General features: G+C 37.5%; 1 protein-coding gene across 1 annotated transcript; it reads left to right on the forward strand.

Moving 5' to 3' along the window:
* Nucleotides 1-42,728: 42,728 nt before the first annotated feature.
* LOC122450935 (glutaredoxin-2, mitochondrial-like) lies at nucleotides 42,729-47,680 on the forward strand. Its single transcript, XM_043483319.1, has 2 exons — nucleotides 42,729-42,741; nucleotides 47,289-47,680. The coding sequence occupies exons 1-2, from the start codon at nucleotides 42,729-42,731 to the stop codon at nucleotides 47,678-47,680; spliced, it is 405 nt and encodes a 134-aa protein (XP_043339254.1).
* Nucleotides 47,681-72,089: the final 24,409 nt, after the last annotated feature.

Raw genomic sequence — 72,089 nt, forward strand, 5'->3', positions numbered from 1 at the left:
GCAACCAGCCAACTGTGACCAGATCCCACTTCAGCAAAGCCTTAAACTTTCAATAACAATGAAGTTTTATTCCCCTTTGTTCAACTGATCTATTAAGTCTCCAAATTTTAGAACTACAATTTGAGCCTTCTAAGTAGGGGGAATAGACTGTGAAACACAGTGTGTATGACTCTTGCAGGCTCTGCATTGCTATTTTTGTAAACTGCTTGGACAGCTTTCCAACACCAGTAACTTGAATCTGTTATAGCTAAAGAGACGAACGTTGTGCCAGCCCCAGAAAACCAACCGCCCAGCCACACTAATGAGGGATCTTTTCATGTGGAGTCCTTTGCCATAGCTGATGCTATTTCTCAAGATAAACCTTTGTTTCACTGAAGAAGTAAGGCTTCTTGGAACCAAGGATGACTGCCCGTGGATCTTTAGTCCTGTTAGATTCCAATAGGTTCATTAGGTGTTAGAAAGCATGCCCATTCTGGCAGCTTTTCAGGTAGATAAGACGTTAAAAATGTATTAAGGCTATGATACTGTCCCAATGGTTAGAGCTTGATTTCTACTTGGGGTGCTGTGTTGCAATTTTCTCTCTACATTTTCTCACTTAGTTCCTTCAAACTCTTGGCAGGTCATTTTTTAGGGTGGATAATTGGGTTGGGGAAACAGTTTCTGCCTACAAATGGAATCTGTATTGTATTTGGCTTGTTCTTTGTGTATAGATCTCATTTTAATTCGTATCTGTGACCTCTAGAGGACTTATAACTTCTGAAATGTCATTTCTAGTATGCAGGGTAGTTAGAACGGTAACCATAGCCTTTCACCTGGAATGATGTCCAAGGCTGAGAGAATGCAACCATTTAACTAACAAGAAATTGAGATTCACTTCAAGTTATGAAGTGGTTGGTCTAAGATTATGTGATGAATAAATGCGAACATGTGGGAAACTTGGGAGAAATACCTTCCATATGAAAGAAAGAAAGTGTTGGTCACTCAGTCGTGTCCTATTCTTTGTGACCCCATGAACTGTAGCCTGCCAGGCTCCTCTATCCATGAAATTCTCTGGGCAAGAATCCTGGAGTGCATTTCCATTCCCTTCTCCAGGGGATCTTCCCAACCCAGGGATCGAACCCAGGTCTTCTGCATTGCAGGCAGATTCTTCACCGTCTGAGCCACCAGGGAAGCCCATTGATTTTTTGCCAAATTTATTTGCCAAAGCAATTCCTATGTTCTACTAGAACAATGAGGAGTATCTCTGATTTGGTGTTTTATGGTTAGTTGGTCTTGCTGTCAGTCTGGCTTAATTCAATTTAACAAACATCTACTGTTCGGCCTTTGGCTAAGCACTGAAAGTTCAAATATGAAAATGACATGGCCTGTGCACTGAAGTGGTCTAGATTTCTGGGAGATAAAGAACACAAAAGTAACTACATCCAGTCTCACATGAGAAATGCCAAGATAGAAATGTATGCTGGGTTATTAGAAATACAGAGAGGTACTTAAGCACGAAAGGAGAAAGGAAGCCCATGTTTGAAATTTTGAAAAGAAAGTACATTACTGTACATGAATGCTTATATGGAGAATCTAGAAAAATAGTACAGATAAACCTCTTTGCAAGGCAGAAGTAGATGTGGATGTAGAGAACAGACATGCAGACATGGAGTAGGTTGATGGGATGAACTGGGAGGTTGAAATTGATGTATGTACACTGGCGTGTGTAGAACAGTTAGCTAGTAGGATCCTGCTGTATAGCAAAATTACTCAACTCAATGCTCTCTGGGTGACCTAGATGGATGGGAAGGAATGAGGGGTGGGAGGGAGGACCAAGAGGGAAAGGAAAAGTGTATGCATGTAGCTGAGTCACTTTGTTTTATACTGTAAAACAGTATTGTAAAGCAACTATACCGGAAATTTTTTTTAAATGTACAAAACAAAATGATATGTGAAAACATATATATATATATATATATATATATGTTTTCCATCAGGCTCTCTAGTGGGAAGTAAGCGAGTGGCAGGAGATGACACATAAGGGGCTAAATGCCATGCCTTTTAGGGAGCATTAGATGAGATGATGGAAGGCCTTCGACAAGTTCTCCACATGAGAGTGACATAGTCAGGTCTGTGTATTAGATTGACCATTATATGATAATTCAGGGAATAGATTAATAGGACAAAACTTGAGACAGAGAAACAATGTGAAGCTGGTCTAAGAGCGCAAACACTTGCAAAAGATTTCTGTGTCAGGAATGAGGAAAGAAAATTATATTTCTTAGGCTTCTGATGTAGAAGCTGGCTTTGTGGTGTTACTAACTGATCCTTTTCCTTACTTACTTTGACTTCTGCTGTTCTTTGAAAATGCGAGAACTTCAGTTTTAACTCAGTACTTTGAAGGCAGTATAGACTAAACAATCAAATAAATGACATTGCAGTGAAATGAATCTGAATTGAGATTCTGGCTCTACTATTGTACCTGCTAGCTGTGAGATTACTTTACTTGTTGGCTGTTACTTTGAGCAAGATATAAACCACTCCCAGACTTCTTCTGAATTTGTAAAATGGTGTTTTTCTGGAAAAATAATAATACATTCAATGAGCTGATTTTAGGAAGTGCTTAGCACAGTGTCTGGAACATGATAAGTGATCAAGAAATGGTGTCTGCTATCACGGTTGCTTAACAAGAAATGGGGTTAAAGAAAATTTCAGATAAAACTGGAAGTTGCAATACAAGCATCTGCACTCTTGGGATCATGAATGATACTTCTCTTGTTTCCCTCAGCCAAGGGTGTCGTGTTAGGGTACAATAGGTGCTTAAGAAAATTTGTCCAACATTGCAAAAATGAATGAATGTCCCTGTCTATCCTTCTGCAGATAAAGAGAATGTCAACTTGCTGTTACAGGCATGTATTTAAACTAAAAGAAAATTCCACCTGCAGCACTGCACGCTCCACTAAATGTTAGATGACAAGACAGAGTTTCCAGTAATGAGATTGGGGAATGCCATCAGTCCACAGGCACCGAGTCCAGGTTCATTGCAATTCAGCACTATAGCAAGGGGACTCGGGATGCTTAATTTAGTACTATCATTATTGTTTTTATATGAAAAGAGACTTAGAATTAGAAATAGCCACTCAACAGCTTTCCTGGAGTGCTCTTATTCCAGGAATGGGTAAGTGGTTTCTTTGGGCCCTCGCTGACATGTAGAGCTTCACATACCAACTTTCCATGGCATGGGTACCTGGCAACTGATTATAGCTGTCAGACAGGAAAGGTGAGGATTATCCCCCAATTCTAAGGATAAAGATGAAGCTGAGTCACTAAAAGTTTGCTTTCCATTTAGAAAAGAAATTTTGGAACCAAAAATAAAGAGTTTCCTGGGAACCAGTTTCTGCCTTAGTTCTCATCTTCACACTATTTCCAAGAAATTATTTCAAATGGATGGGAAAGTATGCAATATTTTTTAAATGAATCATGATGTTTTAATTAGGCAGCCTCTCTCTCTGAAAAACCTAATAATACAATAGGAAGCAGATATCATACCACCTGTGATATAATATTGAAACAACACCAGCAGAGCAAAGCTTCAACTGAAAAAGGGAAATAATGCAGAAACTTTGTAGAATATTTCAGGGACAATTTAAGTATATGTGACTTATGGTTGTGAGATATCTGGTTCTTTAAAAAATAGACTAAACATCAAGGTCTTCACTTCATGTCTTGAATGACCATATGAAAATATGAGAATGCTACATGGCAGCAGATTACACTGCTCTGGCTAGAGAAAATCTATGGCACTGACTCTGGCAGCTTCAAACTATGGAACCTTTCCAAACGTGTCAGTGCTTACAGAATCCTGATTCAACGAGAAATAAAGTGACCTGAATCAACACTCAACTCAAGACCAAGTGTCAAGAAGTGAAGAATAATGCTGCTTAATATTTCCCTTCACATTGTTCACACACAAACACGAATATACACTTTTTGGTTTCCTTATTCTCTGATTCCGTATTATTTTGTTGTGTGCTTGTGTGTGCTCTGTCACCCAGACATGTCCAACTCTTTGTGACCCCATGGACTGTAGCCTGCCAGGCTCCTCTGCCCATGGGGTTCTCAGGTAAGAATACTGGAGTGTGTAGCCATTTCCTACTCCAGGGGATCTTCCCAACCCAGGGATTCAACCTGCATCTCTTGTGTTTCCTACATTGGAAGGCAGATTCTTTACCACTAGGGCCACCTGGGAAACCTATATTATTTTGTTAATCCTCTCTTACTGAAATATTTAATAATACACATGCATGTCCACATCTCCATCTATCTCTATCTGAAAGTGAAAGTGAAAGTCACTATGTAGTGTCTGACTCTTTGAGACCCCATGGACTATACAGTCCATGGAATTCTTCAGGCCAGGATACTGGAGTGGGTATCCTTTCCCTTCTCCAGAGGATCTTCCTTATCTATGCTATTTTGCCATTTTCTTGATCATTAGAACATTGGAAGAGTGCCTGGGACATGACAGAAACACTATAAATAATATTGTACATTGGATGGAGGGGCTTTATCTCTACAATTGAACATTTTGAGATGTGGTTGGTCCAGGTAAAAAAAAAATGTCGATATCTGGCAGGAAAAGTAACATATTTTATGAGCAATGAAAATACTCAAAAACTTCCATTTTCAGATTGTGAACTGAATCCATGTTCCACTTGTGCTCCAGATCTTTAGAAATGATTGGTACAGTACTAACTTTATGAACCTTGACAGTGTGGTTGTGCTTAGTCATTCAGTCGTGTCCAAATCTTTGCGACCATTTGGACTGTAGCCCACCAGGCGCCTCTGTTCATGGGATTCTCCAGGCAAGGACACTGGAGTGGGTTACCATGACTTCTCCAAGAGATCGTCCCAATCCAGGGATTGAACCCACATCTCCTGCATCTCTTGCATTGAAGGCAGGTTTTTACTGCCAAGCCACCAGGGAAGCATCATATTCCATTTATAGTTATTACAAAATATTAACCATATTACCTATGTTGTACAATATATCCTAGTAGCTTATTTTACACATAATAGTTTCTACCTCTTAATCCCTTACCCCTCTATTGCCCCATCTATCACGGTTTTTAATACTAGGTATCAATAGCATTTCAACAACCTTGACTACTTGACATGTATCCTCTTAATAAAGAAAAGAAATAAAACTGGCAAGTAGTTGAAAAGTTTGACCAGGAAAAAATATATATACATATCTCAAATAATTTTAAAATGAAATACAGATTTATGGAGAGCAATTTAAAAATTAATGGAGACCACTACACAGAATTTAATTGTTTAGAATTGTTAGAATTGTTTATAATAGTTTACCAATTTTTGGCAATTATTGTTACTGGAAATTTTTGATGCCAAATATAAATTTCAAAACCCACTTAAAAGAAAAGTGTAAAATCTGAGTACACTAAAATCAAAGGGGAAAAGGAAATACTCTCAAAAATCAGAGATCTACATGACCTTTTCCTTATTTTTCTATATTCTTAAACTGTTTACATGTCATTGAATCATTTATAAAAATTTAAGAATTGAAGGGACTTTCTTTGCTGTGTGGCCATATCCATTCCTCAGTCCTGAGAGGGACAGCACAGTCCTTGGGGGGCCGTGAGCGGCTCAGCCTGCCCAGGAGCTCCTGCAGAAACCTGCCACGGGGCCGCAGGTGGTCCCTCCTTCCTGCTTCTTTGAGCATGTCTGCTTTAAAAGGCTTTTGAAGCTGAATCCTTAAAGAAATAGTGGGTGGACTCCTTGAAGATGCTGGCTGAAGGAGGTCTGGCGGGCGTGGAGGCGTCGATTAGCAAGGTGAAAGTAACAGAACCATGGCTCAGTTTCCCACACCTTTTGGTGGCAGCCTGGATATTTGGGCCATAACTATAGAGGAAAGAGTAAAACATGACCAGCAGTTCCACAGCTTAAAGCCGGCGTCTGGATTTATTACTGGTGATCAAGCTAGAAACTTTTTTTTTCAATCTGGGTTACCTCAGCCTGTTTTAGCACAGATATGAGAAATACTTCTGAAAATTATCTTTCTGATATGGAACTTAAAAAAGTGGTGACATTTGCAAGATAACACTGCTTGTAAATTTGGCTTCCAGTTGAGAAATCTGCGTTTTGATATTTTCTCACCAGTTGTTTTGGCTTCATTCTCATCATCCATACTCAACTGAGTGTCCCACATTTCTTGGTTTATAATGTGATGGTATTGTATCTTTCATTGAATAAAATGCAAAGAAAATATTTGAGGCTGAATAGGGAAATAACCAATGAAAGAGTGAAAAAACCAGCATTTATTACAGTGTTGTACAAGGTGAGCACATAATAAATATTGGTGAATCCCTTGATTAACTGGCACAAATAAGTACTCAGTCTTTGGAAACCATTGGAGAGAGAGTGAATGAAAAAGAGTGGCCAATATAGTTTTGGGTACTAGGTCTATGACTTTGGAAAGCTATGGTGAATTCTTTGGCCCAGAGGCCATGCTTTCCTGCAATGGATGGTTCTTATAGTTGACTCTTCATTTCCCTGCATTTCTTAGTGTTGGAGACAGCTTGCTATAGTGAAAAGAACACGTGTAATTCGTGTCATCTGTACAACTGTCTATCTTTATGGTTTGGAACATGTATTTATTCTCTCCCTGTCAGCTTCAGTTTTCAAATCTAGAAAATGGGAAGATGCATATTTATTTATAGGAGTATTGAGTGGTTTAGCAGAGAAACTGTATACAAAGACCTTAGTGTGGGCCCTGGCACATTACAGGTCCTCAAAACAAAACTTCAGGAAGGTGTCTGCTGTCATCATCAGGGATTGGGTGTTCCACGTTGACTGAATTATCCAACTTGTCCCCTTAGTTCATTAACTTTAAAATATTTTTAATTTTATGGAAATTAATAAAGTTGACGTAGTTCCTTATTGCCTTTAAGTGGAGTCTACAGTACATAAGCCTGATTATAAGTGTCATCAGTATGAAAACGATTTACTGTGCTCTGACATAACAAACTTTACATGGAAATTGATGTATTATTTGTGAGTGGGTATATTTGAGTTGAAATTAAATGATACCCAGATTCCTGCAAAAAGAAAAAAAAAAAATTTAAGAATTAAACAAAACTTTATAATCATTATGGAATGGACGTCTTTTTGTTTCATACATAGTCTGTTCAGATTTTTTAATGTATTCTTGAAGTAATAGTTTACTTTTTAATTTTTAAATATTTCATTGAATGAAAAATTCTCTTGAATCTGTGGTGCTTTACAACTTTTAAGCTTCACAAGATGGTTTAATAAGTCCTAATAATCTTTTGTTTGTATTTTTATTCTCCAGACAATGTTGCATTTAATCAAAATGTCTATATCAAATTGAATATATAGTATATTAAATGAAAAATATAATCTACAGTCCTAAATATGTCCATCTCTTTAACATAGACATGTGCTAGGCATGTCTAGAAGAAACCTCAAAGCGAAACATATTTTGAAGCTTAATTTTTCCTAGGAGTCTTTTTATATGTTTATATTTGCATGTTAAACCTGAGTACGTCCTTTCATTGTAAATGATCTGCATCAGTTTGTAGGTGTAAATTTTTCAAATTTTAGATGATTTATTTCAGTCTTACAATCTCTGTCTTTTAATGAATTTCCCAACTGCAGTCTTAGGTCTACTATTTACTTTTCCAGATGAATTTTATAGTCATCTTGCTAATTCATAACATCATAGTGTGATTTTAATTATAATTTTATTTGATATTTTTAGAGTAATTTAGAGAGAAGTGAAATTGTTCCAAATTTTATCTTCTCATCCAAAAAGTTAGAACTTTTTATTAAAGGCTTTTAAAATATATCACTAAAATTTTGTGTTTTTTATATTGGGTATGATTCTTTGGTTTATTTTGCTTGCTATTTCTATTTTAAACATGATGTTTTAACTGCACTTTTCAAAATTACTTACAAATTATGTGTACAAGTTGCTATATACATTTATGCAAGGGTATATATTTTTTCTAGTCTTATCTCAGTAGTGTAGGACCTCTAGTGAGTGTGTGTGTGCTAAGTCGCTTCAGCTTGTGTCCCACTCTGTGCGACCCCATGGACTGTAGCCTACCACGCTCTTCTGTCCATGGAATTCTCCAGGCAAGAATTCTGAGGTGGGTTGCCATGCCCTCCTCCAGGCGATCTTCCCAACCCAGGGTTTGAACCCATCTCTCTTATGACTCCTGTATTGGCAGGCAGGTTCTTTACCTCTAGCACCACCTGGGAAGCCCAGGACCTCTAGAGTAACACTTAATAATAGTAATGTAATGTATCACCTTTTTCTTTTTTTACTTTAATAAGAATGCTTTCTATGTTCATCCTTTTTTAAAATTAATTTATTTATTTTAATTAGAGGCTAATTACTTTACAATATTGTAGTAGTTTTGCCATACATTGACATCCATGGGTGTACATGTGTTCCCCATCCTAAACCCCCCTCCCACCTGCCTCCCCATCCATCTCCCAGGGTCATCCCAGTGCACCAGCCCCGAGCACCCTGTCTCATGCATCAAACCTGGACTGGCGATCTATTTCACATATGGTAATATATATGTTTCAACGCTACCTTTTCAAATCATCCCACCCTCGCTTTCTCCTGTTCTTTACATGGGTGTCTCTCTTGCTGTCTTGCATATAGGGTCATCGTTACCATCTTTCTAAATTCCATATATATGCGTTAATATACTGTATTGGTATTTTTCTTTCTGACTTACTTCACTCTGTATAGTAGGCTCCAGTTTCATCCACCTCATTAGAACTGATTCAAATGCATTCTTTTTAACAGCTGAGTAATATTCCATTGTGCAGATGTACCACAGCTTTCTTATCCATTCATCTGCTGATGGACATCTAGGTTGCTTTCATGTCCTGGAACGCTTTTACACTGCTGGTGGGAATGCAAACTAGAACAGCCACTATGGAGAACAGTGTAGAGATTCCTTAAAAAACTGGAAATAGGATTGCCATACAACCCAGCAATACCACTGAGGGTCATACACACCGAGGAAACCAGAATTAAAAGAGACACATATACCCCAGTGTTCACTGCAATCCTGTTTATAATATGTTCATCCTTTTATTACTATTCAACAAAAATCTTTTTAAGATTTTTGTTTAATGTAGACAATTTTTTAAAATCTCTGTTGAATTTGTTATAATACTGCTTCTGTCTTATGTTTTGGTGCTTGGGCCCTGAGGCATGTGGGGTCTTTGCTCCCCAATAGGATGGAACCTGCCACCCTGCAATGGAAGGTGAAGTCTTAACCACTGGACTGACAGGGAAGTCCCTCAACAAAAACTTTTGAATATTTACTGTATACTAGAAAATGTCCTAGAGTCTTGGGGTGTATCAGTGAACAATACTGACAAGCAATTTCAAGCTTTTGAGACAGCACTCTAGCAAGGGAGACAGTCAACAACAAGTGTAACAAATAGGCAAGCAGTGTAGTGTCTTGGATGTTGATAAATGCAAGGGAACAAAATTAAAAGTAGGGCAGTGTCTAGGGTTTGAGAATGACAAACCAAGAAGAGGAACTAAAATTTTAAATACAGTGGTCAGAGTGGATCCAGTGGAGGAGATATTCTAGTAGAGGCATAAAGTACCATTTCTAACATTTTCTATAGCACTGGTCGATTGTGTTTTCTCAATTTAACCTAATTTGATTTCAGAATTTGTGTGTGTCTAAAATTTTTTCTATAATATTGCATTTAAAATTTATTAACATCATTGGCTATAATTAGTAGCCATGTGATTTCTCAGTTTCTTTCATATCTCAAATCTAATATCCTTTTTAAAAAATTGGTTTACATAGAATGTATCTTTGTTTTTTTTAAAGTACTGGATTTAGTTTTATTTATTTTGTTTATATTTTGTTAATTGTTATTGTTATTATTAATTCTTTTGAACATTTTTCAGATTTCTCATGTTCTTTTTCCACTTACTTGAATATTTGCGTAGCTAATTTTTCTTCTAAAACATTCATTTGAATATAGAGTAGAAGCTCATACTAACCAACACAAGAACAAAATTAATATAACAGCCCTGGATTTTACCTTTAGAATAGAATACATATTCATGAGTCCATACTGATATAAATTATCAAATAAAACTTTCACTTATATTTTCCAAGAAATGTCACTTGGCCACATCTCTTAGATCTCTTACACTTCTTTAGTTTGTTGGTTTTCTTTTTTCTTTTTGAAACTGAAACTCTGAAAATATTTCTAGATTTATTGACTAAAATGTTATCCCATGCTATTTTCTTTTTTGGTTTAACTGAAGGTTTGTCTCTCAGAGTTCTTTTATCTTATAACCAGACTTTATTTCAGTCTGTATAAGTCTTTGGGAAAATTCCAGATCTTTTCTGACTCACTTTATGCAAGGCATATTCCCCAATTCATAATCACTTTTTTATGGCCCCAATCCTCTATTGTTACATAAGTTTAAACTGATATTTCTCTCACATTGTAGAAGGACAAAATTGGCCCTAAATACTTCTGTATCCTATACAAAAGAAAAAGAGAAAAGCAACTAGAATTCCAGGAGTCAGGGAAAAAAAATTAAAGATCTACACAGATCCACATAGTAAATTATTTAAATCACAACAATTTACTTTGTTTCTTTCCATTTTTTGTTCACAAGAACTCCAGGAGATAGCTAGGGACAGGGAGGCCTGGCATGATCCCGTCCATGGGAACATCGCAGAGTCAGCAGGGCTTAGCAACTGAGCAATAACAGCAATTCCCTAGTGAAGAAAGAAGAGGCCAGCCATTTCTGCCACACCACATTTAATCACAGCTTAACTGAAGACAAGGTTAATTCTGTAGCAAGGTGGTGATCTCACCATTAACAGAAGGTACACAAATACTTTAACCATCATAGCAAAAATATCAATAAATGCTAGTGTCTAAGGCATGTTGGACTGAACATATAGGTCAAACAAACAGAAAAATACGGTACATCATTTCTGTCAATTTTTATAGGCAAATTTCATCAACCATGAGGCCAAAGTAGCCAGAAAATTCACTAAACTAAACTAAACATCAACTGGGATTCGAATATATTGTTAGGAAATGTGTAATCAAATGAGAAATTGGTTAAATGACTCTGTGCAACATTGTGCAAATGTGTGAGACAGTTTGTAAATTTAGTCTTAATATTCATAGGGATCTTCAATAAACATTTTCTATTGTTATTAAATTAAGGCAAATAACAGAGTCTTTGAGAAAGTAGAGCAGGATTTATGCTAAGTGAAATAAATCAGAGAAAGACTAACAGTGTTTGATCTCAAATGTCGAATCTGGAAAAACAAAAACTCCTAAAAAGGCATCAAATTAGTGCTTTCCAGAGGTAGGAGCTGGGGCATAGGTTAACTACGAATGAAGGAGGAAACAGACGGAATAGGCTACATCTTGAAAGCAGGACTCCATTTTGGGCAGGAATATGGACTTTGAGCTTTATGCTCCGTATCTATGGAAATGACATATCAACTGGAAAACCAGACCCCCTGGATGGAAGAGCCCAAGGGCTTGTACCTAGACTCTCGTCACCTGAAAGAATACCCTCATTATCTGTGTGACTGAATAGAATCATAAATTCTATTATGCTTATTGGGGTATGACCACAGGCCTACTGGCAAGTGTCCACTATCAACTACCTAGGCTTAAGACATATGAACCACTGGTAACTTTGATTGTATCTTTCTTTTCCTTTGTTCAGAATAGTTTCAGGGAATTTGGGGAGGTGGGTTTGGGCACGTACACTTAGCGTATATAAGGTTTTCACAAAAACTGGTCGGGGTCCTTGCCTAAGAGGAGACTCTGCCTTGGGCCTGCCGGTATAATAAACTGCACCCCACTATCTGCATTGTCCTTCTGAGTGAGTTTGATTCCCGGAACGCGTGGCTACACCACAAGAAGGTGTAAATTTCTAGTCCTAGGGATGTAATGTACAACATAATGATTAGAGTTAATAATACTGTTTTGTATATTTGGAAACTACTAAGAGAGTAAATATTTTTTAATATGTATTTATTTGGCTGTGTCAGTTCTTAATTGTGGCATGTGGGATCTTTGATCTTCACTGCAGCATGTAGGAGTTTTAGTTGCAGTGGGAACTTTAGTTTTAGCATGGGAACTCTTAGTTGCAGCATGTGGGATCTAATTCCCTGAGAAGGGGTCAAACTCAGGCCCATGCATTGGGAGCACTGAGTCTTAGCCACTGGACCACCAGGGAAGTCCCTAAGAGAGTAAATCTTAAAAGTTCTCATCACAAAGAAAAACAATTTTGTAATTATGTGAGGTGACAGATGTTAACTATACTTACTGTGGTAATCATTTCACATTATAAACATATATCAAACCATTATGGAACTTATACAATGTCATATGTCAATCACATCTCAATAAAATTGGGGGGGAAAATAGAGAATATATAAAAGCCATTACACCATGTTCCCCCCAAAATCAGTGATACAGTTAAGGAACAGTTCAAATATTCAATCCCTCTATTCTCTTTTGTTGTCTTTTTTTTTCTTTAAATTATAAACAGAAAATATAAGCAAACATGATGTCCCCTTAGAATTGTATATGAAACTGGAAGAAAAAAAAAAACCTGACCCTTCTGCCATGAATGGATGTTAAATGTGCCTGAGACAAATGCAGATTCTTAGGCCCCAAAAAATCTTGTGGTCAATCTACCTTTAGGAATAGTGATATTTAATTTGTTAGAGTTTTACATTATTAGGTTTAGCAATGATTCTGCATTTGTACAAGCAGGAGATTGATTCATGTATTTTAATTGTCAGGACAAACAAAATTCATGGTTATTAAACTGTCCAGAATACTTTTTAGCTTTTAATTTTGTATTGGGGGTATAGTCAAGTAACAGTGATGTGACAGTTTCAGGTGAATAGCAAAGGAACTCAGCCATACATATACATGTATCCATTCTTCCCCAAACCCCCCTCCCATCTGCTTCCAGGTAACATTGGGCAGATTTCCCTGTGCTCTGCACTGGGTCCTTGTTGGTTATCCATTTTAAATACAGCCGTGTGTACATGGCCATCCCAAACTCTCTAACTATCCCGACTCCCCATCCTTCAACCATAAAACTTCTTTCTCTAGACTGTGAGTCTGTTTCTGTTTTGCAAGTAAGTTCATGTGTATCATTTCTTTTTAGATTCCACATATAAGGGACATCATAGGATACAAATTAGCTACTGAAACAAAATAAGCAAATGATTTACTTAAATCAACTAGAGAAATACAGTTAAATGTAAACACTAATAGAATGAATATGAAAATAGGGCTAAAGAAGTCTCCTTGCAACTACTGTAGATAGATTTGACTGTAGTCCCTGCAACAGTGAGCAACCCATTTGTCTTTGAGGTCTTTCTAGAGTGTAGGCTTTCAGTAATGTGGATTTGGTCTCATTTGGACTGGCCCACACACTTGAGATCTTTCTGCATATATGGGATAGATTCAAAAGAAGTTGGACCAAGAGGAAAACACACTAGAAAACTTCTACTTTCAATTTTTAAGGGACTATATAAAGTGATAGAAGTACCAAAGAGCAACAGTTAATAGATTAACACGTAATTCAATGGGAATGAAGAACGTGAAGTGAAAAAAAGTAAACATACAATATATGGAAATGGAGCACTTGAAATGTTTCTAGGAGAGTGTAGAATACAATGGCACATTTTGAGATGAAAAACAATCTCCGCATATAGCGCCATCTTTGGTCAATCTCACTTCTTGGCCATCTGTTTCTGGATCCTCTGTTGGATGCCTTCTCCCCACCATCATGTCTCTTTTTAGGGGCTCATCCACTTTTCCGTGATTCTCCCAGGGGCAGCCTGGCATCCTGGAGCTGACAGGTGAAAGTGGACTGAAGCCAGAGCAGTTCCATTCTTTGAAGCCAATTGAAGAAGCTGACGGTAGTCACCCGCTAACTCAGGGAAACAGAAAGCCAACAGCTAAATAGTCTCTGGGTTTGCCTAAACCTGTGACCACCTGCAGCAAGGACACAGACTAATGAAGCAAGAAAAAAAATCCAGGTTCATCACCAACCGTCTTAAAAAGGTACATATTTATTCATAATAAAATCAAGCTAAAACTCAATGTTACTTGCTAAAGCTCCACACAATAAAAATAAACCACTTTTGGAAAATTTTACAAATGCATTTATTTATTTTATGGGTCATCGTTATTAACCTACTTAAAAGTGTAGCTGAAGTTCAGCCCCAGACAGTAAACCACAAGGTACTAGAGAAGCAGGAAGGTAGCAACCTTGTACCCTCGCTTCTGTGAGATCTGTTACCTGTTTATCATGTGATAGGGCTTTCCTGGTAGCTCAGCTGGTAAACAATCCACCTACAATGCGGGAGACCTGGGTTCGATCCCTGGGTTGAGAAGATACCCTGGAGAAGGGAACAGCTACCCACTCCAGTATTCTGGCCTGGAGAATTCCAAGGACAGAGGAGCCTGGCAGGCTACAGTCCAGTCCTATGCCACATTCAAGCAATCCAGGGTCAGATAAAGCACAGCCCCTTTTCCTTGAAGAGTTTACAGTCCCCCAGGGAAAAGAAGAGACCTTGACAGAACTTTAGAATACTATGTAATATGACACTGGCCTGGACCAAAAGGAGGCTTAGACGCTACCAGAGGTCATGTGTTACTCATGGTGGAGTCTCCAAGGACAAGGTTTCCATGAGGAAGTGATGCTTGACCTGAATCTTAAAAGATGACTTAGAATTAATAGGTGAATGAGAAGGATTGACAGGATACGGAGATGGTGAACCTATAAAAAAATGCACTGCTGAAAGACACCCAATTCCTGACCACAAGAGCACAAAAGCAATGGATGAAGCTTTAGGATGAAGCTAGAGAGATGGAACAGGTGAGATCACAGAGCCTGATGTCACAGTCAGCAAGGATTTCAGGTTTGAATCAATGCAAACAGATTATTTATCATTTTAGAAAGATGGCTTATAATTTATTTATAGTTTCATAGTGCTCATACCTTATTTTTTTTTAATTGTTGTAGAAGTGTAGTTGATTTACAAAATGTTGTATTAGTTTTGGGTATGCAGCAAGATGATTCCATGAGATAGATATATATATATATAGAGAGAGAGAGCTTCCTTCCTTGGTGGCATGAGGTAAAGAATGCAATTCAGGAGCCCCAGCAGATGTGGGTTCAATCCCCGGATCTGGAAGATCCCCTGGAGGAGGGCATGGCAACCCACTCCCCACTCCAGTATTCTTGCCTGGAGAATCCCACGAACAGAGGAGCCTGATGGGCTACAGTCCATGGGTAACAGAAAGTCGAACATGACTGAAGTGACATACACACACAGACACACGCACAGACTGAGACACACACACACAGAAACACACACAGACTCAGACACACACAGACACACACAGACACACAGACAACACACAGATACAGACACAGACACACACAGACACAGACACACACAGATACAGACACAGACACACAAATACACGCGCACACACACGAATGCATGCACACACACACACATGCACACATACAGACACACACACAGACACACACAGACACTCAGACACACAGACACACACAGACACACACACAGACACACACACAGACACACACATGCACACACACACAAACACACACACACACGCAAACACACACACATGCACAGACACACACAGACACACACAGACACACACAGACACACGCACACGCACACACATGCACACACATGCACAGAAAAACAGATATGCACACACAGAGACACACACACACAGACACACAAACACACACACATGCACAGACACACACACAGACACACACACACACACACACTCAGACACACACACACACACTCAGACACAAACACACTCGGACACACACACTCAGACACACACACTCAAACACACACATAGACACACATACAGACAGAGACACACACAGATACACAGACACACATAGACACACACAGACACATGCACAGACACACATGCACACACACAGACACATACATGCACACAAACGCACACACACATACACACATATATATAGTGAAGCATAGTCACTTAGTCATGTCCAACTCTTTGTGACCGCATGGACTGTAGCTCGCCAGCCTCCTCTGTCCATGGGATTCTCCAGGCAAGAATACTGGAGTGGGTTGCCATTCCTTTCTCCAGGGGATCTTTTCAACCCAGGGATCAAACCCAGGTCTCCTGCATAGATTATTTACTGCCTGAGCCACCAGGGAAGCCTATATATATAATTTTTGTATATTTTATATAATGTGATATCTGTTAAACCAAACTTCTAATTGATCCCCTCCTTTCCACTTTGATAACCGTAAATTTGTTTTCTAAGTCTGTAAATCTGTTTCTGTTTTGTAAATACAGATACAAATGATTCATTTGTATCATTTTTTTAGGTTCCACTATAAACAATATCATATAATATTAGCCTTTGTTTGATTAGTATAATAATCTCTAGATCCATCTGTATCACTGCAAATGGTATTATCTCATTTTTTATGACTAATATTCCATTGTATATGTGTACCACATCTCCTTATAATTTAAAAGGAGGATGGATTTTAGTGAGATAAGACTCATTAGCACTAAAGAGATTACAGAAAACAAAAGAAGATACATCCTTGGGTCTCAAGCAGTTGATATTTGATTTAAAAAGTGGTCTGATATATTTGTGCATGCAAACATACAAGCTAGTTACAAGAGCAAAAGTAGTAATATACCTATTAAATGCTGATAAAATTGTCTGAAATGATGTAAAAAAATCTTTAGAGAGGAGTTCAGCTATAAAAGATTGCTAGGATTGTCACTGAAGAAAAGAGGAGAAAGAATATTTCAGAGGGCAGAATGGAATATAAAAAGCATGGAATGGAAAACAGAAAACAGATTGCTGTGTTTGGAATAATGAGAAAATCAGCCTAACTGGAAAGATAAGCAACAGACAGTTGCAAACATTGCTTAGTTTTTTATAACAGCCCCAAAATTTCTCACCAACAGGAACTGGGTGCTAGCCTGTCTGTAAGAAAGACATGGATTTCCTCAATATCTCATGAAAACATGATCGATGTTTTTAGCAATGATCATTACAGTTCAAGTTTAACTTCAAGAGAGAGAAAGATAATGGTAAAGGTTAAACAGTGATGAATCATTTTTATTTTAAAATGGGTGTGACACTGTTTATAATAGCCAGGACATGGAAGCAACCTAGATGCCCATCAGCAGACGAATGGATAAGGAAGCTGTGGTACATAACACTGTGGAATATTACTCAGCCATTAAAAAGAATTCATTTGAATCAGTTCTAATGAGATGGATGGAACTGGAGCCCATTATAGAGAGTGAAGTAAGCCAGAAAGATAAAGACCAATACAGTATACTAACGCATGTATATGGAATTTAGAAAGATGGTAACGATAACACTATATGCAAAACAGAAAAAGAGACACAGATGTACAGAACAGACTTTTGGACTCTGGGGGAGAAGGCGAGGGTGGGATGTTTTGAGAGAACAGCATCGAAACATGTATATTATCTAGGGTGAAACAGATCACCAGCCTGGGCTGGATTCGTGAGACAAGTGCTCGGGCCTGGTGCACTCGGAAGACCCAGAGGAATCGGGTGGAGAGGGATGTGGGAGGGGGGATCGGGATGGGGAATACATGTAAATCCATGGCTGATTCATGTCAATGTATAACAAAAACCACTACAATACTGTAAAGTAATTAGCCTCCAACTAATAAAAATAAATGAAAAAAAAAAGAAAGAAAAAAATAAAATGGATGTGACATACAGAATGAGTACTACAGGAGTTAACTGAAGCTTGTAAACTCTGAGATCATTCAGGATGCACGGGGAATGATGGAAAATAGGCACAGGCAAATGTTTGGCAAAGAAATTTATTCAAATTCTCTGTCTCCAGACTGATGATTTCCCCCCTGTGAAGATATTGTTTATGTGCAAAGCCAGAGGTCATAACAAAGGTCTACTGTGTGCCTTACAGTTATTCAAAAGTTATATTCTCTCTCACTCAGTAGCAATACCACTGGCTGGATGTAGGGGTAGAAATGTGCCTGAGGTTTTGATTGACAGGTTCGGATCTTGGTCTCCCTTGAGGAATTCTCTTCCTATAAGTCTTTGTTTACCTGGCATTTTACACATTATACCATAATGCTTATCAGCGAATTATATTAGATCTAAGTACTGGCATTTGACTATAAAGTTTTATATATAAAAGATGCTGTTTGGCTGCTTATAACATAAATGCAAGTTTATTTCTCTGGAAAGGGGCACAGAGAATAAACCAGTAATTTTCTTTCACTGACATCAGGGGAAACTGCTTCCTGCTAGATCAATGCATAAAAATTCAGTTTTAATACCTTTGTAGTACCTTAGCACTGACATTTGTATGTTTAGAAATGAGTGTGGAAAACCTTCAGCATTATATGAATGAAAAGAAAAAATGATTTAATTATGAGTAGTGTATACAATATTATGATTATTATTGCTAGTGATAATAACACTGACAGATGATCCAAGAGCAAATTAACACATATTTTTCCAATTTTTATGTTGATGAAGTCCCTTAAGTGAATTAAAACCTGGTATTCTCTGCAGGGCAGTACATTATTCTCTATACACACAAATAACTATGAAAGGATTAGTCAATTGTAGGAATTTATTATGTATAGTATTCTACCTTGCATCTATCATGCAATGAAGCATTAAAAGGCAGCTTATGGAGAAAAGAATATCTTAAATTATGGAGTTGTAAATACTCTGCAAACCATTTCTTTTGATGAACTGATTTCCTGATCAGAGCAATCTTATATAAATTTTGATCATTTTATATTTTTTCCATCTGTACTTCTTTCAAGTTCAAGTCTGGATAGTTCGAGTTCGTTGCTTGTCCCCCATTAAATTGCCTGAACTCTATCTTGAAGACCGAATCATGCTTATGTTACATAACACCCAAGGGGAAACGTGTTTCCTGTGGGGACTCAGTTAAAAAGATGCCTTTTCCACATAAAGATCTTTAATATATCTGAAATCACATTTTCCCTGAATGTTAAAATCTGCTTTCCATTACACTCTAATGGTAAAGGTTTTTGCATGGGCATCTGTGATCGGAAGGTTGCCTCAGCAGGGTCACATAACAGTCTCTCAAAGTAAACCCGTGGGGCCTTTCAGGAGGCCGGCCCACCGAGCCCCCATCCTTGGAGGCAGTAGCAGGCTGGGCTGCTCAGAGTAGAATCAGATCAAACCACCAGCATAGGAATTCTCCCTGGGCTGCAGCACTTCTTAGTGAGTGGTTTGTAATGAAGTCCACATTCCAAAGACAACACATTTTAAACACTATATGTTTAGGAGTGAAAGGTGAAGAAAAGAAAGTCAATATATGAGGTACCTGGAGTCCTCCAATTCATACAGACAGCAAGAAGGAGAGTGGTTTGCCAAAGTTGGAATCAGGAGGGAAGAAGGGAGAAATAGAGTTGACTGGGTACAGGACAGGATGCTAAAAACAATTCTGGGAATGGGTAGTGGTGATTGTTGCACAATCATGTGAAGTTACTTAAAATCCTGCACTGTGTACTTAAAATGGTTACAACAGGAAGATTTATGCTATGTATACCTTGCCGTGAGGCTTCCCAGATGGCACAGTGGTAAAGAATCTGCCTCAGACAAAGGAAAGTTGGGTTTGATCCTTGGGTTGGGAAGATCCCCTGGAGAAGGAAATGGCAACCCTCTTCGTATTCTTGCCTGGAAAATCCCATGGACAGAGAAGCTTGGCGGGCTACAGTCCACGGGGTCACAAAAGAGTCAGACAAGACTGAGCATGCATGCATCCCTCCTATCTTAACACAATTTTTTCAAAAAGCCCCTTGTTAAAAAAAGAAGAAAGCAAATAAGAGGTAGTCATAACCATCGCACTCATCGCCGTGTGCCACTCTTTGTGACCTCGTGGACTGTAGCCCTCCAGGCTCCTCTGTCCATGGAAATTTCCAGACAAGAATACTGGAGTGGGTTGCCATTTCCTATTCTGGGGTATCTTCCCAACCCAGGGATCAAACCCGCATCTCCTGCATTGTGGCAAGCAGATTCTTTACCACTGGTGCCATCTGGGAATCCCAAATTTGTATCTCATCCAAATCAAAAATGTTATTCTTTCATTTTTCATAGTTATTCAGGTCGTTTCCCCTTCTGAGGTGAGCATAATAATGAATTTGCTAATGTTTTCTCTCTTGGACATCTATATTTTCTGCTTTTTCAAGTCCCTGAGTTGCCTGCACAACCCTCAGGCATTGTGATGCTTCAGGACCTAGAGAAAGATGCTCAGTATCTCCCAAGTTTGTGATCTCAAGCTATCATTTATTATTAAACTCGGGAAGTGTCTAGGTGGTTTGCAGAACCAACTACCATGACTGGCTCTCTCTGGTTGAGAGGTTGGCACTTTTATTTCCTATGGTGACAGTTTTCCTTTGCTGAGAGCTGCAAGGTGTCAGGACTTACAGTTCGTAAATTTGGGTGACTGGACTGTGGCATATGAGGTGGAAATGCTGCTCCATGATCCAGAGAGGTAGACCCACTTGTTCCTGAGTGACTAGCTGTCTACACCACAGATGGAGCCATTGAGAAACTTAGCTACTATCTGAACTCGTTAATATTCTGCTATGAAATTTGTTACTAGGCAATTATGATTCAAATGGACAAATCTTTAATCTCTTATGTTTAATGACACTTGCAAGTAGAAATGTGCTTCCTCTACTTATGGTTAAATATTAAAACCAGACTTTCTTTTGAGACAATAACCTCAGTTCAAAGAAAATCAGCCATAATGCAATCACACATATGTAAATGTCAAACATGTACATAAACCAGAAAGACAATTCATGTTTGATTGTAGCAAGAATGGATTATGATTCTTTTGTAATCTTTTCTTTGAAATTAAAAAACAAAAACTAAAGAAAAAATCTACAAGTTCTAGTTTCCGTTCCTCTTCATAATAAAGAGAAAAAGGTGATTAAATATTTAACATTCAGAGCTCCCTATGGAGTAGTTATTATCATGCCCATTGCAAAATGAGGAAAAAACACTCAGAAGAATTAAATAAAACTGCCTAAGGACAGCTAGATAGGGGCACAAACAGGGTTCAAGCTTGTATCTAACTTAAAACATATTCTCTTTTACTTCCTTATGTTTTCTTTCAATAAATGATTATTAAGATTGTGTTATATGAAGGATGGGCTTCTCTGGTGGCTCAGACAGTAAAGAATCTTCCTGCAATGCAGGAGACCTGGGTTCAATCCCTGTGTGGGAAAGATCCCCTGGAGAAGGGAATGCCTGTATTCTTGCCTGGAGAATTCCATGGACAGAGGAGCCTGGTGGGCCAAGGTCCGTGGGTCACAGAGAGTCGGACACAACTGAGCAGCCAGCACACACACACAGGAAGGATACTGCAAACAGCCTATACAGGCTAGAAATAAACACACGACACAAGCTCCTGATCTTCTCTAAATTAGCTAATACAGCAAATATGTTGATAAAGTGATACAGTCTTTATATACATAGAAGAGTCTCGATCCTTAAGACTAGAATGTTTCAGATAAGTCTTCAAGTGAAACTAGGAAAAGAGCAATTGACTGGAGGGAGAGCATGTTCACAACCAGGTGGGTTGGGGAGCTGCTGCCTTGTAGTCTCAGAAGCATCACAGAGTCAAGAGCCTTGATCTTACACAAGGTGGATGATAAGTAGGTATTTATTAAATTAATTCCCAAGAGAACTAATTAATAAAATCATTTGGCTGGAAAGTTTTGTGCAGAAAAATAAAAGCAAAGATAAAATTGGGAAAATGAAAAGGAAATGTGGAATGGCTTCATAGCAAGAATATGGGCTTTGAACTCTAGGAGATGGGGGGTCACAGGTGTGTGTGTGTGCTCAGTCACTTCAGTTGTGCCTGATTCTTCGCAGCCCCCCATGGACTGTAGCCCGCCAGGCTCCTCTGTATGAAATTCTCCAGGCAAGAATACTGGAGTGGGTTGCTGTGCCCTCCTCCAGGAGATCTTCCGGACCCAGGGATCAAACTCACGTCTACTGCGTTGCCGGCAAATTCTTTACTGCTGAGCCACCGGGGAAGCCCAAGGTCACATAACATGGATGATAACAGATGGAGTGGGATGTTGTCTAGGAGGGGCTGGAAGGGGTTAGATTGGTGAGAAGAGAAAACAGCCCAGATATGAGATAACGAGAACTTGTGCTGGCAGAGGGGGGAAGTGGGGAATGGAAGGATTACCCTTACTTTGAAAAAATAGAAAACTATTTCAAGAATAGGAATTCCCAGGTGGCACAGTGGTAAATAATCTTCCTGCCAATACAGGAGACACAGGAAACATGGTTTAATCTCTTCGTCGGGAAGATCTCCTGGAGTAGGAAATGGTAACCCACTCCAGTATTCATGCCTGGGAAATTCCGTGGACAGAGGAGCTTGGTGGGCTACAGTCTATAGGATTGCAAAGAGTTGGACATGACTGAGCACATAAGCATGCATTTCAAGAGTATGGCAAGTAGATTCCAAAGAAATGGATAAATCACTGTTAACAAATCTCTCTCACAATTGAAGATTAAAAAAAAATTCGTGTGAATAAATTTATTTAAGTTTTAAGATATATGTTTTAAAGCAGTTTCATTATTTGATTGTTATTTACCATTCAATTAATTAGCTGTCCATATCCTTTTGCACAAAATAACCCATATTCAAATCTTATGGAGTCTGTACAAAAAAGGGTATCAGCCTTTTCAATTAATTTAATAAATTTGTTCTTAATTTTAAGAACTCTTAAAAATTTGCTCTTTCCATTTTAAAGAAAACAATATAACAAAACCCTAGCCCAAGAAGATAATGTTTTACTTCAGCATTTATGAAATTAAAAGTTTTTAAAAAATGAACATCTTTTGGCTTTCTCTAAGTCCTTTTCACGGACACAGCTGAGCGACTGAACTGAACTGAACTGAATTAAAGTCCTTTTCACTTTGACAAAGAACGGCAAAAAAAGTTCAGAATTGTAAGATCTTCCATCATTTGGACTGAATATAATTTCATCCTTAAGTAAGTATTTTTTTTTAATCCTGGCCTCCTACTATAATCAAAATAAAGAGTATTGGTTACCCGCCAGGAGTCAAGTCTGACGCCACGGTACAAGTGCAACGGATTGCTCTTTGACTTCTCACGGGGCACTCAGGGTAAACTAACACCCTAAAGTCATCCTGAGTTGCCCTTCAAAATCACTTGCAGCTATTCGTTATTTAATCTCCACATCAGTGCTTCTATGACATAGGTCAGGATCTCTTTGTAGGCAACCAGGTGGCTGAGGCAAGTGACACAAAAGTCAAGAGTTTCCTGGCTTCATCCAGCTGCTCAATTTTCATCTCTCTGTTTATTAGACCAAAGGAGTAAGGCTTAACCCAACTGTGTATTCAAAATGCATCATCATAAAAGATAGATGTCTTGGCTGCAATAAAAAATTTTAAACTCCCAAATAAATAAAACAATATTTCATACAGCTGGGGAGCTGACTTTATAGAAAAGTATTTGTTAACACAAAAATGATCTTAGCATTAAGAGCTTATATTTCTTAAAAGCTCTTCAGAGCTTAGAGTACTCACCAATACATTGGGAAAGATGGTGTGTCAACGGACCTACTTCCTACTTCGTTCATCTTTTGCTTTAAATGTTTATCTACAAAAGAAGCCAAGTGAAATGTTTTCTATGGGAAAAGTGTAACAGCTGAGTGTATGAATATATACACACACACACATATATATATATGTATAAAGACTAGTATAACAATCAGTACTAAAAAATAGGAGATGAATTACTGTTAAAAATCAAGAAAAAAAAAATAGGAGAGAAGACTGGATTTTTCTGTTTTTGATGTGAAAAGAAAAGGGCGGCTTATCTTCATCTGTTTACTCCCAGACTCACCTCTCCCCAGATACCTCAGTTCTGAGTTTGAATATTAAATGTCTATTGATGTAGTAGAAATAATGAGATCTATTTGTCTATCTATTTATCTGTCTACACATACACATTTAAATTCAAAACATACCATCATTTGATACATTCATTTTTTTGAAATGTCGGTGTTTCATTTCATATAAAAAGACACAAAAAATTAAGGGAATAAATTAAAAGAAGGGTCAGAGATATGTGACACAATAATAGTGACAGAAAGGACTCCTGGGAGCCATAGAGAACCTTTATGTGTCTCTAAGAAGCCTGCAGCTTGGTTATTTAAGGTAAATACTTGTCCCAGGTCTCTTGATCTGTGCCTTCACAAAGCAATAGACTGGGAAGCCACACACCAACTATCAAGTTCTCTCTTTGCTGTTTAATAACAGTATACCTTTTGCACAACCATTGAAAATTTCTGTGTCTCATGTTTAGTCCTAGGGAAAATCGTACTATAAACTCTTAGGTGTCCTGTATCTGGGCTTCCCTGGTGGCTCAGACGATAAAGCGTCTAAGGAAGAATAAACAAAAATTAAAGAGATTCTTCTTTCCTTAAGTTGAATTCAAGAATTTTTCTCATAGCTAATAAATATATTTTCAAGAACAAAGGCCAAGTTCTAACAGCAAATGCATTATCCAACCTTGTGTGCGTTGCCAAATATTTCCAAGGAGAAATGCAAGCATATGTGTCTATTGCATGTGTATGTATGCATCTGATATTTGCCCACACCAACATACAGCTGTGAGTACAAAGTCATAGCACAGCATATTGAACACTATGAAAGTGAAAGTGTGTTAATCGTTCAGTCGTGTCGGATTCTTTGTGACCCCATGGACTGTATAGCCCACCAGGCTCCTCTGGCCATGGAATTCTCCAGGAAAGACTACTACAGAGGTAATCATTCCCTTCTCCAGGGATCTTCCCAATCCAGGGATCATTGCAGGCAGTTTCTTTACCGTCTGAGCGACAAGGGAAGCCCATTGGACATTATAGGTGTAAAAACTCTGTACTTTCTTGTATAAATAATAAGTACCTAGGTGCTATGGGATAGTCTATTGGGTTTATAAAATGTATAAAATGTAAATCACAGAAGCTTTCCAAATGTAACAATTCTATTAATAAGTTCAAGGTGGTTAAAGTCATACCTGCAAAAATTGGCCAGCTCTTACTCTACAATGAATGGATTAAGTAAAGACATTTAGGCTTATAGTCTAAGTGCATAATCATCCTCACTGAGAATTATATATTTTTAAAGTTGACTGTTTATGGCTTAATCTACTTTGCATTGGGGGGAGGAATAAATTAGGAGTTTGGGATAAACACTACTGTATGTAAAATAGGCAACAAATAAGAACCTACTGTATAGCACAAGGGACTCTATTCAATATGTCATAACAGCCTATAAGTTAAAAGAATATGAAATATATATATATATGTAATATTCCCTGGACAAAGGAGCCTGGTGGGCTACAGTCTATGGGGTCACAAAGAGTCAGACACGACTGAGTGACTAACTTTCACTTTCATATCTATATATCTACAGATATATATCTTGGGCTTCCCTAGTGGTGCAGCAGTAAAGAATTCTCCTACAATGCAAGAGACACGGGTTTGATCCCTGGGTCTGGAAGATCCCCTGGAGGAGAGCATAGAAACCCGCTCGAGTATTCTTGCCTGGAGAATCCCATGGACAGAGGAGCCTGGCGGGCTATAATCCATAGGGTTGCAAAGATTCAGACATGACTGACATGTCTCAGCATGCATGTGCAGATATATATGTATAACTGAATTACTTTGCTGTAAACTTGAAACTACCACAACATTGTAAATAAACTCTACTTCAGTTTAAAAAAAAGTAAAACAGATGCCTATTCCATCATGTATTGTGAGTTTTGCAAGGTTTCAAAATCTCAGATGGTGCCAGGGCCTAGCTGGTAGGGTCACAATAATCTCAAAATTACTTAGACTTTAAATTCCAGAAATTCTATTAAGTAATGAAGTGAGAAGTGTATGAGTCCTCTTGACCACAAAAGTATTCAATGAAATATATTACAGTTTTTAAGAGAGAAGGTCCTAAGCCTTCTTGCCTTTGTTTCAACGCTGACTCTGACGCTCTCTAACCAAGTGCTTTGGACAAGTTATTTAAAATCTCTGTACCTTGAGGTCCTTCCTCACTGTCGAGAAGGAGATGACTGTAGTCTTTATCTCATAAAGTTAGAATCTTCTGTATGTTCAGGAAAAAGAATCACTAGCAGAGAGGAAACATGTGAAGGATGTCTGATGTCTGTTTTCCCATTGAATGTCCTGTGTCCTTCAACAGCCTTTGGACAGTCCTGAGAACAAACAGCTAAAGCTCTCTCTCTCTCTCTCTTTTTTTTTTTTTTTTTGATGTTGCCTTTTGTGGACACTACTTTCTAGCTCTTTAGTCTGTAGCTTTCTGTGACAAGGTGAGACTTGATAAGATTTCCAGGCATTTATTCTTCTTCACTTGTAATGAAGGCATTACTAATTTGATAAAAGTTTACTGACTAAATACTATGTGGCTGATACCACGGTAGATACAGTGGATATATGAATGCCATATTAGTTGGAGATACATGCTGTGAAGAAAAATTGCAAGAGCTAGGGAGTGTTCATTTTCCAATGAGTTAGCATTTGAGAACAAACCTACAGAAGAGAGTGAATAATCCAGGGGCATATTTGAGCCTTGAATGTTTGAAGGAAAAGTAATAGTAAGCACAAATACCCTGTAGCAGAATTGTGCTTGGTGTATTGGGCATTGCAGAAGTCAGAGTGTCCAGAACAAAATGAGGGAAGAAAAATGATTGTGACCCTCCAGGAGACGGGATCATGCAGATTTTTGTTTTTTTTTTTAAAGAAAAGTGGCTTTTACTCAGTGGAATGTGAAAGCATTGAAGAATGGGAGTAAAGAATCATCATCAACCATGACTTGCAAAGTCTTTGACTGATGTGCTGCAAATAGACTGAAAGAGGGCAAGAACTGATGCAATTAGAAGGCTGTTGCAATAATCCCAACAGGAAATGATAATACCTTGGATGGGGGTAACAAGGATGAAGATGGGAAAATAATATGTATTCAGAGTATATTGACTTTGAACAACCTCTGGGAGATAGTGGAGGGCAGGGACGTCTGGCTTGCTGCAGTCCATGGCATCGCAAAGAATTGTACATGACTGAGTGACTGAACATACAGCCTTTGGGAACAGAACCAATGATATTGAGTGGATTTGGTTGTGAGAGAAGCAGAGAGGTTATAGACAACTTCTGTGTTTTGGTATGAGTATCTGGAGGGTGGAGTTGACTTTAAGGAGCCGGCAAAATTGTGAGATATGTACTGTTTGGGGAATCAGGGAGAATCAGAAACCTAGCTGTTAATTTATTTAAATGTGAAATAATTATTAGATACTTAAGTGAGAGGATCAAGGAGACAGTGAAGTACACTGTCAAGATTTGGTTGCTTTGGGTATAAGATCAAAGCGATGGACTTATTATTGTCAGGATGTTTTGGGTTTGCCTGTGACTTTCATTCATTGACCACATACTGTTGGTCATTCCTCTCACGAAAGTTAGCAAGACAATAAGTAACTGGAATACCTTTTAGAAATACCTCACCCAGCACGGTATCAATAGCGCTGTAAGAGATCATCTCTGAAAGCGTGATGGGCAGCTGCACGGTCTGAGTCAAAGAACAGCCTTGCCAATTCTTGGTACCACTTTTCGACCTTTCTCCACATATAGACATTACTTGCCTTACATTATATTTCTGAATCCACAGCTTGTTAAATTTCAATCTCAAGAGCAACAAGATGTATGGGGTGAACACTGACTCCAAGCAGAAGGAAAAAAATGAAACAAGACATTGACAAGCTTTGACTATTCAGTGTAGTTAGAAGAGTGATCCCCAAGATGAAGCATTTTAATCTACTTTCATTTCATCCATCTAAATGTGTTGCTCCCATTACCAATTCTTACTTTTTTCCTCTGACTTGCCTTTACTTTTAATGTTTTCCTAGTCTGTTTTAAGTATGTTTAACTATATGGGAATGGAACTGTATTTCCTCCTGAGAATTCTGATGATTCATTAGCTGAATGATTTCATATACTGCATTAATGTGCTTGTTATTACAAACTATAAGATAAAAGCATGTTTTCTTTTACATTGTAAAGCTCTTTCTAAGTATGCACAAACATTCATATGCAATATCTGCAAACATTAGAAGTGCTACACTTTGTATTTTAAATATTTTCCTTCTTCTAATGTACCTGTTCTTTGTCTCATTTCATTCTATGCCATTTATTTTTAATTAAGTAATAAGCATTTCTTACCAGGATGCCTCTTTTTACTCTAGATGGATTCCTCTAAATTCTTCAGAGGTCCAAAACCCGTGGAACTTACTAGTATAGTGGGATCCATTCTTTGGAATGTCTCTAAAACAATGCATGTTCTATGCACCAAATCAAAATATGCATACCACTGTCCCTATACTTCCAAAGCTGTTTCTGATTACTGATCGAAATTCCCCTGTTCTTCATTAAAGGCTGAGATTCTTTTAAAATGCTTATTTACGGCTGCCTGGTCCGCAGGGGCAGGCTGTGGATTTAATCGCCTACAGCACCAAATCTCTTTTAACATTTGGCCAACTGAACATTAGGCATCTTGTTGGCTGGGGGGCACCACGTTCCTACTCAGTGTTTAGATAAGGTAGCCACAAACCAATATTCTTCATTTATTTCCAAGAATTATTAGCGCTAATGAGCATTACATCCACATATCAAGAAAAGATACAAAATAGAGTCACTGCTTCTCAGACTTCATTAAGCTCTGTATTGCTTTATTCAAGGGGCAAGTCTCTAATTTTAGAATGTTCTATAAAGATGGATATAAACAAATACACTATAATTAATAAAAAGTATTACTTCCCTGTTTAATTGGTAGCCGTATTCAGATACAGCTGAGAGTTTAAAAAGATACTTCCTGGGGGTAAAAGGAGGAGATAATTAAGTGTACTATAATAGAAAGTATTTCATTGAATTACAATGAATTTTCTTTTCTCCTGAAATAAGTAAAACAGTCAGGTGTCCACATTCATTTTGTATCTTCCTTTGTGACTGCAATATACCACGAAAGGTTTTCATTTAAATTTAATTTTTGTTATATGACTCATATTATATTACTTACTCTATGTGTTTAAGTGCTTTAAGCTCTGAACTACAATATAAAATTAAAAAGAAGTCTTTCCTTTTGGAAATGTCAGGGCTTTTTTTTGTTTGTTTGTTTCCTCCTAAATCCAGAGTATGTTTTCAAGGTCTCTTCTAAAATGATAACCTTCATATGAGTCATAGGAATTTAAGAATATCTCTGGATTAGTCTGGCTTCAGTGAGGTTAAACGCAGCAACAGTATGCCTACAAAGAGATACAATAAGCAGTTATAATGGGTATCACTCAACACAGCACCAAATATAAATCAAAACTAACAAACGCCCTCCCCCACAAATCCTCTCAAGTTCAATTCCTTGAATTTAATTATTATAGCAAATGGTAATATAACAAGAGTGTCTACTGTCAGAGAAAAAAACAATGTTTAAAACAGATGTGAACCATACAAAGCATATGTAAAACACATGTGATCCACAGCAAGGTCACAGGACCCATTGACAGAACACATGTGGAGTCCGTGAACCACATGTGGACACATGTTGTGAAATCACGTGTTTCTGTTCAATGCCAAGACTCGTATCATATTCTAAAGAAATCAGGGGCTCTTAAATAAACTTTGTACTTCTTAAGGTAAATGGATACCTTTTTGTTTAAAATCCTGTAGTGTAGGCAGACAAGGGTCCTCAAATCTAATACTGGGCTTGAAAGTACTCAAATCCTTGTTTCACTCCTGTTTTCCTATCCCAGGGTGATTCACTTGATTATTCTCAGGGAATAAAGATTTATTCCTTGCCCACAGCTAATTCTTTGAGAATGCCATAGCCTATAATGAAATTTAAGCAAACAGAGCTTAAGTGTGTGAATTAGGAGCATCCGTGTGTTTGAATGGGTTTTTTCTTTCCTAAAACACTCGAACTGGCAAAACATTGCTACCTTATCTTATATATCTGGAATAAAATTAAAATCTTCTATACTTACAAAAAGTCATCATCATAAAAACTCAAGAAGAACATTTATTTTATCTTATAATTTGGGGGAATAAAATATTAACCATATAATTTAAAGTGAATGTGAAAAGTCTCAGATATACATGGATATAAGCACAGATATATTACATTATTTGCTAGAGCATAAAAACAGCAATAGGACCTTATGGATAGGCATTAATTTAATTAGAATCTGAATACATTATTTCATGTGGTCTCTTCCACAGCCCTGAAGAAATGCAGTGCAACTAGAATTCAGTAAGGCAACTGCATGGTGTTTTAAAAGAACCTACAGTACAAGAACAAATGAGAGAAATAAGTTTGGCTTCCTGAGTTATTAAACTGTGACTTCCAACAAGTGATACACTTTTTTGAGGTTCAGTTTTGGCTCAAAGAAACAGAGGGATTATACACTTGCTTACTTAATATGTTAGTCATAAATTACACAAGCTATTATGTGCAAAATTGTAAATGCAAAGATATTTTATGTATAGGTGTTAGCTATTTCCACTCACAGTTTACACATGAAAAACACTGAGATTCAGAAAGGTAAACAGATTGTCACATCACTGATAATTAATAGGGCTAAGATGAGAAAATAGTTTTGCTTAGATTCCCCCATTCTCTTCCAAAAGAAAAAGCTGAGCAGAGTACATTTCTCATTAACAGGATATTCGTTCTGCCTCTGCCTAAAGAGACATGCATTGATATCACAGATAATCATTGTTATAGTAATGTCACAATCTCATTTACAGCATTTTATATTTTCAATGTAAAGTCTGATCCAGTGAGCATTTGTCTTCCACTTTAGGGAAACTATCTCCTTTCTAAAGGTTAGTAAATTAAGTCCTAAGAACACAGTAAATACATGACCTGAATTTGTATACTTATTAAGAAACAAAACTAAGAATGTAATTCAACAGATGAAATTCAAAGTCCAATAATCATTTCCCACTAAGCTAAAATATTTAAATATATAATTACAACAATGACAGCAATATGGTGGTATAATATATAATTTATATATTATATATAATTTATATATTATAGCCAAAATAATGTTTCTAATAATGGTGTTATTAAAAATGAGTTTGTGATGGAAGAAAACCACGGCATTAGGAGAAATTTTACCACAGAATAAAATGAAAGATTTTCCTTTGCTAACGTTCTGGGCAAAATAAAGTAGACTACCCAGCATATTCTGAAAAGACAGACTCCAAGCTGCTTGTTGACTTCAAATGTATCTGTTACCTATTGCTTACCACTGCTTTTGAAAGTCATTCTATTATATCTTAAGATTTTTAAAATATTTTTCTTAGATACATTTTTAAGTTACAATTTCCTTGTTGGTATGACATTTTCTTTCAAACCTGGCTCATTGCCATTCACACTTCAAGACAAAATTCTAATATCACTTCTGGGAACCCTTCCTGAACAATCCTAGAAAGAATTGTTTCCATCTTTCCATTGTACTTGCCACATCATGTTATTGAATACAATCAATCTTTTTGCATGCCTACTTTTTATCTCTACCGGCAGGGACATTCCTCAAGAATGGAGTCATTGTTTTTATTAACTTTGTATCCACAGTACACAAAGTTACTTAAAGCTACTTAAAATGGTGAATCTGCGGAAATAGAAAATGAGTAAATGAATGAATGAATGACATGTTGTTGCTTTTCCTTTTTGGAATTAGTTGACTTAGAAGCTTACATGCTCAGTTCAGGTGCAATGTTATGACCAGCTATGTACAGTACTCAGCTGCTTCCATCCTAAAAGAAAATAATTCAAATGGCCACTGTATTTTTGTTTATTTCCTATTGTCTATTTATGAAACATCCCTTCAAATAATCAGCTAGAGAAGTTGTCTGTCTCTTCTTTTAGATGCTTAAACATTATATATATTAAATTTCTTGAGAGATATTTCCCATGACACCAGAAAGAATCTTTATGTCAGACTAGCACAGAGAATCATAGACAATATCACTACACCGGTCTGGAATTTTTTTTCTGGATTTTGACAATGGGTTATATACACACATTTTTCATACCCTGCACCTCCATTGGAAATACAAAAAAAGGGTAATCTTTTGTCATTTCAATTTGCCACCACCCATTGACATTTCTCTATTAAAGATGCGGAGCTGAAAATGTGAGTCTTACCCCTTTCGTCTCATATTAATGAGCCATGAGGAATGAGCATCACTCACTATTTTGACTGTGCACTCTCCACCATGTGCAAGGCAGACACAGTGTCAGCCAGCACTCTGAAGGGTCTGCAGATCTTGCATGCTTTCCCACTTGATCAGTGCAAGTCTGACAGTCTGCTACTTGGTTTCTACCAAGGCTGGTTCTTACACTTAAAAACGGGAATAAGATTTTCAGCTCAATCAGAACTGTCCTATTTCTCTTTTCCCATCTAATCCTCTCCCCATCACCATCTGTGCACTCCATATAACACAGATACTATGACAAATGTTTTTAAAATCCCCTCTTGTGAAGACAATGGCAACCCACTCCAGTACTCTTGCCTGGAAAATCCCATGGGCAGAAGAGCCTGGTGGGCTGCAGCCCATGGGGTCGCGAAGAGTCAGACACGACTGAGCGACTACACTTTCACTTTTCACTTTCATGCATTGCAGAAGGAAAAGGCAACCCACTCCAGTGTTCTTGGCTGGAGAATCCCAGGGACAGTGGAGCCTGGTGGGCTGCCATCTATGGGGTCGCACAGAGTTGGACACGACTGAAGCGACTTAGCAGCAGCAGCAGCTTGTATATCAGGTGAGGTCCAAACTACTTTTATATTCAGACTTGGTTTGTTCAGTCTAGACTCTCACCTATCTGATCATGGTGACCCTTAATCACTTTTTCTGTCCCCTTGTATTCTCCTTTATTCTCCAGCCATGTGAGGTTCTTATGGCTTTTGAAATGTTAAATCTACTTGATGTGACTGACTTGTCATATCTCTGTCTCTTCCTGTAACAATCCTTACTCATCCTTCAAAAATCACCTGAAATATCACAAAATCTCTTCCTGTTCATGCCTTCAGAGCACCTTGTACAACTTCTCTGGAAGAAACTGTCCCTTTGTAATAAAATTATTTGTTTGTGCATCATATTTTGTACGAGATTGGAAAATTTATGAAGGTAATATCATATGTGTATTTCCTATACCTCTGCATTCACCCAGTGATTAAAATAGCAGATGGTAAGAGTTTGAAAGATTAAAGGAAGTGGTGGAGGGGAGGGAGTAGCTGATCTTATGTGAAAAGGAACACATACTGCACACATATCTCAAAATAGGCTTTGGATGCGAATTTAAAATTCTTATTCCTGCTTAATCTTTAGAGAATCATTTTAAGATCATGATGCACCTGAAGATAAGGTATATATGTGGGTTCTGAATAAGTCTGTTTCCATCTTAAAGAGCATTGAGTTTATTGGGGGGAGAGGAGTCTTAGGTACCCCAGTTACTGCAAGTGTTAATGAAATTTAACTTTTGTTTTTATTACATGTCAGCTCCCAATATTAGAGCAACTACTAAAGCCAGTAATTCTTGTACTTATATTGTTTCTTTGTGCTCATTATTATCCAATTTGATTTAGCACTGGATTTTGGTTTCCTTATGCAATCAAGAGGGTGGCCCTCATGAACCCACCTCCAGGTGGTATCAGCCAAACATAAAATGCAATCACATCATATTTCTATTGAAACAAACCAATACGGAGTGAGTGCAATATACAAGGAGCCCTGGAAAAAAGTAACTCTTGGACTAGCTATGAGATCTTAATTAACAAAAGGAGATCTTGAAGAACACTTACAAGTCACTAAAGCTTTATTTGTGTTACTGTTTTCTAACATTGTAAATGCTAACAGTAGTATAAATGTGAAGCAGTTTTGATCTCTGAGGACCTCCCAAGCATAGGACTGTCCTCCTAAACAGACAGAATAGAGTGTAGTCCCCATTCAGTGTGTTATACCTCAAGAGAACTTTGCACTGTGCCCGGAATAACACACACACACTCACACACTCACTTGGACATTCTCTTTATTTCTGAAGGTCACTCTAAGATTTTAGTTTAAGCCAGATAGCTAAGTGGATTTCTTAAAATCCCAAAGGCCCAGAAGAGCAGTGACCTTTAGTCCCTGGAAGTATGAATGAATTTACATTTCAGAGACAGTTTTGCTTAAGGAGCAAGGCTGAGAAAGGGCATAACAGGGCTGGGGGAAGGGCAGGTAAGGGCAACTCCGTGTGGCTCTATGTAGACCAAGTGACATGCCACCTTTTTGTCCACCGATTTTGTCCTTGATAGAAAGAACACTCGTGTGTTTAGAATTACCAACCCTGAGACTAACAGGAGGATGGACAATATCACAGTCAAAAAGCTTTCTCTCCAAATCTTCCCAGCAACAGGCTGGGGAATAATAATTTCATACAAGTCCCACAAGTGGCAAGGCTTCTCTGGAGGCTCCATGGTAAAGAATATGACTTCAATGCAGCAGACACGAGTTTGATCCCTGGGTGGGGAAGATTCCCGGGAGAAGGAAATGGCAACCCACTCCAAAATTCTTGCCTGGAGAATCCCATGGACAGAGGAACCTTGTGTCCATGGGGTGCAAAGAGTTGGACATGACTGAGCGACTACACCATAACTGCCATCTACAGATGGCACAGGATTAAAGCTTCATTCAATGTGTCATCCTTTCTCCTAACTGCCCTCTTCCTTGACTAAAAACAAATATTATTTAGGACCCTTCCATTGCTAACAAATTGAGATATTTTAGTTGTATATAAATCTCCTACTTACATTTGTTGAAGCTCATACCACATGCCAATAGAATAACATTCCATTTTAAGTCAAATAAGACTTGTTAGCATATGAGAAAGTTGTGTTTCTCATGGTGGCATACAAAACAACTGATTATGAATCACCAGAAGCTATAGGACAAAGATCATGGAAGAAAAATAATTTATTATAGGGTAATATATTTGGTTTTAATTTTTTATTCATGTTGGCTTTTTGACGGAGCACTTTACTAAGGACTATCTAAAATGTCTATTCACTGTTGAGAGTAATACCATTCTTTTTTCTTTAAAACAATTTTACAAAGTTAAGTGAACATGGGAAAGTATTGTTTGAAAGCAATTTGTGACAGAATCCTTTGTGCTTACACTATTCAATGAGCTTAATCCTTTTTGTTTATCTCTCTCAAAAGAAACTGCAGGCCTTTTGGTATTTGGAAAGCATGTCTAGAAATTTCATTGTGTTTTAATTTTTTGCATTTTTTAAACTATTTATAAATATAGTTTAAAATATATTTTAACTATAATATATAGTTTTAAATATATTATATATTTTAATATAATATAAATATTATATATATATATTTTTTTAATTTCACTGGAATTTATAAAGAAATACCAAAGACTTCTTAAAACAAATCTGAACTCCCTTTTCTCCAACACACACACACACACACACACACCCAGGAGCACACACAATTACATAAACCTATCGATTTTGAAATCTAGTCTGCTATAAATCAAAGTGCACAGTGAATTGTGCACAGAAAGCTACATGTGCACTTAATTGTGCCTCAAATATGAGACATTCCACCCCCAACCCAAAGCCTGCTGCACTGTACTGTGAGATACATAAACAAAAGATTTGTATCACTCAGACCATTTCTGGCCTTGTGTCTATATTGTTGCAAATATTCTTTCAATACATGTTCCTAAAACCAGGAAGCACTAGCTTGTGAAAACACTGCTAGATGTAATACTTTTGCCTTTTAATAACCTCGGCAGTCTTCAAAGAATTTTAATTGGGTCAAAAATTAAAACTGACACATTTGGTTAAGGTCTGTTCTCTTGGAACATGCTGGAGTGTTCCAGATGCCTGTCTGCACATCTAAAACTTTGCAAAGTAAGATTATGTGCACATAAGCAACACAAAGGTGTTTCTTGATATCATTTGATGCTACCACAGCTTGTTCAAAAGCCTTCTCATAAGAGGAATTGCAAGAATAATTTTTAGGACCGGGTATGGAAATGAGGCACATAATTCTGGCTACAATAGTGGGAGTGGTGAGTCTAATTCCACCCACACACCCTTATTAACTGAAAACATTATTTCCAGGCTGAAAGGCTTGAAAATCCTGGTTCCAGCAGCAATGCTGTCTGCCAGTATCCCATAAAGCTTTATTTCCCCAAGGTTTCCACAATATGACATATTTGGATCATGTTCATTTCTTACCTTCCCCTGTGTACATTTGTTTCGCGTATTTTTATTGTTCTCTTAATTATCTGCACATAGATATTAATTCCAGAATGTACAAATAGGCTCCATTGTGATTTCCCCACCACACTTTATATGATAACATCACTTATGTATGCTATTTACAAGTTTCCAGGCAGACGTGTGGTTGATCTAAATTTGTGGGATAACAGTGTTCAGATATCTGCTTTCAATTTGTGTGCATGTTTTCCCCTGTTATTTTCCCTTTTTTATGACTGTATTAATTGTTACCAGAAGTCTCTATGAGTGACTGAGCAACCCAACAATGGAATGTAGCAGATTAGAAATTACTGTTTTGCTCCATCTGAGAAACGTGTCAATGCAGCCTAATTCTCATGTCTTGGAGACATTCGTGGAGCAATATGCCACTTGATTCTCTGCATGTGAGCCCTTGCTGACCACCGGGATATGAACTGTCCTAATACTGATGCTTTTATCGACCCATTTGACACTTATGATGCTTGCAGAAATGATGAAGCAAAAACGAACCCATCACTAAGAGAAGCAGGACATGTGGGAATTGGCACGTTGCAGCTCACTAAGTCTTAAGGCATTAAGCCTAAGGATTAATCCAAAGAGGCTGTGGCTGGCTTCAAAGCCATACCCTAACCTCATGCCTCAGTGAGTTAAGCAGTAGAATGGGGAGCAAAGAGCCCTGCAGTCTTAATCTGGAGCATCGACTTACTATTTGGCCAGGTTTATTTTTGACACAATGTGATATCTTCTTTCTTTTAAAAAGAGAAGTTTAAAGCAGTACAAGTAAAATTACTAATCACTTAAGGATTTGATGTGAATCAAAAACCTAATTTGTGAAGCATGGAACCTTCCTGAATCTAGGCTGAAAGACCCTGGCAGAGTTACTGTGGTACTGACACTGAGGCTTTGGAGGTACTCAATTTAAGAGGATGGTGTGGGTCTTTAGACTGAGACAAAGTACAATGTGAGCTAGTCCATCAAGACATAACATGACAAGAAAATGCTTCTGACCCTTCCTTGTGCTTGTGCTTAGTCGTTAAGCATGTCCAACTCTTTGAGACCCCCTGGACTGTAGCCCACCAGGCTCCTCTGTCCATGGGGATTCTCCAGGCAATAATACTGGAGTGGATTGCCATGCCCTCCTCCAGTAGATCTTCCCAACCCAGGAATCAAACCGAGGTTTCCTTCTGTCAAACAGTTCAGGTAGATGTACAACTTCCCACTGACCTAGAATATGGATGGAATATTCAGTCTCTCTCTCCTTCTCTTTTGCATGTTACCAATAGCTTTTAATCCTGATTGCATTTTAGAACATCCAAGGAACTTTTCTAATGGTGGAAACTGAAGAGGAATTAATGAGTCTCTTGATGAAAGTGAAAGAGGAGAGTGAAAAACCTGGCTTAAAACTAGGCATTCAAAAAACTAAGATCATGGCATCCAGTCCCATCACTTCATGGCAAACAGAAGGGGAAGATGTGGAAGCAGTGACAGATTTTATTTCCTTGGCATCCAAAATCACTGCAGATGGTGACTGTAGCCATGAAATTAGAAGATGCTTGCTCCTTGGAAGGAAAGCTATGACAAACTTCAACAACATATCAAAAAGCAAAGACATTACTTTGATGACATGGACAGCAACGAGATCAAACCAGTTAATCCTAAAGGAAATCAACCCTGAATACTCGTTGGAAGGACTTATGGTGAAGCTGAAGCTCCAGTACTTTGGCCACCTGATGTGAAGAACCAACTCATTGGAAAAGACCCTAATGCTGGGAAAGATTGAAGGCAAAAGTAGGAGGGATCAAGAGAGGAGATGGTTAGATAGCATCACGGACTCAATGGACATTAATTTGAGCAAACTCAGGGAGACAGTGAAGGACAGGAAGCCTGGTGTGCTGCAGTCCATGGGGTCACCAAGAGTCAGACAGGACTTAGTAACTGAACAAGAAACTTTTAAAAATATTAATGCCTATACTCATCCAGGACAATTGAGTCAGAATCTCCAGATGTGTGACTAAGGCATGGGTATTTGTTAAAGCTCCCCAAGTGACACAGATGAGTGTCCAAACTTGAGAGGATTTTGGAGGTGCTAATCAATAACTTACTCTGTGTAAATAGCAGCTTGAGATATATGAGTATGTTATGTATCTATCAACAATTCCCAGAGTAGATTACAAAAATAATTTGTTCCATAGTAATATTAAACAGCCACGGCCAACTGCTTAGTAATAATGTTGTTTAACTGTTTTGGATATTATTTTGCCTTCTTTCCTTCATATTCCTCTTCATTCTTAACCAAATAAGGGGGAGCATCCCTTATATTCTCCAAAAAACCCCAGCTTGTTTGACAGTGCTAAACTTACATGTACATTTATTTAAAGGGAAATGCCTCTGCATGATGCTAATAAGTGACAAATGGTTGTTGGCATGGGACAACGTTTTTTCCTTCATAGAATACAGTTCTCAACACCCATCTATAGTGTAAACTGCTATCTTCACTCACTGTTAAAATGAAGAGTCCTTTTTTTCTTCCTTCTGTCCACACAGGCTAATAGCTGTTTACACTCACTCAGTTCAAAAGATGAAAATAAAGTAACACAGCAAGAGCCATAAATGATGGCTGCTAATCTTTGTCCTCATGCACAGTCCCACAAATGTTCACTCGAAATATGTTTAAGAACTATTTCCTGAGTCCCATTAGGTGCATAAAAGAAGATCGTATTGAATTCTCTTGGGTTACCCCATAAATTTATACTCTGACTCATTTTGCTTTTGTGGAAAAGCAGATGGTAAGGTGGGGTTAGTTTTGCAAGAGATTTATTAGTGGAAGGAGCATGAGAAAGTAAAGAGAACCTTCAAAATATTGTAGATATTGTACCCACTGAAAGACAGAGGAAAAGAAGGGAGGTAACTTGGCTAGGCATGTACAAGGTATAGTCTTCTGGTCGTAATATTATGCTGTATACAGTTCTATGCTTGTGGATCAGGTATTACATAATCCCCTGGATAGTTGTGCTGGGTGTCTGAAGTAAAGAAAGACAAACTCACATTCATAATAAGTATTTAACTCTATGGGGATGACAGCTAGTCCTTCCAAGGATATGAGACAAGTGTACACATTTTAAAATAGAAATAGAGACATATCAAAGGTTCAGCTTTAGCCATCATTTTCTCCATGTTTATAAAAGGTTCTCTAGCAGTAAATGTTATCCAGGTTTATAAAAGTTTCTGTAGCAGTAAAACCCAACATTCAAAAAACTAAGATCATGGCATCTGGTCCTGTCACTACATGGCAAATAGATGGGGAAACAAGAGAAACAGTGACAGACTTTCTTTTCTTGGGCACCAAAATCACTGCAGATGGTGACTGCAGCCATGAAAATAAAAGACGCTTGCTTCTTGGAAGAAAACCCATGACAAACCTAGCCTGTATATTAAAAAGTAGAGACGTTACCTTACCGACAAAGGTCCATATAGTCAAACCTATGGTTTTTCCAGTAGTCATGTATGGATGTGAGAGTTGGACCATAAAGAAAGCTGAGTGCCGAAGATTTGATGCTTTTGAACTGTGGTGTTGGAGAAGACTATTGAGAGTCCCTTGGACTAAAAGGAGATCCAACCTGTCCATCCTAAAGGAAATCAGTCCTGAATATTCACTGGAAGGACTGATGCTGAAGCTGAAGCTCCAATACTTTGGCCACCTGGTGCAAAGAACTGACTCATTGGAAAAAACTCTAACGAAGGGAAAACTTGAAGGTGGGAGGAAAAGGAGCTGACAGGATGAGATCGTTGGATGGCATCACCAACTCAATGGACATGAGTTTGAGCAAGCTCTGAGAGTTGGTGATGAACAGGGAAGCCTGGCATGCTTCAGTCTGTGGAGTCATAAATAGTAAGATATGACTGAGCAACTGAACTGAACTAAGCAGTAAATGTGCTCCCTTCCCTGAAATTTTGCCAGAGTATTATATCCCACGCCCAGAAAATGTGTTTCTAAGCCAATGGGTCTTGAAATTTATCCAGTCTTAAACTCCAACCACCTTGATCAAATACCATCAATGGATATGCGGATATAGAGAATAGCCTTGTGAACACAGTGGGGGAAGGATGAGGGAATGAATTGAGAGAGTAGAATTAAAGCTTATATATTACCGTATGGAAACAGATAGATAGTAAGAATGTTGTATGATGCAGGGTGCTCAAATCCATTTCTCTGTGACAATGTAGCAGGATGGGATAGGATTGGAGGTGGGAAGGAAGATCAGGAGGTGTGGGACATGTGTATATCTCTGGCTGATTCATGATGATGTATGATGGAAACCAACACATCAATGTAAAGCAATCATCCTCTAATTAAAAATAAATAATTAAAAAAATTCAGTTCCAGGGCTGCTTCCTTGACTCTAGCTAATTTTTGCAATATCTCCAATATGTAATCTATCTCTTTTATCATACATTGTACATCCCTTACACAAATTATGCTGAGATTTAAACTATTTATTAGCTTGTGGGTCAGCAAAAAGAGTATTGGAAGCTACCTTTATGGTGGACAGACTTTTGCAACATCTTGCAAAAGGAGAAGCGATAGCTCTTGGGCAAAATAAATAAATAAAGTGGGATATCTCTTTAAACTCATATGGTTCAGGAGTACACAGAATCATACTTTCAGATATTCTTCTAGAAGTTGCAGCCCCACGTTCAGTTTCAAAGGGGTTCAGATCTGCCTTGGCAGAGTATTCAAAATCTCTTGGTCTCTGCTGGAACATGTCTTTGGTGCAGTGCTCAGCCTTTACTGTGGGAGCTAAGGGCCATTTTATAAATTACAAAAGAAGTCTCTAACTGCTTGTTAATTGCTCTTTGTTTCTCATTATCCCTCCACAAAGAGTCAATACAGATTAGCCGGAACAACAGACAATTCTGCTCTATTTATAGACATGGTTCCCACCAAATCTGACAAATGCCTGAAATCACCTGCATCTTCAAGGATATTTTCCTCCACAAGTTTATTGTCCCAGGTCTTAAACAGGGAAATATATAGTTAGTGAGTGACCATCTTGTATTTGACACTATCTATGCTCTGATACTACTCAATATCAGAAGTACTATACTTTTCACCAGCACAGTGGGGGATGAATCAATCCCCAAAACCTCATTTTCCCATCAGTTTTCTTAAATTATTCTAGCTATCATTAACATAAGTTTGGTTCTCCAGATGACCAAAAGGGATCAGAGATGAAAATGGGATGGAGGGGCATCAGAAAGTGTAAAGAATCTTTAGTTTTTGACATGAATATGAATCTTGTGTAAGAAAAGAGTGATTGGAATGAAGGTTATTGTAGGACAGGTTGCAGATTACAGCACAATTTGAGCAATGCTACAATTGGGTAGCTGAATGCTCTCAAGAAAAAGCTGTGCCTTGGAATAGCCCTGCTTTTCACTGAAATGGGTGCATGTTAATACTTCCTCTGTGTTTAGTTGTGTACTAGGAACAGGACATAGAAGATATAGTCTCAGTACTAGTGCAATGGTGAATCCATAGGGCAGCAACTGGGATCACTGGACAGTATTGTTCCTCAGAGCATAGGATCTGACTGGTCTATTTTCATAACCACTTCTACCTGGTCTCTATATGTAAGTCTAAGTAAATTGTATTCAGATAGGTCCCTGTTACCAAACCCAAGGAAAGAAATTCAAAAGCTGCCAAGTAAATGGACCATAATATTGATTTTTACAGAAGATTTCCATGGAAAATCAACTTCTTGCACTAAGAAGAATCAACACCATTGTCATACACTTGATGAGACTTCTAAGATCACACTTAAAAGAGAGGGCGAGAGAATAATTTCATGTGACATATTGGGCTCAAGGCACTGGTGAAAGTGAGTCACTCAGCCATGTTCAACTCTTTGCAACTCCATGGAATTCTCTAGGCAAGAATACTGGGGTGGGTAGCCATTTTCTTCTCCAGGGGATCTTCCCAACCGAGGGATTGAACCCAGGTCTCCTGATTGCAGGCAGATTCTTTGCCCTCTGAGCCACCAGGGAAGCCCAAGGAACTGATGAGAATGTGAAAAATGTGGAAAATGTCCAAAAGAGTCGGAAAAGTGGAATGCAAGCTGGATAGACAATCTAGGGAAGGAAGGTAAAGTCAATTTCTATCCTCTCATATAGGTGCTTTAGCGGAATGCATAATAGATGTAAGGACCCAGAAAACTGATATAAATATATATTAGTGTGTGCATATGTGTATGGAGGAAATAGTTTAACATCACTAATTTAATCTCATGAACGTCCACAAGTTAAAAGCTGAGATACAGAAAGTACCTTGAAAATTTAAAAATGACACTATAGTTTAAGATTACTTTTCAGTTCATGAATTGTTTATATGTGAAATCCTAAAATAAACTGTGTTTTCAAGATACCCTCAGTTACATCCTTCGATGAGCACAGTTTCAAAGAGAATAGATACAGAAGAATAACCTTTAAAATTCTGATCTTGACAAGAACATTTTGAGTAAACATAGGTAGAACACACCCATTATTTCTGTTTTAAGACAGCAAATTCCCTTTGTAAAACATGTACACACATATATGTTTATCTAGATCTATATATATAGACATGTATGAAATTATTAAATAAGATTTTACATTTGAATAAGAGCATTAATTCATGAAAATCCTACAAAATATATGAATGCAAAGCTCTTCAAAACAGTTTCAGTCTTAGAGCAAATGCAAAAGTCAAAAGTTTCAGGTATATAAATGAAAACAGCCAAGCTAAAAAGAACAAAAAAAAAAAAGGAAAAGAAACTAGTTAAAAATATCTTCTCAAATATTCTAGGGTGCCCCAGGATGAACCATTTAGAAAGCCAAGATCAGAGCAGATCTCTGAATTTAGATCAAGTTTTATCAAAGCCGACTACTTGGTCTGCAAGTGGAACAAAAGACATAGTTTAACAAATGCAGAAATAATGAGGGTTTCAGATTTCTAACCAAGGCTCCAAAAGAGATACTCCAGTCTAAAGTATCAAAGCATGGGAGTTCACAACTGAAACTGTACTATCGCCACACAGAATGTCTGCATAGCATAGGCCAGATCTATAAAAGCAAAAATTTCTGTCACTTCCTCTTTGCATTTTTATAATGAGAAGAAAATGTATGCTAAGCTTAACTTATGAGAAATTTGCAAATTTCAGTCTTTTTCTTGGTTGACCAAAGAAATCTGTTGATTCTATGGAAAATTAAACTCATTACTCTCCAGGAGATTCTCAGCATGCTAAATTTCAAAATACCAGTACCAGTCACCGAAAGATCATATTTAAAGGTTATAAATTTGAAGTTGTGTCTTTGGTGATGGCAATACTTCACAATGAAACATAAAAAAGGTAGATGAATAATAAATATAACTAAATTAATTAATTAAATGCACAGAACTTTTTTTGAAATCTGAAAAGTAACTTCAGTCATGTTCTTGTTAACATTGGCAGAGCACAGGAAATGGAATCAGATCTAGAGCTTCTTAAATTCATATGTTTGATCTTCTATTTGTTAGCTAGGTGACTTAATCCATATAAATCTCAGTTTCTAAATATTAAAGGTGAAAATACTATTATTATGCATCTTGTATTCCTCCTATGAAGTTAAAATGTAATAATATAACTAAACTACAGTGCCTTGCTGGATGCTTAAAAATGTAGTCATTATTATGTTGTTACTAATACCTTGACATTAAATATGTAGCAACTTAAATGTTCAAATAATTATATAATGACTTCTGCATTAAATAAATATGCATTTTAATAATGTATCCATTAAAATGTCTCTTGATTGCTAAAAAGTTTTCTTTTTTAACATTCACAGCAATAGTTGCATAGTATTAATGGGGATAAGAGCTTTTAAGAACATGTATTTTGGATCTGTGAGCCTGAATTTTAAAGAAGCACCACCTATATTTTTATATATTTTGATTTGGAGAAGAGCTTATATAAAGATTTATAGGAATAATTTACATGTAGTGCAATAAGTGGTATTAAATTTTAAATGAAAATCTTTTTTGGATTTTTGTAGTAAAATAAATCTGTTAAGGACAGAATGTTTGTACCCCACCCCTCCGCCATCCCTGCATATTCATATGTTGAATTCCTAAGCTCCAATGTGATGGTATTAAAAAGTGATGTCTTCCCTCATAGCTTAGCTGGTAAAGACTCTGCCTACAATGCAGGAGACCCCAGTTCAATTCCTGGGTTGAGAAGATCCCCTGAAGAAGGGATAGGCTACCCACTCACGTATTCTTGGACTTTCCTGGTGGCTCAGATGATAAAAAAAACTCACCTACAATGTGGGAGACCCGGGTTCAACCCCTGGGTTGGGAAAATCTCCTGTAGGAGGGCATGGCAACCCACTCAAGTATTCTTGCCTGGAGAATCCCCATGGACAGAGGAGCCTGGAAAGCTACAGTCCACAGGATTACAAAGAGTTGGACATGACTGAGTGACTAAGCACAGCCCACAGCATAGTCTTTAGAAAGTAATTAGTTCTGTGTGCAGGCTCAGTCGTGACACTCATGTCAGACTCTTTGCAACCCTATGGACTGTAGCCCACCAGGCTCCTCTGTCCATTGCATTCAAATGGCAAAATATGTTTTCATAATAAATTTAATTTAATATAATGTAGTAAATATCCCTTATTTCCTACTTCATCTATACAATAACATTCAATACTCAATATCGATATTCTTGCTACTTGTCTTTATGTAAGTTTGCTTGCTGATAGTTGTTTAGGAAGAAATTGGTCAGAAAAACTTATATATGTATATATAATTTTCTGTCTGTATCTCTCAAATTTTCATGTGTCTGTGTGTGTGTGTGTGTGTGTGTGTGTGTACATATAACATCTAGGATTTTTAGCTGTATTTATTGAAAGGAACAGTGTTGGTCTAATACATATCCATCTTTGAGTGGGAAACTTTAAAAGAAGAAAATGTTCTGAATTACCAATGAAATTATCCAGTACAGCTCTCAGCAACCATACATGTACATCTACCCAGTGCTGTGAATGAAACACTGAAAAAACCAGCCCCCTGGGATAAAATTATTGAGTCTGAAGAACAGGAAGAGAAAAGATTGAAGACAAGTGAACAGAGTCTAAACAACCTGTAGGACACCATCAATGAACTGATATACACATTGTAGAAGTCACAGAAGGAGAAGAAGAAAAGAAAGAATGCAATATCTGAAAAAAATATGGTTGAAAATTTCCAAAGTTTGATGAAATATTTAATTGCAAATATCTAAGAAACTATATGCATTCCAAGTACGGTGAACTCAGAGACCAATATTAAGACACATTATAATCAAACATTCAAAAGACAAAGAGAGAACCCTGGGAGCCGAAAGAGGAAAGTGAGTCATCACGTACAAAGAATCCTCAATAAAAGTATTAACAGATTTCTTAACACAACCTTTGGAGGCCAGAAGTCAAGGGTCTATATATTTAAACTGATAAAAGAGAAAAATATCTTAACCAAGAATCCTATATCCAATAAAAATGTCCTTCAAAAGTGAGGGTGAAATAAGACATTCTCAGACAACACAAACTGAAAGAGTTATTACCACTAGACCTGCCCTTGAGCTGGACATACTCAAGAAAGTCCTGCAAGGGTGAAATGAAGGGACATAAGGCAACAACACAAAGTCACATAAAGAAATAAAAACAATTCACCAAATGTAAACATGTGGACAACTGTAAAGCCAGCATTTTTGTAACAATGGTTTGAGTCCATTTATTGTTTTCTACAAGATCCAAGAAATGAAAATCTTGTTTAAAATTATTACTCTAAAAGCTAAAACTATTATTACTGTGGTTTTGTTTAAAACACAACTTAAGAGAGTGCTTAGTCGCTCAGTTGTGTCTGACTCTGCAACACCATGGACTGTAGGCTGCCAAGCTCCTCTGACCATGGGGATTCTCCAGGCAAGAATACTGGAGTGGGTTGCCATGCCCTCTTCCAGGGGATCTTCCCAACACAGGGATTGAACCCAGGTCTCCCGCATTGCAGGAGGATTCCTTCCTGTCTGAGCGACCAGGGAAGGAAGCCCTTGAGAGACTACTGTGTTTGAAAGTTTCCTTTAGAGCACATCAGGTATAAAGAGGATGCCCCTGGTGGCTCACATGATAAAGAATCTACCTGCAATACAGGAGATCTGGCTTTGATCCTTGAGTCAGGAAGATCCCCTGGAGAAAGAAATGGCTACTCACTCCAATCTTCTTGCCTGGAGAATTCCATGGACAGACAAGCCTGGTGGACTAAGTCCATGGGGGTCACAAAGAATTGGACACAACTGAGTGTTAACACATACCCCCCCGACACCCCCACACACACACAAGTAGCTGGCTCTGACCAACATGAAACTGACATTCAGTTAGGAGTAGAAAACAGCAACCCACTCTTGTATTTTTGCCTGGAAAATTTCATGAACAGAGAAAGCTGGTGGGCTACAGTTCATAGGGTTGCAAAAAAGTTGGACTCAACTGAACGTGCACAGATGAAGATGATGAATGTATAAAGATGTAACTTTGTGATATCAACAACAAGAAGGTGTGAGGATAGAACTGTAAAAGAGCGTACTTATTGAAACTAAAAGTGAACATTCAAAATAAGGATTGTGTGCTGGTACCATGCAGCTCTGATAAGGAGCTGCTCCTCCAAAGTTTGAGTGGCTCAGTGGACCAGCTTGATTGGCAGTGAGAGTTTCTGCCTCTGCTAAGGGGAATAACACATCATCATCTTTGCCGAACTCAGCAACTGCTCCTGTGACTCAGATCCAAGAAGCAATCTCTGATAATTACGTGATGATTTTCTCAAAAACATTTTGTTCTTACAGTACAATGATAAACATGCTTTTGCAGGACATGAATGTTAATTATAAAGTTGTGGGATTGGACATGCTTGAATATAGAAGCCAGATTCAAGATGTTCTTTACAAAATGACCAGTGAAAGAAGTGTGCTAAAAATATTTGTCAATGGAACTTTTATTGAAAATGCAATAGATACTTATAGGCTTCACAAAGAAGAGAAATTGCTTCTACTATTTCATCAGTGTTATGTTTTAAAAAGTGTGAGGAAAGAATTTTAGTGATAGGTTCTCATAACTTTGCTAGTAAAATGTCTGTTATATAAAAGTATAATGCCTCATAATACACTTTAAGAATTTGTGAGTAATTTACATTTTAAAATTATCTTTATGAAAAACTTGTATAAATAATGGATAAACATCTATGGAAACTAAGCAACCTAAATTAGTGTTGTAACTTTAAGATAATAATCCTCATGGCAACTGTGAGATATAGAATATGTACAAAGGGAAAAGAGAATTAAAATATTCTACTACAAATAATGAGCAAAACTCAAAAGAAAACAGCCATACAGGGAATGAGGAATTAAAAAGTAGCTGTGAAATACGTAGAAAGCAAATAGCAAAATAGCAGTCCCTGATTTTCATCATACTTTAACTGTAAATGGAATATATTCTTTAACCAATAGACAGAGGTTGGCAGAATAGAAAAACACACACGATCTGACTATATGTTGTCTATGAGAGTCACTTCAGATCCAAATACAAACATACCAAAAGTGAAAGAATGGAAAAAGATATCCCATGCAAATAGAAACTTAAAGGGAACATCATGGCTATATTAGCATTAAATAAAATAGACTTTAAATCAGAAAAGTTTAAAAAGACAAAGAATGACATTAAAGTGAAAAGTGAAGTCGCTCAGTCGTATCCGACTCTTTGCGATCCCGTGGATTGTAGCCTACCAGGCTCCTCCGTCCATGGGATTCTCTAGGCAAGAATACTGGAGTGGGTTGCCATTTCCTAATATTATTAAAAAACTGAATACAGTGGAAACAAAAGACAATTATAAACATTTCTTTACACACAACAAGAAACCATCAGAATACAGGAAATAAAATTTGACAGAATTGAAGAACAAATAGCTCTACAGTAATAGTTGAAGACATTAATAACTCACTGGGATTCCCTGGTGGTTCAAATGGTAAAGAATCTGCATACAACGTCGGAGACCTGGGTTTGATCCCTGGGTTGGGAAGATTCCCTGGAAGAGGGCATGGCAACCCTCTCCAGCATTCTTACCTGGAGAATCCCCATGGACAGAGGAGCCTGGCGAGCTATAGTCAGTAGGGTCACAAAGAATCAGACATGACTGAGTGACTAAGCCCAGCACAGCAATAACTCACTATCGACAATAGATAGCAAAACCAGATAGAAAAGAAGTAAAAAATAGAAGACTTAAGCAGCACAATAAATCAACCATATCTAACAGACACATACAGAACACTTTACCTAATGACAAGAATATACGCCTTCTTCTTAGGAGCACATGGGATGTTTTTGGGGACAGAACATATTTTAGGTCATAATGTGAGCCTTAAGAGATTTTAAAAGTTAGCACTCAAACAAAGTAATTCTCCAATCCAATGGGATTGAGTTATAAATCAGTAAGAGGAGGAGAAGTTCAAATTTAACAAAATATGCAAGTTAAACAATATTTTTTAAACAAAAGGATCAAAGAAAAATTCATAAGGGAAATTAAAAAGCACAGATGAATGAAATTAAGCTACACCTAAATGAAACTTATAAGATGAAGCTAAAATAGTACTAAAGGGAAATGTACAGCTATACAGCTTACATTAGAAGAAGTAAGGAAGTTGTCAAATCAGAAAGCTAATTTTAAAATTTAAGGAACTAGAAAAAAGAAAACTAAACCCAAAGCTAGTAGAAGGAAATAAATGATAATGATTAGAGAAGAGATAAATTAAGTAGAATAGAATAACTATAAAAAATTGTCAGTGAAACCAAAAGTTCTTCAAAAAGGTCAGCAAAATTGACAAACCTTTAGCTCTTTAAATAAGAAAAAGAGAAGACTCAAATTACTAAAATCATAAGTAAAAGTGGACATATTACTACCATTTCTACAGAAATAAAAAGAATTGTAAGAGAGTATTATGAACAACTGCATGATGAAAAAATTGGATAAATTATATGAAGAGGACAAATTTCTAGAAATAAAACCTACAAAGACCAAATTATGAAGACACAGGAAATCTGAATAAACCTATAGCTAGGAAGGAGATAGAGTCAGTGTCTGCATGTCACTCAACAAAAAAAATCTCTGGATCTTCCATGGTGACTTCTATCAAACATTTAAAGTGGGACTAATACCTATCCTCAGTTTTTGCCAAAATATTACAGAGAAGAGATCATTTCCTAACTCATTCTATAACCAGAATTACCCTGATACCAAAGACAAATTCAATACAAGGAAAATAAAATTATATACTAATATTTTAAAGAACACTTCTGCCAGTGCAGGAGACATAAGAGACTTGTGTTCAATTCCTGGGTCAGGAAGATCCCCAAGAGGAGACCATGGCAATCTACTCCAGTATTCTTGCCTGGAGAATCCCACAGACAGAGGAGCCTGGTGGATTATAGGCCATGGGATCTCAAAGAGTTGGACACGCTGAGCAACTAACACACACACACACACACACACACACACTTCCTTTATGAATATTGATGCAAAAATCCTCAGTCTAAAAAAAAGTGAAAGTGAAAGGGCTTCTCTGGTGCTCAGATGGTAAAGAATCTGCCTGCAATGTGGGATACCCAGGTTCAATCCCTGGATCAGGAAGATTCCCTGGAGAAGGGAATGGCTACCCACTCCTGTATTCTTGCCTGGAGAATTCCATGGACAGAGGAGCCTGGCAGACTACAAGAAAAAAGAAAATTATATACCCATATTCTTTATGAACATTAATGCAAAAAGCCTCAACAAAATACTATCAAATTGAATTCAACACCACTCATTTTAAAATGATTATACACTATGACCAAGGGGAACTTATTCCTGGAATGCAAGGATGGGGTTCAACATATGAAAATTTATCAATGTAATATAGTACATTAAGAAAATAAAGGGAAAAATCCACATGATTATCTCCATTTGACAAAATTCAACACTTTTTCATGATAAAAGCATTCAATGAACTAGAAATAGAATGGAGTTACCTTAAAATAATAAAAGCCACCAACGAGAATGCACAGCAAACATTATACTCAACAGTAAAAGATGAAAAGTACTTCTTTTAAAATCAAGAAAAATGCAAGGGTGCCCACCTTTAACACTGTACTCAACAAAATCTGGAAGTTCTAACCAGAGTTATTAAAAAAGGAATAGAAGACATCCAAATTGGAAAGGAAGAAGTAAAATTGTTTTTCTTTCTAGATGATATAATCTAATATGTAAAAAACACTAAAGATCATACACACAAACTGTTAGAACTAATAAATGAATTCAGCAAAGTAGCAGGACACAAAATCAGCTGCATTTGTTTACATTACAATGAATAACCTGGAAGGAAATTTTGAATATAATTTTATTAACAATAGCATTAAGAAGAATAAAATATATAGGAATTCCTTTAACCTAGAAGTGAAAAACTTGCTTAATAAGAACAACAAAATGCTTTAAGAAATTTTGAAAGACTTAAATAAGTGGAAATATCTCTTTTTCATGGATGGGAAGATTTAATATTGTCAAGATGTCAATACTACCTAAAATAATCTACAGATTCAGCTCAATTTCTATCAAATACCCAAAGATGTTTTCTTCAGAAATAGGAAAATCCATTCTGAAATTCACATGGCTTATAATAACCATGACAGCCTCAAAAAGGAAGAACAACATTGGAGGATTCCCTCCTAATTTCAAAACTTACTACAGAGCTACAGTAATCAAAATGTGTGGAACTGGCATAAAGGCCAACATACAGGTCAATGGAATAGACTAGATAGTCTAGAACCAAATCCCTACATATATGTGCAGGTGGTTTTTGACAAGAGTTCTAAGACTACTCAAAGGAGAAAGGGTAGTCTTTTCAACAAATAGTGCAGGGAAAATTATATATCAGACCAGTATTTTATTTTTGAATCATTCTAGCCAGATAATTACTCTGTAGGCAACAATTTATTTCTTTCCTGGGCTCTAGAAACAATGTAATAAATTAGCAATTTCCAAAGTTTTCCTTCAGTCAGTCCATTTTAATGTCTGCTCTGGTGCTGTTTACTGCTTTGTTAACATGCCTTCCTGTCTCTGACATCCAATGCTGTACCAAGATTTCCAGAAGGATGACCACTAGGGAAATTTTCATGAATGCTGGGATCCCCTCATTGTTGCGTAAAGAGAGTATACCTTGAACCCCAGAGAGAGGGGGTAGGTAGCTATGAATGGCTCTTTTGGTATTTATGCGTTTAAACATTTCCTATACTCCTGAACCTTTGGATTCATTCTTCTACATTGTACTAGAGAATTCTGCATCCTCAGTTGCATTGAGTGTAGGTTATAATTTGTTCAAGTGCCATTCAAGCAACAGAGTAAGAGTTACATCCACTTGCATCTTATTCAAATCATGAATCAATCACTTATAATTGTATGCATATCAATATAGTCAATCTGATCAAATTATGTTAGTTCCTTCTTTTCTAACACTTACAGAATTGATTCTCACATATATCTCTCAGGTTTCTGTTAGTAATCAAATGTTATGCAATTTTTCATTGAATAAGCTACACTGCATTTGGGGGAATGCTAGACATGCCTCTAACTATGAATCTCAAGTTCATGACAGGGTAGAGGAGATGAGTCCTAAGGGGATTTGGAATAACTAAGACAGGGTAGGCAGGTTTCTTCAGACAGGATAAGTGAAGGATAACTTTCCTGATAAGAGATATTAGTGAATGGGATGTGGGGAAAGGGCACCAAGATATTCAGATTTTTTAAATCCCCTAAGAAGCTCTAATTAAAACACTGAAGATATTGATCTTTCCCAATCAATGCTCCAAACTGCACTGTAATCCCGAAACATACAGGATCAGACTTTGGGTCTATATTTTGAATATTTTAGTCCTTTGGCTAGAAAAGTTAAAAAAAAAATCTTTCAAGGTCGAATGTATATGTCCTCTACTTCCTTGCACATGCCTTAAACAGAGATTACAGGCTTGTATTTTCCATCTTCACTCTATAAACTCTTTAGTGAAGCCAGAAGCAGCTAGCTATAGTTCTCGTTATGGTGATGCTCTATTGCTCCTGCCACTTAGACTATCAAACAGTGCATACAACAAGCACTCACTACACACCAACTGGAACAGACAGGTAACAGTATCGCCACTGCAACACACTGTCAGTATCCTGTTTTCCACTGGCAGTAATTTCATCCCTGTTTTTAAATATAAAAGCATCAAATAATAAATCCCAGAATCCTATCTTTATAATTGGTTTCATGAAACTACTTATGGCAGTAAAATTCTCAGTCTGTATTTGGTGAGGATGATAGTAACCATTCTAGATATTTCAAGTGGAAAAAGATTTAACACAGTAAAACAGATTTTTTTTTTTTTTTTTTTCAAAAAACTGATGAAAAGGCTAGATGTTTTAAGATTCAGGAAAACTGCTGTGGTTCTCAGGTTTGCCACTAACAGGGCGTCATGATGATGCATAAACCAAAAAAAAAAAAAAAAACTCTGGCCACAAAAGACATCTGGCTCCAGATATTAGGCAGAAGATTTTCACAAAAAAATTTTGGAAACTCCAGCAAAAATTTCATGTCTGATAGAGCTCATATTTGTGCTTGCTTTTACTAGAGAAATTATAATAAGACTTCCTTCTTCTGATTCTTCTTTCTCTGATTTCTTTTATTTGTTGATGCTGCTACTCGGTCCCTCTGTCATGTCTGACTCTTTGTGACCCCTTGGATGGCAGCATGCCAGGGTCCTCTGTCCTCCACTATCTCCCAGAGTTTGCTCAAATTCATGTCCATTGAGTTGGTGATGGTATCTAACCATTTCATCCTTTGTCACCCCCTTCTCCTTTTGCCTTCAATCTTTCCCAGCATCAGGGTCTATTCCAATGGGTCACCTCTTCCTATCAGGCAAAAATACTGGAGTGGGTTGCTGTTTTCTTCTCCAGGGGATCTTGTCGAAACTGAGATCAAACTTGTGTCTCTTGCCTTTGCAAGCGGATGCTTTACCACTGAGCCAACTGGGAAGCCCTAAATAAAGTGGGATAATTCATGTCCATGAGAAAATATTATTTTTTCCTTAATGAATCCAAGACAGAATTTTATTATTTTTAATCATAATAGTTGTTGCATAATACTTGCTGTCATTTATCTACACATTATATAAGAATCAAAAAATAAATGAATTAACATGAATATTTGCATCAGCATATTAACCCAGACATATGGTCAACACCTTTTTTTGATTTTTCATCAGTTCTTTTCTTTTATATTGATATTTACAGAAAAAAATCCCTATATGAGACTGACAATATGATATATTTGCCAATGTAAGCTCATGGCAAAATGAAAGACCAAAAGATAACACATAGTAACACTGAATGTGATTTGATTCAACTTTATTAAGTTCAATTAAACATTCAGCTTACATCAGCTTAACAGCAGGCATTGAACATCTGCTACAAGAAATGAAGTTTGTTAGACGCTATAGAAGATACAAATATAAGACACTGTCTACAAAAAAAAAAAAAAAAAATGTTAATTTTAGTGAAACATGGAGGAAAAGAGAGCACACTTTGGGACCTACATCTTAAAGTTCAATTTTGAAACACTAGAATCTTTTAGATTAACATGATGTTACAAAGGCTCATTAATAAATTCAACCAACAGCTGGTCAGGTCTTTAGGAACTTTGAAATCATGCCTTTGATACAGCAAAGAAGTATATAACAACTAAGTCTATACATATAAACATAACATTGCCATTAATCCACCAATTCATTTTATACCAGATTTGTGACAAACAAATTGAGCAGGGACTTTTACACCAGTGTGTACTTATTTTGTGGCTGCTCCCACTGTTTTGGCAAGACTTTCAAATGTTTTCTTGCTCCATCATCTTCCAGCAGGAAAGCCAACAGCTGCGGCCAAGGCAACAATTTTGGCAGTATTAATGCCCAGATGACAACCTCTGGAGTATCTCTCTCTCCAGCAGTAGCAGTGACATCTGGACCACTTTCCACACTTGAGAACATCCTGGCTCAACTCCATACATACAGCTGCTGTGGAGCCATCAGAAATAGGCTCCAAGTAGGGAAACGGCAATTTGAGAGACAATCGTTCTCTGATTAGGACAATATTCACGTTGTGTATCATGAATGCATAATTATTCTGTGTGCTTTGAGAATAGATTTAAGGCTAAAGTTTGTTTGTTTTAAAAAAAAAATAGAAAATTAAATACACTCATGTCTCCAATGCACTGTATTTAATTATGTCTATATATTCCAGTTTTTCATATATCCGTGTACATATACAAACATATCATCATCAGAGTCAACCTTTCAGACAATTTAGCTTTTGAGAGCTTTTGACTCTTATGGGATGTAACAACTTCCTTTATGAATTCCTTTGGTACATGGTGGTGGCGGTTCCAACTGTTACAACCCCAAGGACTGTAGATTACCAGATCCCTCTGTCCATGGGATTCTCTAGGCAAGAATACTGAAGTGGCCATTTTCTTCTCCAGAGGATCTTTCTGACCTAGGGATCAGACCCCTGTCTCCTGCATTGCAGGCAGATTCTTTACTGACTGAGCCACCAGGAAAGCCCCGCTTTGGTGCATAAATATTGTATATTTACTGCTAAACCATACATGGTTTGAGAAAATAACATGTAAAGATGCAAATTACTTAAACACAGCACTACTACTATTGAGGAGATTATAATCCTGCCACTGGAGAAAAATATAAGAAATTCAAAAGAACTGATAAACTAAATAGCATCTCAATGTACTCATTCCTTGAAAGCCTTGAGGTACATCATTTATTTATTTTTAAGTACTTATTTTTCAATATTTATTCATTTACTTGATGTCTTGATTGCAGCACACAGCATCTTTTCTTTATGGCATGCAGGCTTATTTTCCCCAACACATGTGGGATCTTGGTTGCTCCACCAAACCCACGTCCCCTGCATTGGCAGGTGGCTTCTTAGCCAGCGGACAACCAGGGAAGTCCTCGCATCATTTATTCTTAATTATAGCATCAATTACTACTTATCTATCAAGAGTTGTGGAACTTACTACACATGTTTTTATCTTCCTTAATTTTTATAAACATATGAAGTAGATATTCCCATTTCATGGATGAGATAAGTAAAACCCAGAGAAATCAAAGGTCACATAACTCATAAGTGGTGGAGCTAGACTTCAAACCCTCATCTGCTTTCAAAGGTCACTATCTTTACCTCTGTTCCTCCCCTATAGCACCTAGAACATTGTTTGCCAATCATTACACTTTTCTGAAATACATCTTATTATAAAGTTTCGGTTGTGTATAAATACAAAAGCAAGAACTATAGAAAAAGGATTTCCAATTTGATTAGGGTAAACTGTTAAGAAATAATAGAAAAAAATGGGGACAGAACATTTGTCGTTGATAATTTGTCATTAAGAGATAAATAACTGGAAGTTGACAAAGCAGATTAGCAAGCTGATGGGCTTGTCTGCAATCAGAGTGCCAAAGCGATATTTTGATATCACTTTGTAGTGGTATAAAATGTAGTGCTGAGTGAAGCCCTCTGAATTATCTTTATTTGGTAGCAATATTTATTCTAAAGTTTGCAATTCCTGACAACTATTGTTAACAAATCATTTTTTTTCTATTTCTCTAGTTCCAGCAAAATGTGAGTATTCCACTTAATAAGCTCCAATGCAGTCAGATGTGAAGTTGTTTCTCCCTCTACTTTTTCAAGACACTTTTGGTTTAGTCTCAGTTTCTCTAATTATTTCTTAAACAATTAAATTATTTTTTATTGAACTCAGTCACTTAAGAAATCTGAGGGGGAAATTAATGACATAGATTATTGGATAGTTTTTACAACTTCACCCATAGAAAATACTTCTTAATTTCAAAAAAATATTATTTTAAATAAAAGCATTAAATGACCTGGATTTTAAGATGATATCAGATGGTATACTGTTAATTTAAGTCACAAAAGAGAATAGTACATGAAATTAATAAAGATTAAATAATTAGATTAAAAAAAATTAACCAATCCCAATGTATTTAAATTTCATGCTCAGTCGCCAAGTCACATCCAACTCTCTTGCAACCACATGGAGTTTAGCCCACCAGGCTCCTCCATCCATGGGATTTCTCAGGTAAGAATACTGGAGTGGGTTGTCATTTCCTTTTGCAGGGGATCTTCCCAACCCAGGGATCAAACTCACGTCTCCTGCATTGGCAGGAGGATTCTTTACCACTGAGCCACCTAAGACAATTTATAAGCATTTCAGTTCAGTTCAGTCGCTCAGTTGTGTACAACTCTTTGCGACCCCATGAATCGCAGCATGCCAGGCCTCCCTGTCCAACACAAACTCCCGGAGTTTACTCAAACTCATGTCCATCGAGTCGGTGATGCCATTCAGCCATCTCATCCTCTGTCGTTCCCTTCTCCTCCTGCCCCCAATCCCTCCCAGTATCAGGATCTTTTCCAATGGGTTAACTCTTCGCATGAGGTGGCCAAAGTATTGGAGTTTCAGCTTCAGCATCAGTCTTCCAGTGAACACCCAGGACTGATCTCCTTTAGGATGGACTGGTTGGATCTCCTTGCATTCCAAGGGACTCTCAAGAGTCTCCTCCAACACCACAGTTCAAAAGCATCAATTCTTTGGTGCTCAGTTTTCCTCACAGTCCAACTCTCACATCCATACATGAACAATGGAAAACCCATAGCCTTGACTAAACAGACCTTTGTTGGCAAAGTAATGTCTCTGCTTTTTAATATGCTATCTAGGTTGGTCATAACTTTCCTTCCAAGGAGTAAGCGTCTTTTAATTTCATGGCTGCAGTCACCATCTGCAGTGATTTTGGAGCCCAAAAAAATAAAGTCTGATACTGTTTCCCCATCTTTTTCCCATGAAGTGATGGGACCGATGCCATGATCTTAGTTTTCTGAATGTCATTTACTTTATCTTTTTTAAACTGTCTGTGTTTTCAAGGTCTCACATCCCAACAGGTACAATCAGCTCACTGAGGACAATTAGCACTTTGGGTGCATGCAGATTTGATTATGCTACAGCCTTCTAGCTCAAGGTTTTTATCAACACTTGCTTTGCCTGTCTTGGTCCCCAAATCTCTGTGCTAATGTTCTGGTGGGTCTCCTGGTCTGCCACTCATCCCAACTAGTATCAAAAGCACAAGGTAGCTAGGCTGTTGTTTTCATTTAGCTGCAGAGTTGTGTCTGATTCTTTTGTGACCCCATGGACTATAGTCCACCAGGCTCCTCTGTCCATGGGATTCCCAGGAAAGAATACTGGAGTGGGTAGCCATTTCCTTCTCCTGGGGGTTCTCCTGACCCAGGGATGGAACCTGCCTCTCCTGCTTTGCAGGCAGATTCTTTACCACTGGGCCACCAAAGCTGGGCTGTTGCTGGTCTCCCCTAATTTTCTGCCACTGAAATCTCTGTGTTTTAACATCTTTGCAGGTACCAGCATTTCCAGCATTCTTCTCCAAATAAAAGCAGTCCCCATTCATCATCTTTGCATCAATTTTGTGCCATGGAACTGAGGTGACTAAAGAGTCATCCCACTGTTACTACTGAGATTCAGTAGATTCTCTTGAGTCAACACTTTCCATTTTGCTATATGACTTCCATTGATTTTTCCTTTTTAAAAAGCTATTCTTTAATAATTTCATGTGACTTATCATTTCATTTTGGGAAAATGATTTGGAGAAAGGATTAATCATATTCATTCATTCTGAAAATTCTATCCTCTCTGTTTCATCTGTTTTCCATTCACTCATTCCTTCCTACCTTCTTTTGGGCTATTTGAGTCTCTTCAGTGTGCTTATTGTTTTTTTAAATATAGATTTGCATTTTTTTTTCAACAATTGTTCTTGGGATTGCAATAATTATTTAACTTTTCTCAAGTGAAACATATAAGACTTACCACAATATAGATCTCTTTATTCTGCCCATTTAGTGTACTTATATAAAATATTGATATGCATTGAATCTCATCAGAAAATTTTACGGTTTTTGTTCTCAATCATAACACACATAATAAAGAACTATGAAAGGAAAGACACTTTCATTTCATTTTCTGTACACTTAATTATTTCAGTTGCTATTCTTTCATTTCTAATATTTTAAGTAGATTTTGGTAGCATTATCTTTCTATCTGAAATAATTATTTAAGCAATTACTTGAGAGTATGTCTACTGACCAAAAAATTCTCTATGATTTTCTACATTTGACAATGACTTTATGTTGTTTCACTCCTGAAAGATATTTTCACAGGATATAGAATTCTGGGCAGTCAGTTACTTTTTTGAAAGAAAGTGCTGAAGTTGCAAATGTTTGTCCACTTACTTCTGGCCTCTGTGGCTTCTGATGAGACATTCACAGTCATTCATGTCGTTTCCTTCATGTGAATAATGCTCCATTTTCCTCTGACTGCTTTCAAGATACTTTTCTTGTCTTCAGTTTTCAGTAGTTTGACTATTATGTAACTGGGAGTGGATGTCTTCTTGATTCACTGAGCTTCTTGAATCTGTAGGTTTACATCTTTCACCAAATTTTGGAAATGTTCAGCCTCTTCATTTCTTTTTCGTTTTGTCACTGAACACTTCTTTCTTTCTGAGATTGTGAAAACATGAATGTGAGAACTTTCAATATGGCCTCAGAGGTCTCTGAAGTTCTTTTCATTTTTTTCAATCTTTTTTTTTTCTATTTTGTTCAAATTAGATAATTTCCACTATATATATCTTCAAATTCACTCTTTCCTTAGTCATTTCCATTTGTCTGTTGAGTCCAGCCAGAGACCTTATTCCAGTTACTATACAGTTAAATTGAAATATTTCTATTGGCTTCCAATACTTGGAACTTCTTCAGTGATATTTCTACTTTTCCATTCATTCCAAAAGGGTCACATTACCTCCTGGAATATCTTTGTAATAACTGCTTTAAAATGTCTATGCCAGGTAATTTCAACATATTTGTCATCTCAGCTTTGACATCTGTTGAATGTCTTTTACTAGAGGAGCTGAGACTTTCTGTGTGTGTATATATATATATGTGTGTGTGTGTGTATATGTGTATATACATATATATGTATATATATATGTGTGTATATGTGTATATGTATATGTGTGTGTATATATATATACACACACAAGGAGTACATCAAGGCTGTATATTATCACCCTGCTTATTTAACTTATACATCATGAGAAACGCTGGGCTGGATGAAGCACAAGCTGGAATCAAGATTGCTGGGAGAAATATCAATAACCTCAGATATGCAGATGACACCACCCTTATGTCAGAAAGTGAAGAAGAACTAAAGAGCCTCTTGATGAAAGTGAAAGAGGAGAGTGAAAAAGTTGGCTTAAAGCTCAACATTCAGAAAACTAAGATCTTGGCATCCAGTCCCATCACTTCATGGCAAATAGACGGGGAAACAGTGGAAACAGTGGCTGACTTTATTTTTTTGGGCTCCAAAATCACTGCAGACGGTGATTGCAGCCATGAAATTAAAAGATGCTTACTCCTTGGAAGAAAAGTTATGACCTATCTAGACAACACATTAAAAAGCAGAGACATTACTTTGTCAACAAAGTTCTGTCTAGTCAAGGCTATGGTTTCTCCAGTAGTCATGTATGGATGTGAGAGTTGGACTATAAAGAAAGCTGAACACCGAAGAATTGATGCTCTTGAACTGTGGTCTTGGAGGAGACTGTTGAGAGTCCCTTGGACTATAAGGAGATCCAACCAGTCCATCCTAAAGGAGATCAGTCCTGAGTGTTCACCAGTAGGACTGATATTGAAGCTGAAACTCCAATACTTCGGCCACCTGATGTGAAGAACTGACTCATTTGAAAAGACCCTGAAGCTGGGAAAGAGTGAAGGTGGGAGGAGAAGGGGACGACAGAGGATGCGATGGCTGGATGGCATCACCAACTCACTGGACATGAGTTTGGGTAAACTCTGGGAGTTGGTGATGGATAGGAAGGCCTAGAGTGCTGCACTCCATAGGGTTGCAAAGAGTCAGACATGACTGAGCAACTGAACTGAACTGATACTGACTAAGTTCAATTTTTATCCCCAGATATTTTTAATATTGTATTATGAGACACTGGATCTTATTTAAATCCCATAAAGGATATTGCTCATTTTGTTTTAGCAAGCAATTGGCCCAACTGTGCTCAGATCACTACTTTAATTCCTTTCTATGGGGAGAAGGGTCAGTGTCCACAGGGCTTTTCAGATCAGTCACACATATGCATTACCCAGGGTATAGTCTTTGACCTAAGCAGCAGTCTTTCTTTAAGTTTAGTTCTCAACATCTATGGTATGCTCCTTAGGGTTGGATCCATGAATATACAAAATAAGAGTAAGTACAGAAGCTCATAAACAAAGCAAATGGATCACTTTCCCAAACTACTCTCTCTCCATAACTTCTCTGGTATTTTCTGGGACCCTGGGCTCCTTTTTTTGGTCTTCTTGTTAGAAAGCAGGTTTTGTGTTTTGTTTTGTTTTGTTTTAATTTTAACATTGTTCTGCTGTGTACGTGGGCTCAGATGGTAAAGAATCTACCTGCAATGTGGGAGACCTGGGTTCAATCCCTGGGTCAGGAAGATACCCTGGAGAAGGAAATGGCAAACCATTCCAGTATTCTTGCCTGAGAAATCCCATGGACAGAGGAGCCTGGCAGGCTACAGTCCATGGGGTTGCAAAGGGTCAGACATGATGAGTACTTATCATCAGCAGCAGCAGCAGCAGCAAGAGCCAGAAAGAGAAGGAAAAACACTAGAGGTATGCACTATACTCTTGGAGCCACAGTTCCTTCCGTTGGAAGGAAGATTTCTCTCTTTCACAGATATAGACTCCTAAAGATAACCAGGACAAAAATGCCATGGAAAAGCCTGGTGTTTGAGACAAAAATTAATTTAAAAAGGAAAAAGAAAAATGACAATGAACCACTTCTCACATTCCCTCCAAAAGTTAGGAGAACCCATTCCAACCACCCACAGAAGTATAGGAGTTTTGTTGGAGCTTTCTCTTGCAGGGCCAGTGCCTGTTCCTGACTTTTCAGCCATGTTAAATCCAATTCAAGGAATATTGGCAGGAAAAAATAGCAGACCCACGGCCAGTCTGATATGATTTTGAATTCTATGCTGCTTCTACAGTCTGCTGGCTGCTATTTCCTTTTCAGAATTCTCAAATAGTTTCTCTAAGCTCTCTGTCCAGGTTCTACGGCTGCACTGAGTGGGAAAGCATGGGTATTCTTACTTTTTTCCACCCCATGTGTTTTGCTATTGCACCCATGTAGAGAACCATATATGATGTTTTCACACACACACACATACACACACACACCATCTCCAGAAATACATTGATGTTTTTAAATAAAGCTTCACACAGGTCCCCCTTACTCTTTCTGCTAAAGTTTAACCTGAGGTCAATTCTGTTAATCCATAAGTAAAAGAAATAAAGCCAATTGGTATATGAATCTGGCAGAAGGAACAATTTTACACTCCTTTTGTCACCATGCATGCCAATTTATTTCTTGTATTTGGTACCAATTTACTCATGAAAGATTGACTGTAGGAATCCTTTCTCTTCATTCCCTGTAGTGCAATGCATTGGCTCTAAGATGCAACATTCCTGTCAGAAAATGTACTTTTCAGATCCCTGATTGTTTGCAAAATATATGATTGTAACCTGAGACTTGAAGACCTCTGTCTTCCTCTGTCTAGGTATTTGACAGATTAATCATTGTGGGTAGTTTGAATGAACATCAGGAATGCTGAGTCTTCTGTTGGTGAGGGGCAATTCAGTAGACTCTTTTCAGCAATGAATATTCTTGAAATAACTAATTTCATTATTTATAAAGCTTTATAGAGCAGTGACATTATCAGCAAGTAAATTCTAATTTCTGTTCTCTTCAGAAATTAGAAAAAAATAACAAAACCCAAGTTAGTGTAAGGGTAAATAAATGAAATAGGTATTAAAATATAATAGATGAAATCAAAGAGCTCAATATATGTGAGGCTTCCCTGGTGGCTCAGACAAACAATCTGCCTGCAATGCAGGAGACCTAGGTTCAATCTCTGGGTCGGGAAGGTTCCCTGGACAAGGGAATGGCTACCCACTCTGGTATTCTTGCCTGAATATGAAAGAGGATATATTACAACCAACACTTCAGAAATGCAAACTACCATAAGAGACTACTATGAATAATTATACATGACTAAACTGGACATCCTGGAAGAAATGGAAAAATTCTTAGAACCATACAATCATCCAAGGCTGTATCTTTTCAGGAAGGTAATGAAGATCTGAGTAGATTAAGGAGACTGAATCAGTCATCAAGAACCTCCCAACAAATATCCAGGATCAAATAATAATAAACCAGAAAAAAATTTAATCACCTTTGTATCCAAAATATCTATTTTTAACCATTACTTTTAAAGACTATAGCATGTGCAAAATTTCTTTCTCACTGGTATCTTCAAATTTCATCACCTAGTTACAGTACTTGCAAGACATTTGGAAATGTTTATAAACAGAATTCTTTGTATCTCTGAATGAACACAAAAGTAAAAGCCAAGAGAAAAACAAACTTGTTGGCACAAAAACCAGCCATGTTTCATGTAGCTTTTCCTTCCTTTACTGAAAGAGAAAATAAGAAATTTTAGGGTGGTTTGCCTCCATCTTCATAAAAGGCATTGAATGAATAAAATTGAAAAATCAAGTTTATCTATGGCTCTCTTGATATTTAGCCTTTCTTGCACATATACACATGTTCATGATCATGGACCACGGATAGTTTGCCAATAGTAGGGGATGTTGATTTTATTCACTTTTCCTAAGAACCAGAGCAGATACCAGTCACAGACTATGACATATTTTAGAATAGCAAATAATAAATACCTTGGATTTATAGTTTAATTTGTGGCTTATTATCACATACACTTAAAATTTACCTCTAATCCATTTCTTACTTCTTGAGATAGTTATATGTTCTAAGGCCTGTGCTGAATCTTATCAGAGAACTAAAAACCTGTGGCAGAGATTGCTAGTTGCTTACATAATATCCATTTTTATATAGTTCTTTTTATAATGGATTCCTGAAATTTTATCATTTTATTTTATTTTGCAAGATGTCAGTTCTCCAACCAGGAATCAAACCTGGGCCTGGCAGTGAAAGTGCAGAGTCCTACTACTGGACCACAAAGGAATTCCCTCCTGAAATTTTTAGAAGGTAGCCCAGCAAAAAATTACTAGCTTTGAGTATGACTTCTGTGAATGATCCTAAATGTGTCTCTAATGACAAATCTCTTCTTTTACTCTTGCTAATGTCTATGAAGACCTACGAGACCTTTTAGAACTAACACCCAAAAAAGGTGTCCTTTTCATTCTAGGGGACTGGAATGCAAAAGTAGGAAGTCAAGAAACACCTGGAGTAACAGGCAAATTTGGCCTTGGAGTACAGAATGAAGCAGGGCAAAGGCTAATAGAGTTTTGCCAAGAGAATGCACTGGTCATAGCAAACACCCTCTTCCAACAACACAAGAGAAGACTCCACATGGACATTACCAGAAATCAGATTGATTATATTCTTTGCAGCCAAAGATGGAGAAGCTCTATACAGTCAGCAAAAATAAGACCGGAAGCTGACTCTGTGGCTCAGATCATGAACTCCTTATTGCCAAATTCAGACTGAAATTGAAGAAAGTGGAGAAAACCACTAGACCATTCAGGTATGACCTAAATCAAATTCCTTATGACTATACAGTGGAAGTGAGAAATAGATTTAAGGGACTAGATCTGATAGACAGAGAGCCTGATGAACTATGGACGGGGTTTGTGACATTGTACAGGAGACAGGGATCAAGACCATCCCCATGGAAAAGAAATGCAAAAAGGCAAAAGGTTGTCTGAGGAGGCCTTACAATTAGCTGAGAAAAGAAGAGAAGTGAAAAGCAAAGGAGAAAAGGAAAGATATTCCCATTTGAATGCAGAGTTCCAAAGAATAGCCAGGAGAGATAAAAAAGCCTTCCTCAGTGATCAATGCAAAGAAATAGAGGAAAACAACAGAATGGGAAAGATTAGAGAGCTCTTCAAGAAAATTAGAGATACCAAGGGAACATTTCACGCAAAGATGGGTTCAATAAAGGACAGAAATGGTATGGACCTAACAGAAGCAGAAGATATTAAGAAGAGGTGGCAAGAATACACAGAAGAACTGTACAAAAAGGATCTTCATGACCCAGATAACCACAATGGTGTGATCACTCACCTACAGCCAGACATCCTGAAATGTGAAGTCAGGTAGGCCTTAGAAAGCATCACTACGAACAAGGCTAGTGGAGGTGATGGAATTCCAGTTGAGCTATTTCAAATCCTGAAAGATGATGCTGTGAAAGTGCTTCACTCAATATGCCAGCAAATTTGGAAAACTCAGCAGTGGCCACAGGACTGGAAAAGGTCAGTTTTCTTCCAAACCCTAAAAAACGCAATCCCAAAGAATGCTCAAACTACCGCACAATTGCACTCATCTCACACGCTAGTAAAGTAATGCTCAAAATTCTCCAAGTCAGGCTTCAGCAATACGTGAACTGTGAAATTCCAGATGTTCAAGCTGGTTTTAGAAAAGACAGAGGAACCAGAGATCAAATTGCCAATATCCACTGGATCATCGAAAAAGCAAGAGAGTTCAAGAAAAACATCTATTTCTGCTTTACTGACTATGCCAAAGCCTTCAACTGTGTGGATCACAATAAACTGTGGAAAATTCTGAAAGAGATGGGAATACCAGACCTTCTGACCTGCCTCATGAGAAACCTGTATGCAGGTCAGGAAGCAACAGTTAGAACTGGACATGGAACAACAGACTGGTTCCAAATAGGAAAAGGAGTACGTCAAGGCTGTATATTGTCACCCTGCTTATTTAACTTATATGCACAGTACATCATGAGAAACGCTGGGCTGGATGAAGCACAAGCTGGAATTAAGATTGCCGGGAGAAATATCAATAACCTCAGATATGCAGATGACACCACCCTTATGGCAGAGTGTGAAGAGGAACTAAAAAGCCTCTTGATGAAAGTGAAAGAGGAGAGTGAAAAAGTTGGCTTAAAGCTCAACATTCAGAAAACTAAGATCATGTCACCTGGTTCCATCACTTCATGGGAAATAGATGGGGACAGTGGAAACAGTGTCAGACTTTATTTTTGGGGGCTCCAAAATCACTGCAGATGGTGATTGCAGCCATGAAATTAAAAGACGCTTACTCCTTGGAAGGAAAGTTATGACCAACCTAGATAACATATTAAAAAGCAAACATTACTTTGCCAACAAAGGTCCGTCTGGTCAAGGCTATGGTTTTTCCAGTGGTCATGTATGGATGTGAGAGTTGGACTGTGAGGAAAGCTGAGTGCCAAAAAATTGATGCTTTTGAACTATGGTGTTGGAGAAGACTTCAAAGTCCCTTGGACTGCAAGGAGATCCAACCAGTCCATCCTAAAGGAGATCAGTCCTGGGTGTTCATTGGAAGACTGATGCTGAAGCTGAAACTCCAATACTTCGGCCATCTCATGGAAAGAGTTGACTCATTGGAAAAGACTCTGATGCTGGGAGCGATTGGAGGCAGGAGGAGAAGGGGACGACAGAGGATGAGATGGCTGGATGGCATCACCGATTCGATGGACATGAGTTTGTGTAAACTCCGGGAGTTGGTGATGGACAGGGAGGCCCGGCATGCTGCGCTTCATGGGGTCGCAAAAAGTCGGACACAACTGATCGACTGAACTGCACTGAACTGAACTAAATGTCTCCCTTCATCATACATAAATCTCATACATGACTATTGGAGCTCCAGCAATCATCTTGTGACCACAAAGAGAGCTTGCAAATGGAAACCACAGGATAAGGATGCAAGGAGAGAAAGATGTGAGGAGCCTAGATCATCAAGGTCACTATGGAATGACAACATGATGCCAGTGCATGACTTTGCTATGAAGGAGAGAGAAAAAGTCTTATTTCTTTGAAATTATTGCTATTTTGTGTCATTGTTATTAACAGTGAAAGAAATCTCATCACAGATACAAGGTATATAATGCAAATCAGTCTTTCTATAATAATTTTCATTTTGTGAAAAGACTTCCTTCCTTATTTCAACTACATATAATAATTTCAATGAGAATTTCTATCTTTGTATAAAAAACTAGCCTTCCTTTCCGTTAATGATTAATTCAAAGTTGGGACCTGCACTAAGCTGTGCAAAACATATTTCTCCCACCTCAACTGTTGATTGGTCTTAAAATGAGCACGTGTCCTTATTTGCACCTATTGATGTGTTTCAGGGTGTTTGAATTTAGCACTGAGGCAGACAAACAACAACAACAAAACTTCTAACACCTTCTGGGTGGTGATATAATCAAAAAGAAATCGGGGGTCTCTTAGCAGCCCTATTTCCTACCTAACAGCGGAGTTGGCCAGAGAAAATGGAGAAAACCTGCAAAGGAGTACATTTTAAGAGATAGAAAAAGAGACTAGAGTTCTGGTCACTTTCAACTCCTTGGTGCCAAGTTGTCCTTGGAACTGATCTACCCTTTTCTCTATCCCTGAGATATAGGGTACAATTCATTCTACCTTTTATCTAAACTTCTTAAAATGGAAGTGTTTGTTATCTGAAACTAAAAAGTAACAATCAATTAATTTGGGTCATTCTTTTGTTTACATAGTATACAAGCATGCTTACCTAGTTCTCTGTATAACTTGAGTTATGTCAGTAACTCGAGTTGAGCAAAAAGTAGTGCATACATATTAGCTGTTGCAAGAGAGCCTCATTCTTTCAGAAGTTTAAGATTTTATTCATTCCTATTCACATTCTGGAGTCAATATTTCAGCCCAGGTCTTATAGTTTGCCTTGAATTTTTCATTCTTTTTTGAAGCCCTAATTTTTTGTGGTTTACTTTTTTTCTCCTCCACTTTTGTTTGCTTCCTGATAACATATTTGCTTGATTCAGCTTAAAGGAAGGAAATGGCTAGTCATCATTCTGTATCTATTTATCTAACTAACAATTTTTAGGCATTGGCAAAGGAATCCATACTAGACAAAAGATTATAAATGTACCTAAGATATAATAACATAGTACCTTCTTTCAATGAGCTTAAAGACTAAAAAATACATAAACATAAACACAAAGAAATAAAGATGATAGAAATATTTACAATAAACCCATGTGGGACTAGTGATTAAAAAAAAAAAACCCACCTGCCAATGCAGGTGACATAAGAGTTCAGTCCCTGGGTCAAGAAGATGCCCTGGAGGAGGGCATGGCAACCCACTCCAGTATTCTTGCCTGGAGAATCCCATGGACAGAGAAGTCTGGTGGGCTACAGTCCATGGGGTCACAAAGAATCAGAGATGACTGAATTGACTATGCCAACGAGCACACACACACAGTGACTGCACTATAAACAAGAATGTAGTAAAATTTTCTCTAGAATTGGAAGTTTTCAGTAAAGAATTCAAATGAGTCAGAATAGAACAAAGTCTTGAAAGGTAAGCATAGATAAGTTGGAATAAATTATTGTCTTTTTGAAATTCTAAATAGATGTGGTTGTTTTGTTGTGTTTTGTTTTCCTAGTAGGTAAGTTAGGAAAATGTTTGGCAAGTTAAGAAATAGCACTGGGTAACTAGTGAGATCATAGAGGAAGTGATATGATTTGCTGAGAGTTTTGGTATTTCTCCATTGTTGTTCAGTTTCTCAGTTGTGTCTGACTCTTCACGACCCTGTGGACTGCAGCATGCCATACCTCCCTGTCCCTTCATTTCTCCATTAGTGATGAATAACTGTTGAATGGTTTCAGCAAGGTCAGTCTGATTACAATTTAGCTTCATTAAATGTGTATTCTGAAAACCTGAGTAAGAATGCAGCAGTGGGGATAAATGGAATAAATAAATTTGAGGGACCACAAGGATACAGACTTCCCAGACGGCTCTAGTGGTAATGAAACCGCCTTCCAGTGCAGGAGATGTAGGAGACGCAGGTTTGATCCCTGGGTCAGAAAGATCTCTGGAGAAGGGCACAGCAACCCACTCCAGTATTCTTACCTGGAGAATCCTGTGGACAGAGGAACCTGGTGGGCTACAGTCCATGGAGTCACAAAAGAGTCTGACACAACTGAAGCAACTTAGCAGCAACAGCAAGGATAAAGAATTTCTAAAAGTAAATAAGTAGAAATGCATATAGTACACAAGTTCCCCACTTTCACTGAAACATATTCTTGAATCCTGGGCTGGCTCATGCTACTTGTGTGACTGGAAGAAGGCAGTAGAAGTGACACTGTGCCTTTTTCAAATACAAGTTTCAAGATATGGGTAACTTCCATTGCCTCATCCCTGGAACACCCTCTATGGAAATGCTAAATCATCATCAGATGTAACTTTCTGATACACAATACACCGGAACCTGGCTTTGAAATCGTTCACTCTGGGGTACCAATCAGGTGAATGAAGCCATCCCATATCCCCTAGACAGCCCATTTCACAGCTGAATAACTTAGTCTATGCTACATGAACAGATGTCTTAATCCATTGGGCTGCTATAACAATAATATCATAAGCTAGGTGAGTGATAAACAGCAAACATATTTCTTATGGCTCTGGAGGCTGAAAGCCCAAGATCAAAGCACTAGTATATCCATGTCCTCTGAGAGCTCACCTCCTAGCCAGTCATCTTTCTGCTATAACCTCACACGATCAAAGGGGCAAAGGGGCTTTCCAGGCTCTCTTTATCACATTTGAGAGTGCTCTGACTTCATGATTTAACCACCTTCAAAAGACCCCCCTTCCTAATGCCGTCCCATTGGGCATGGTTTTAACGGATGGATTTTACAGGTACATAAATATTTATCCTACAGCAGCAAGAAAAAGTTTTACATTCCTGAATTATCACATGTTCAGTTAAGATATACAATAGAATATTTACTGTTTTAAACTGATAACATTTTGGAGTGATGTGTTATGCAACAATGGATAACTAAAATACTATGTGAGATAAAATAGAAAGAGGGGTTAAGAATATTTTCAGTTTTCTGACTCGGTCTGTTGTCTAATTTTGATACGTTGTTTTTAGGTGTAAAATTGTTAGGGTTATCAAAAAAAGTCTTGAAATTGTAGAAGGAACTGCATGGTATACCAGGGAATAACACATAAACATGATCAGATTTATAAGGTCAAGTACAGAAGAATGATAAGTGTTGGTGAGACCAAATAAAGAAGAGAGTGTTTTTGTTTTTCTTTTTTTTTTTTCATTTTTTCAATAATTTTATTTATTTATTTACTGCTCTAGTTGCAGTGTACAGGCTACTTACTGTGCAGCACATGGGCTCAATAGCTGAGACTTCCAGGCTCTGGAGCAGAGGCTTAATAGTCATGGCAGCATGTGGGATCTTCTCCGATCAGGGACAGAACCTGTGTCTCCTGCACTAGCGGGCAGATTCTTTACCACTGAGTCACCAAGGAAGCTCAGAAGAGAGTGTTTTTTAAAAAGTTAATGGCAGCAATGGGAGATTAGGTGGGTGGGATGGTGATGGAAGGTTTTCCTTGAAGTTGGGCAAGATTAACAGTGGGAATAAGTTAAGTCAGTTATGATGTAGATTACAAACAGTTGATTACATCTGACAGTTAGACGACCAAAGTCATTGCATGTGAAGCACCTCTTCCTACAGCACACAGTCTATGTCTTACTCCATTGTACTGCTCAACCCTACTTAAATTCAAATTTTATTTCATGTGTCCATGGCCCACTCTGCCAATTGTGAAAGAACTGGACCCCATGAAAGTCTTGGAGCTCCTGGGAGCACAAAAGTCAGCAACATTTCCTGGACTAAATCTCAGAGCAGCACCACTGAGATACCAAAGTTGTATCACAGATACTCCTGATTTGGTTACCATCGTATACATGACAAATGAAAGCTACAGCATCTCAGCTTCCCTCCAAGAGGTCCGAGTATGTACAGCTTCCTTGGGTATCACCTCTCCCCGAATGCCAGGCGTGGGAGCTATTTCTCCTCATACCGTATTCCGCTAATTCTACTTTTATTTCACCTTCCTCCCCTCTAGTATGTAGGTGCACTGGCCTCATGAATAAGGTATATATCTTTAAAATATATGAGGCATAGCCTGCCCACAGTAGCATATGCATATATGTATCTATTAGGTAAGTATATGTATATGTTTATAATAATATTATTGTTTTCATAATATTTGTCAGAATTGTCTGAGTAAGTTGCTTTTATAATAAGTTGTAGCTTATTATATATCATTATTATATATTATTATGTGAGAAATTATTTAATAATTCTTAGACAATTCTGAAAAATATAGCGAAAACAATAATGTTATTATAAATATGTAATATATACATACACAACCTAATAGATATATACAAACATATGTTATTGTGCAGGGGATGCTATGCCTCATATATATAATGATACCTTATCCTGAAATACTTCAGTTTGTATTTCCTAGAATAAGCACTCTTCAAATAATTTCTGTTAAAAACTTTTGTAAGTCTCTAGACCATAATACCATAAAATACAATATATTTGATGAAGAAATAATACCACACACAAACTAAAATGCCAGTTTTGTGAAAAATAGTTTCTACTGACTAAGACAAACACTTATCTCTATGTCATACCAAAATAGTTGATTTGTCATTTAAAAATAGAAAAAAAAACTATTTGATCTGAAAAACTTCCTTCTTCAGTTTTAACACTGGCAGAAATGGAATAGCCAGATTAAGAAGCTACAAATTCAAAACTAAATTGTTAGAAAGGTGTTAAATAGAATGAAACAATTTTGCACAGCATTGCTTATTAGCAACACATTAATGAGACATATTAGAATATTCACAGTGCAATTTATAAATGTAAATGTGCAGCATAGTACTCTAGTCATAAATGTGTAACAACTATGATTTTGTGAAGTGAGTTGGTACTTTCCATAGTATAAAATATAGAACAATACAGATGACTAATTTGAATCAACGTGGTTTCACATGGCATGTCACAGCGGGAATCTTAATGATCTTCTACCTGGATTGTTTGTCTGCCTCGCATTTTCTGTTCTGTGATGTGTGGATGTGAACTATGCTGAACATAATTTGAGACTAATTACTAGCCATGTCAATGGCAAGTCACCTTCAATGATCAACCATATTTTCCCCTTTAGAAAATCTTTCTCGGCTAATGACAATGAAAATAAGGAGATTTCAGACTGTTTTCTGATTTCTTTGTTCCCAAGAATGTTTTTCTTCCCTTTTAAAAACCAGGAATCTCTTAATCATAAATAAAAATTTAGATTTTATTTCCACTTAAAATGGATGCTGAGGATGAAAACAGAAGTCTAATGTGGCA

The sequence above is a fragment of the Cervus canadensis genome, chromosome 12 (genome assembly GCF_019320065.1).
Source record: "Cervus canadensis isolate Bull #8, Minnesota chromosome 12, ASM1932006v1, whole genome shotgun sequence".
NCBI classification, from domain to species: Eukaryota; Metazoa; Chordata; class Mammalia; order Artiodactyla; family Cervidae; genus Cervus; species Cervus canadensis.